This window comes from Carica papaya, chromosome 9 (genome assembly GCF_054855325.1).
Source record: "Carica papaya isolate Zhongbai chromosome 9, ASM5485532v1, whole genome shotgun sequence".
In the NCBI taxonomy this organism is placed as follows: domain Eukaryota; kingdom Viridiplantae; phylum Streptophyta; class Magnoliopsida; order Brassicales; family Caricaceae; genus Carica; species Carica papaya.
In genome coordinates this window covers 24621274-24693362 of record NC_142317.1, presented here as the reverse complement: position 1 = coordinate 24693362, position 72089 = coordinate 24621274, and the positions used below count along the sequence as shown (strand labels likewise).

Genomic DNA, 72089 nt, shown 5'->3' with positions numbered 1-72089 from the left:
AGGTTGACTATTCCCGGTTGATTGAAGGCTACGACAAGATGGTGAGCTTAATTCTGTTATCTCAATCCTTCATTCCTTAAATTTCCATTTGATTTTCTACGTACTTTTTTTTGGTGCTTGTGCCATTAAGCTGCTCGTTGAAAGATCTAATCTAGAGTCAATTATGCTGTTTTAGCCTCTATAGAACTTCATATTCAACTATTTTTCAAATGTTCTTCACTTAGAATTTATGAATTTTCTGAGGACGTTCCATGTGGCAAGTTACTGGAACCTTGAATTATAACACGCACTTTCATTGACAGACCAATTCTCAGTTGTATGAGGTGATGAAATATAATATGAGGATATCTGTGCACGTCATTTCATATTTCCCATATATGATTTTCTAGTAAAATCACCAGATAAAACAGTGTGAATAAGTAACGTGTATGAATGGAAATGGGGTGGAGAGTGGACTCCATATTATTGGGCTATTCAACTACATACGTGTTTGTTCTGAACTTTTGTATGATTCTTATCATATTCATTGATGGGATGCCAGTCACATTATTTGTGCTTTATGAATCATTTGGGTCTTCCTAAATTTCTGTTGATATCAAGTTATCTAAGTCCAGCTTTTGCCTCTTCCTCTCAAGTATTGATCTCCAGATGCATATTTCTTAATCTGGATTTTGAAATAATCTGTTCGTTTTAGAGTATGTCAACAATTGTTTCAAGCATTAGATCATTGCATTTGCCAATAACAAAATAGGACTTAATTGTATCGTCAGTCATTTAGACTGCATTCTTTGTCCTTCTTTGCTGTCTCTTGCTGCTGAACTATGCTTTTGTCTCTTTTCAACAGTCAGCTGCTGAGAGAGTGAAGGCCAAGATGAAGTTGCAGCTCTCTGATACAGGTAACTGTGATTTGATATTGTTTATTGGTTATGTCCTCTGCTCTGGATAGTTGTATCAATCTGGTATTGGCATTTCTTCTTTCCATCAAATTATTTATCTTTTGCAGATGCTTCAGAATTTTGTTTTTGGGGATTGAAATGTATAGGTTTGAGCGCAAGATAAGTCAGGAGGAGACTGTTGACTTTGATAAGCATCTCTTATCAAATTAGCCGAAGATTTTATACCAATTAAACCAAGGGTTGGCTACTGTAGCTTTAATCTCTCTACTATTCACGATATCTGGCTGGGTCCAGGAACTTCTGTGCATATTAACAAATATTAAACAGTTAATTTTAGTTAAATTTTCTGTTGGTGGGAAGTTTATTTAAACAAATTTATGGAGTTTGCATTACACTATGTAGGGGCTGACCACCTCTTGCAGAACTTTTTGGTTTTCCCATTTGTAGTAGCAGGGTATGCAGTGATTGCGTCTTTTGGCTGCATCTACATAGTTTCTGAATCGCAGTTTGCAATTTCTTTTTACTTTGATTTTACTTTTAAAATGCACTGTTTTTTTTTTCTTTTTCATGGTTTTCTTCATGATTTTCATGACCAACCTTTGCTGTTACCAACATAAAATTGATTCAATAAAAGAATTTCTACAGAACCTAGCATGCATTATTTCTATGTCTGGTATGTGAGTGAAAGGGCTGCTATCCCATATGTAGTTACTTGTAACATTGTTTCTGATGGCTGTAATTATTTTCATGTCCAGCTTTTGCGGTGTATTTATTTTGCAGCTAAACAGGACACTATGGGATCTGGTTGGGAACGGTTTGAGTTCGACAAGGATGCTCCACTTGATGATGGGGAAGTTGAAGGTAAAAGTTATCAATATCCTTTTTTGGATTTTATTAGATAAATTTGGTTATTTAAAACTATCGGGCTTGGTTGTTGTTTGAAATGGTTGCATATTATGCAAAACATATATTAATTTGCTAGTCATCTTTCTTATGGGAATCTAACTACCTAAAAACCCCCTTCCAATAGTTGTTTATTTAGTTGCAATATGCTAACATGCTTCTTTTCTGCAGTTGCTGATGATGATGCAGCCCTAGTGAAGCACATTGGCCAGAGCTTCCGTTTTTCTGCCATTGAGGTGTTTTCCTTAATCCTTTGCTGTCTGTTACTTCTCTTAGTTCTCATCTGCATCTGCTGTTGAGCATTGTGGCAACTAACTGTGGGTTTCTGTTGGTGAGACCATATAAATCTCATAATCTTTGCATTATTTATATTGCATAACGATGGAATGTCTAGGCAAGAAGAGAGGAGCAAATAAAAGCGGCTCATGATGAGGCCATGTTTGGAGCACCTGTATTACCTATATCTGGTACTGCAGAGAAGGAACTAGAGGTGGATGACAACCAAAAGAATGGTGATGAAGGCAGCCTTCAAAGTCTCTTAAGTGAGAAGGTATCAACTTTCAAGACTCCTGCATGTTTGTGAATTTGAGTCTGAATAGTGTGGATCTTTGTTGCAGTAAGCTGTTCTTTTGGTAATCCATGACTTTGTTATAGGTGCTTGCAAAGCAACAGGGTTCTTGGCGTGACCGTGCTCGCAAGGGGTAGGAACAGCAATCGCATTTGCTGTCTCATAAACTGACGGAATGCTGACAGTTGCTGTGTGTAACTACTAGACACAGAGATGCAACACCTCATAAATTGTACAAACTGACAGACACTAGATTTCAATAGAATTATGCAGGTCCTCCTCAAGCTCTTTTAGCAGACAAACATTTTCCCATCAATTTCAATGATTTTGAGGCTTATGCCCCACCAGATGAATGAGGGCCGTGGTCCAGTCTGGACAAAAGCTAACTGTCTAAGATTAGACTAAATCTTTGGTCTGTATTTTCAGATTTCAAGAATCTCCACCTGGCCCCAGTCTGGACTGGTTTACCAGTTTCACTTAATAAACCCAGCCCAGAAATAGCCGCTTTCTATTCTTTTGTTTGTCACTGCTCTTTCTCTCTCCCTCTCTCTCGGATTCTCCAGGCTCACTGCCTTTGGCTCTTAGCTTCACCAGTCACCTATTGCACACACACCTGACCTTGATCTGTGGCTTCTCAGCCGTCACAAAGATATACAGCTTCATCCAGCTCTTCATAGTTTGGTAAGCACACAGCAGACATCCGTTCTCCAAAGTGGTGATCTCCTTTCCCCATCGACCTGGTCAGACTTACACAACAGCACCCTGGGTAAAATTATGATTTTAGACTGGGAGTCTATTTGGGTCTTATTACCTTGTGTTTCAATGATATTTAGGATGCTCTGTTTCTTTCAGTGCAAAAACATTTGATTGTGTGGCTTTTTTAAAAAAAAAATGTGCTCCAATTTTTCTTTATCTTTCTTCACTCTTTTATCCTAATTTCAGCATATTGAGATTTTTTGTATAGGTTATATGATAAGATGAGAGCAAAAACCTTGCTAGCAGGATTTACTTACACAGTACTATTGGTGAACTAATTTGGAAAAAATAATTTTTTCTAAACTCAAATTATCAAACGTAGTATTTCTTTATAACCTTATTTCTAGTCCTACTAAATATGAAGGTGAAGCAGAATAATTCCTCCTACCTTTGTTCATATTCTTATTCTGACATGAAATTTGAACTTTGAAGAGAAATAAAAGGATTAATACACAACATCCCACTGGCTCACCTTCAAAAAGAGCTCCAATATCAATTGCAAGTATGAATTATTAAACTATTTGAAAAGGAAAAGATACAAAGAGGAGCTAATTTGTACCTGGTGCATGAGTTGCCATGTGCGAAAAGAAAAATGATTGGACCATAGCATGATGTGTTTGGTCCTGCTAATTTCTATGAATTACAATCAAATGTAGATCATCGTAAGTTGGTCTTAATTTATAATTTCAAGTTATAATGTTTTCTTGTATTGTGACTTGAAATTTGACAAATTTATAGGAATATGAATGTTTCTAATAAATTTTGTTTGTTCTCTCTTTTCTAGATTCCTAAAAAGAGATTGTTTGTTGCGAAGCTGAAAGTGGTCCGACTTGAGGTGAAGTGAACAAGTTAGACAATTTGAACCTTCTTCAATGGCACTTGCAGAGCCTTTCGATCTCAAAATAATTCAAGCCAGTTCCCTGCAGTAAGAAAGAGCACTTATCTCAGTTTAAAAGTCTGACATAATTTTACTATACCTGAACTGCAGATGAGGCTATTAGCGCTTCTTGAATTATTATGGTGGTTAGCATAATTAACGCAAACTTAAGCAAATGATCAAACAACAATAGGTTATGAGGGAAGAGAAGTGCCATAGTCGTGTTGGGAATTTGATTGAAAGGCCATTGTCTAGCATTCTGCATTCGATCAATTGCTTGCTTCATATCTTGAATTGGACTTCACCAGAAAAAGAAAATAATGATTAAGATTGAATAAATTTTAGTGTTAAAGGATTCAGATATTGAGGTTGAAAACATTTATTTCGCAGAATTTATCACTTGAGTTCAAGTTTCATTTCTTGCTGTCTAAAAGAAGGACGAGGATGAGAAAGTTGTTGAGGGAGTCTAGTGGATTGCCTGACTTGCAAATGATTCCTAATCTGCCGTTATTGCTTGCTAATATTTGGAGAGAACTTGGAGAAGGATGGGGTTAGTTGTTCCAATTGAAAACTCAAGGGGGTATGTTTCATAACATTAATGGTATAGGGAGATAATATAACCTTTTGAAAATTAAAACACAAGCTTAAAATTTTATCAAATTTGTGTGACAATAGACTTTTTCATTCCGAAAATAATAACTTTATAACAAAATAGTAAACAATATTGTATTGTAAAGTATTAAGTATAATTAGCAGAACGTAAATAATATTGTGAAGGAGAATGTAATCGTGGTTTGTAATTTATAACGCATAACCTTGATGACATGATATTATGTAATTCTATTTTTTCTTTTTTGAAGTTGTGATCTGGCAAAATAGTAGTAATCTCCTCTCATACTTATTATATAACAATGTTATCGTACAACATGAATTTATATGTCAATAAATAAATTTTATAACATTGTTTGAAAGTAACCTTTTCATATTTTAAAAATTTGTAAATTAATTTTACAAAATCTTTAAATTCATTTAAAAATAAGAGAATCCTAAAATGAAAAAAAATACAGTTGAAAAAAAAAATACAGCCTTAAAAACACTAATTAAATGCTTTGCAATATATTGAAGATTTATTTTTTAAAAAGAAAAAATTCCTGCACTTTTTTATGAATCTTGTAGTTATGCTATAAATGGGCTAAAATAATAATTTAGTCCATGTATTTCTATAATTTGTTCAAATTAGTCTCAGTTTCAGTTTTTGGTCATATAAGTTCTTGTGCTTTTGAAAATTTTTCGATTTAATTCATTTCTATTATCAATCATTACTACCTTTAACTTAGGTATTAGTGTCAAACATATTGACACATGACATTATATGACTGGTATAAATGTCATTAAGATGTTAAGTAATGTTTGACGTTATATTAAAAAAATTAAATGTTGATTAGTTTAGACTAATTTACAAATAAAAAATAAACTATTCTAAATAAAATAAAACTTCAATTTAAATAAAAATAATTTAGGTGTCTTAAAGTCCCCTTCTTCTCAACCCTGACATCCTCCTCTCTATCACTCTTTATGTAAAGGACTGGAAACTTAAAAAAAAAAAAATTCATAAATTAAATACGGAAGTAATTAATAGAGTTAGGGTTTACGTTCCTTACTCAATAATTTTGAATGTCCAATAGGGTTATAAAAATATTTTTTATAAAAAATAAACGAAAATTAAAGAAATAAAATGAAAAGCGAATAACTAAACATCCTGTAACAACCTTTACTAGCATTTGAAGGGAGTCCGGATAGTAAACTACTCACAACTCTCTTACTGACGGGGTCTAAATCTTTGTCTTTTTTATCTAAGATAGTTAATGAAAAGGTGAACTACACTAACTCAGTAAAAATATCACACCAATCACGTATACGTAAAATTGAAGATTGGTAAAAAAAATCAGAAAAACAACTAATGAAGCCCCTTACTTTATTTAAATACATTTAAAACTTAAAGATATTTGTTTAATACTTGTCATAACAAATTTTTCGAAGACAACCTATGAAGACCCACATTTATATCACTTTTCACTTTCATGCATAAGAGAACGAGAAATAATAACTTTTATTTCTTACCTGCTTATTGGTACCCCTAGGGGTGTTCCTCCTTACTCGTGAACCCAATATCCAATTTTACAATTAATCGGTCGTCCCTATACCCCGTCCGGTAATGGGCGCCAAACATTTCATCGCCTCGATACTCCGTCCGATATAAGCATGAACCATATCTCCAAAACTTTTCCAGTAAGGGACTTCTCAACTCCGTTCGACTGAGGTAATGTTCACGGTAGATTTTTCTATGTACCGGGCTCGTCCACCATTTTCTTGGGTATCCAACAAGTCTTTTACATACATATTTTCATCAACAAATAAGCAACAAACTCATACCAATATTTCATATCACATTCACAGATCAATTAAAGTATATTCATGCTGACGGTATATAACAAAAATAACCAGATTAGTTGATAAGATTATTGAACTATAGATTAAGAACATGTACTATACAAAAATCAAGCAAGTATGACAATACAGAAAAATAAACAGGAAATCAAGATAATTGTAAACTAACCAGTTCTGCCTCCATTAGTAACTTGTAATTATTTTTAAAATTTTCTAATTTTTTACAAAAATACAAAATTATATATCGTTAAGCCTTAATTTACCGTAACGGAGAATAGGGTGAGAGATCCTTACTTAGATCGATATTTTAAGACATTGAACTGTCTATTACGCATCCTAACGAGTACTAGGTTTTCTGAATTTTTTTTGTAAAATTCAAAACACTCGTCACATATATAAAAATACCATTAAAAAAATCTAAAATCAGTGTCCAAAACTCATTCTGACCAATTTTAGAATTCCGGCACGGCAGCGCCATTGTGCTCTGGCGCTAGCTTCGCCGCCTATGGTGGCAGTTCACCTCGGTCTGGCAGATTTTAGCATATTTTGGCTGTATCCCTGCAAAAAAAAACACGTTGGAGTCTCGGTTGGTCGAAAAATCACAAAAAATTTAAACCTACAGACAGGGGGACCTCCGGGTGCAACGGCTCTGCTGGTTCTCCTTCATGACTGAGGTTCTTTTTTCAACTATACTACACAGAAAAAGACAGTAAATACAATGATCGAAAAAATATGTGAAACAAGAATCAGAAAAGGGCTCATCAGAGGGATTTTGGGGTTTTAGCCACGGCGGTTCTGCTAGGCTTTGTCCGCAGTTTTTGGCTCACCCACTATCTCTTTTGCTCTGATTTGGTCACAGGGGTACTCGAAATCAAATTTCGAGCGACATGAGAAATTTTTACCTTTTTTAGCGGTTGGCAGTGGCTCCGGTGCACAGCAGTCGACGGTCGGCCTCCTTATATGGCGTCTGGTTCTTCTTCTCCGGCGGAGGCTGGCGGATAGGGTTTAGGTTCTCGTGTGGTACGAAGTATTTATAACCATTTTGGTTGATCTGAACCATCCATCACGATCAATCTCGTCTGTCCAATCGCGTCTTAGGAGGAAACAAATCTAAGCCATTCATCGCGATTAATCTCGACCGTCCGATCACGCCTAAGGAAAAAATGGATCCGGACCTCTACACTTTAACCTTCCTCCTTTTTAATCATTTACCATCGTTCTCTTGGACCTTTTATCCTCCCCTTTCTCTTCTTTTCCCTCTATTTCCCTTCACTTCTCTCCTCTCCACAACATCATCGATCTTGATCTCTCCATCGATGAACCATAGAGGAATGACTTCCTTCATTATCCTCTTAACGATGTCATCATTGTTGGATTCATGTTATTATTCCCAAACTACTCTATGTTCACGAGTAAGCCTAGGTTCTATATTAAAAACTTGTTCCAAAGACAATGTTACAGGATGAAAGGGATCTAGAAGAAGCTTCTCTTAATGATGGTTAAATAAGTGGTGAAGATGGTTTTTAATAGGGGCAAAGTGGTCGTTCTTGATTAGAAGAATGTGAATGCCATCAAATTCTATGAGCTAATGGCACTGCGGTGTTGTATGAATGGAGGACTTGTAAGTTAACTGGTGAGCCTCTTCAAGTTTATGGAGTTATTTTGTAATATAGTATAAATTATTAGATTCTTTATAATTATAAAAAGACTAACCTAATATATAAGTTGACTATTATGGTTTAATTAAAAGACTCTAAAACCTTAAGATCGGAAGAGAAGAAAAAGAAGAGATGAGAAGAAGAATAAGATGTCTGTAAGAAAAAGTTAGTCTCCTAAACCCTAAACTAGAATTTTGTTACATGCCATTTTAACATAGAAGGTAAAAGAAAGATCTATATATATATGCATGGGTGGAAAGAGTTATTATGATGATAGAGTTCTTGTCAAATTGTTATGTTTTGGTCAAAATTCTACTATAAGCCTATTTTATTTATAATCTACATATTCTAAGTTTTTCATAGATATCAAGATTACATGATTGGGATTATAATTAAAAAAGATTTAAATTTTTGTTCAATGCTGTAACAAAAAGTAAATCATGTGCAGTAATGTTTTAGTTGCATTCTTTTATCTTTTGGAGACCTTTTAGCCTCCAATTTATAATACACACTTCATGAAATTTCCATAAACACAAAGATTACATGATTTGGATGAGAATTGAAGAAATTATGAAATTTTATAGAACTAGAATTACAGAAAACCACAAACTACATTATAGTGGGATATGTAGTTGTTTTATGATTTTTCTACATAGCTTTCAACCACTAAGCTGATTTATTCATAATCTGTATATCACAAGTTTTCTATAGAAACCAACATTGCATAATTTAGATGAGAATAAAGGGAGCTATGGATTTTGAATATTTAAGGCTATTGTAAAAAACTCAAATTATAGTAGTAATGTTAGGATTTCAAATATTTATCTTCCAGTAACCGTTTTAATTGATTCCTTCTTGTAAATTATATTTATCATGTCTAGTTTATCAGTACACTAGCTCATTACCAAACTTAATATATGCCGAGAGAATTGAATTTTTGAGTTGATTACGTGTTATGTAGATAGGATTGTCTAAACCTTAATTTCCAATAAATGATTTTTGGGATGTTAAAGTTGACATTATTATGGTTAAAAATTTGTGGAGATATAGATTTTGTCATGTATTACATATTGGAGCTTATTAGGTTGTATGAAAAGAATTGTAAAGTTTGAAAGTTATAACTTTATAAAAACCCTAAGATATTTGATGGATTTTAAATTAAAGTTTGATAAACAGCTTATTAGATGTTACTTACATCACAAAGGTCGTGCATTAAGCTTCTCATCAACATACATATGCATTATTAGAATTTTTAGATATTTATTTGATATTTTGAATAAATAAGATTTTCAAAAAGTTTTGACATTTTATTTGAAAAGCTTAGATTTGGTGGGATTCTTGAGCATATTTTAGTATTTTTATAATATTTAAAAATTATTATATATCTTATTAAATTATCAAAGCACTTATCAACTTTGAAACTAATTATTAATTATATAAATTCTTCAAAAGTACATTTTATAAATAAATTATTATTTTGATTGTAAACTTTAGATCAAACTTATCTTTTGATGAACTCAAAAATTTGAAATATTTAATAAAATTATTTGCTTTTGATAAAGAATATGAACATCTTTCTAAGTTTTTCAAGCTCTCAGGCTATCTATGATTTGACATTACCAACAAGGTTAATAGTTAAAATTTGTCAAAAACATGTTTCTTTTTGGATATACTATATGATTAAATATGGTTTTAGATTTTGATATAGGGATATATGTATCACTTATACGACAAAGATTAAATATAATTTTGAGTCTTATCACATGGATATTATATGGTTGTAACTACTAAGAATTGTGAGACTTTGGTTTGAACTTTGTAAATGTTAAATGAATTTATCTTAAATATTTATTGAAATTTTTTTAAAATTATTTTGCTAGTATATTGTCTTTCCTATATATTAAATCTATTTTGTTATAAATATTCAAATATGTTTGATTTAGTTAGTTGAAGTTTTTTATTATTCATTGAGCTATAAGCCCACTCTCTCTTCCTTTTTTTTGTTTTTTATTTTTTTTTTCAGATTTTGAAGAATAAACTACTCGAGAGGAGACGTGTGACTAGTTAAGGATTTAAATGTAGAGAATTAAAATATATTAGTTAAATTTTATATTTGGATTGAGAAATCATTTTATTTAAGATTTTAATTATTTGACCTTTGAAATAAAGTTTCAACTGATAAGACTTATTAATTATTAAATTTTCAAGACATAGTTTGGTTAAGGTTGATATTTATTCTAGCCCTTGTATGTTTAGGAGAACCTTTCATAAATGTACATCATTATAATATATCTAGTTATGGGTTGTGGGCATTACAATTTAGTGATATCAAAGCTTAAGATTTTATGCCTTATAGGGATTAGAACTATAATAATTCAATGAAATGGGTAATATAAGAACTTGGGACACGATTATGATTTTTGCACATGCACTTCCATTGATTTTGAAAACTTATATATTAACTCCAATTATAGGTTTCGGGCATTACAATTTAGTGGTATCAGAGCTTAGGTCATTATACCTTATAGAGATTAGAACAATAATAATATGGTGAAATGGGTAACTTAGGAAATTGGGACACGATAATAATTTTTGCACATGCACTTCCATTGATTTTGAAAACTTAGATATTATTTTTTTATTTTTTATGTTATTAGTATATATAAGACGAAATGACTTGACAAGTAATTAATGAATGCGGAAGAATTTGTAGGACTCTACTGGTAAAAAATTGAGGAATTGTCGAATGATGAATTATTTAGGTGTAAAATGATTTAATGATAATGAAAAAAATTTTAATGGAGATATAATATTATATGTTAGTTAAATGATAAATTGTGTAGACTTACTTATTTGGTTATGATTGCTTGAAGGCATAGATATTCTTGATGAAGTTTGAATTTTGATTAGAGGACACCAAGGAAAGTGATTTTTTAATTACTTATTTATTTTTAAAGTTAAAAGATATGTTTATGTATATTATATCAAGAATAATTAGGAATCATGTGCTATTGAGATGTTAATTTTTTAGTGATAATGTTGTTGAGATAAGTTGTTCAAATAGGTTGTAAACTTTTGTCTAGAGACAACTTGTTATTATTTATTATTGAATTATTTATCTTTGAAATTAAAAGATTTTAGATTTGTTTAGAATTTTGTTAAGGATGACAAAGTTTGGGTAAGGGACTAGTGGTTTATTATTTATTTACTTTTAAGATTAAAAGTTATAAAGGGAATTACACGCGATATTTAGATGAATAAAGAACTATTCAAATGTAAAAAAATTTTAATGATAATTATGGTGGTAGAGATATTCTTCATTAAATAAAAATCTTGTTTAGGTGATATAAGACTTTATGATCTCTTATTTAATTATCTTTAAAGCTAAAGGAGAATAGTTATAACTTTATTAAGGTCGATGCTAGGGATTTTTTGTTATAATTAGTCTAAAGAAATAATTTTGCTACTTACTATGATACGGTGGACATTTTTAAAAATTTTGCTAATTTTAGAGTAAACTTTTAGTGAAGTTTAAATTTTACCAAGTTAATTTAGTTTTAAATAATAGCTTCACAAGAAATGGATGAAGATGATTATAAACTCTATTAATTTTTTAAGTCCTTTTTTTATTTATGCATTTGTCTTTTAATTCGTGCATATGTTTTTATTGCGTGTAAAGAAAACTATATAATGCATGTAATATGTTGCTTACTGAAATATTTTATCTCACCCCCTTATCATGTTCCAAATACTGAAAATATTGCTGCAAAGTGAGTAATGATACAGAGAAAATTTTTTGAAGTTAGGCATTGAGATTAAGGTTACTGTTTCATACTTCTTTTTTTGAGAGATAACCTTCTGTAATCTCTTCTAACACATGATGCCCACATATAACTAACATTCCATAGAGAACAAAATCTATCAATTATGGAAAAAGACAAATTGACCTTCTAATTAGACCAAGTTAACTTGCCTCCCGTTAATGGTAAATCCATAAGCTCAAGGCGATTCCCTATTTCCCTAAACTCATCAACACAACTACAAGAGAAATGATTCTCATTCCTCTCACCTCTATGCATCACCACATTAAAATCACCACCCACCATACATGGTCAACCCCACATACCTTTACAAGCCTCCAAATCCTCCTATAACATTTGATGTCAGTATGGACATGGACGATAAAGAGAAAGCCCCATCCAATGGAAGAAGAAGTTAAGCCCATTCCATCAAGGGCAATTTCATATCTTCAACTCTATCCAAACATAAGAGAGAAGTGGAAAGAAAGAGGAGGGAATCGGCAAAAATGAGACCTTATGGCAAGCCTTAAATTTCTATATGTCTCCCCATTTATTTGACCACAATCTTTTTTAATTAAAACAGAAGACTAAATCTATCTTATTTAAGAAATTAGCCTTTAATTTTTAATTTACTTCTATATGTCTCTCCTTTAACTTGGGCATAATCTCTTTTAATAAAAGAGGAAAATAAAATCTATCTTAATTAGGAAATCAGTCTTTAATTTTTGATTTATTTCCTATGTAATTATAAATTAAATTAAGAGATTTTATTTCTTTTTTACTTGCATAACTTACCCTATAAATAGGCTACCGAGTCTTCATTATAGGGCATTTAGAAATTATGTCAATAATATTAAGAGTGTTTCTTTTCAAGAGAAATTTTTCTATCATCTTGTTGAGTAAGGAGTGGATCTACTTATCAAGGTACAACCTTGTGGCGTTTTTTCATTCTATTTTTTCATTTCCAATGACCTTAGTTCCTATCATTCTTGGTAGCGGGTTAAGTAGGGAGAATTTCTATAGGATCAATTCTTTTAATGCCTTTAAATGAAATTATATGAGTTTCTGATCACGTTGGTTGATCTTGGGTTCCGTATTATTTGGTATCAGAGCTTTGGCGCTATCTAAATATATTATCTTTTACTTTTGTACTTTTAAACTCTTACACCATTTTTTTGTTCATCTATTTAAAAAAACAGAATTATCACATACATCAATGCGAGCAAGACATAATGTCAATTGACAATTTTTTGGTTTAATAAAATCATCGTTGAGTACTAATTTTTTTTAATCTACTTTTCTTATAATTTTCTTTCTTGTGTAAAAAAAAGAAAAGAAAAAAAAAAGAGAAAAAAATCTCGATCAAGTAACATAGTCATTGGGAAAGTACTTACTTTTTTGGTACTCAACCCTCATTCTTTGAGACGATGCAAGAATCAACTCTTTAAAAGGAAAAAATCCCTTTTTATTCTACAACCACGTGCATTTACACTTACACAACTCATCAAAGGCTACATTTTTTTTATATAGAATGCAACGTACATTGAAATAGATTGGTAGGAATATCTTTCAAATTTCTCTTTAGGGCAATATTGAATCCCTACATCTTCTATAAACCGTTAATTTTTTTTTGTACTCTCAATTTCTTTTATTGTTCTAAGCTTTAGTTTCATGATACATCTAAGCATCTAAATTGCATCTTAGAGCTTAGTGTAATTGATAACACACTACCTCTTCCTTTGTGTATTACACTCTTACTTCTAGTATTGGTGCGATATTTATTCTATAGGACTCCTTGCGGTGTCTTAAAAGAATACTTAAGAATACTTTTATCCAAGAGGATCTATTCGACATTTAACTTGAGAGTGGGAGATATAAAGGTGAAAAGTAAGAGTGTGTGAGATTATTAAAGGATTAAAGCCAAGTGAGTGAAATACGAGAGAACTGATGAAAAAAATTTTTTACTCACCCGCTTGCAAGAAATCTTCTTAAAATGTCAAGTGAACATCAAAGTCGCTCCAACATAATGCTCCTTATGGAAGTAATGCATGCAAAATTAGCATGGCTTAGTCAAAAGATAGATAACTTGAGTAGCGATCGAAGTGAAGCAAGACACGGGACCCCTAATACAAGGGGACCTAGAACTTAATATCCTGAAAATAAGACCAAGTCTTGTAATGATAAGGAGGAAAATCGGGTTAGAATGAGAGAAGATTAGAGGGATAATAATATCAGCTCCATCAAAATGATGATACCACCTTTTAAAGGTAGAAATGATGCAGAAGCCTACCTAGAGTGGGAAAGAAAAATAGAGCTGATCTTCGACTGCCATAGCTATAACGAAAAAAAGATCAAGTTGACACCTGTAGAATTCACTGATTATGCTATAGTGTGGTGGGATCAATTAATCCTCATTAGACGACATAACAAGAAACAACCAATCTCCACTTGGAGAGAGATGAAGGCCATCATGCGAAAAAGGTTTGCACCCTCTTATTATATAGAAATGCATCAAAAATTACAACATTTGATGCAGGGATCTATGTCTATTGAGGACTATTATAAGAAGATGGAAATGGCCATGATCAGAGCCAATATATAAGAAGATCCTTAAACAACCATGGCGAGATTCCTTGGAGGTATCAATAAAGACATCACCAACATGGTGGAATTATAGCACTGTATGGAGGTAGAAGACATGGTGCACGTGGCCATAAAAATTGAGAGACAACTCAAGTACAAAAGGAGGGGCACATCATATGCCACCTCTACCTATAGCTCAAAATGGCCCAAGAAAAAAGAAAATAATAAAGCAGACAAGAAGAAGAAAAAATCTGCACCACTTTATACAAAAAGTACGACACATAACTGATCTAAAAAACATAGTACAATTAAATATTTTAGGTGTATCGGAACCAAACATTTTGCTACTTAATGCCCAAATAAGAAGATCATGTTGTTGAGAGATAATGGTTGAATTGATAGTGCTAGTGAGTGTGAGAGCAAAGATAATGATAACATGCCACAATTAGAGGATGTTGAGAAACATGTTGAATATCCAGCTCAGGGGGAAGCTTTGTTTATTAGGAGAGTTCTCAATGTTCAAGTCAAGTTGAAAAAAAGTAATAAGAGAGAGAATGTTTTCCACACTTGTTGTCTTGTAAATGGGAAGGTATGTAGTCTCATTATAGATGGGTGGTAGTTGTACCAACGTTGCTAGTATTATCCTAATTAATAAACTTGGGTTGACATGCACGTATCATCCTCACCCTTATAAGTTACAGTGATTGACTGATTGTGGAGAGATGAAGGTGACTACGCAGGTATTAATTTCCTTCTCTACGGGGCGATACACTAATAAAGTACGTTGTGATGTTGTGCTCATTCATGCTAGCCACATCCTACTAGGAAGACCTTAGTAGTATTATAAATGTATAACTTATGATGGCTATAGGAATCATTATTCCTTTAACATAAACAGTCACAAGTTTACACTTGTACCACTATCACCCGAGGAGGTACTCAAAGATCAACAGCAACTAAAAAACTCCATAAAGTCTGGAGGAAATGAAGGATTGAACAACATGGAGAGAATATTACTGTATGAAAAAAAATGAGCTAAAGAGGCTCTCTTTCAAGAAAAAATATTAACTCACCTCAAACTTTATTTGTTTAATGGTGTTATTTTGTAGGATATTTTTAACAAAGAAAACAAGATTGGTAAAACCCCTACATAAGAAGTGTCCAATTCGAGAACAAATCTTTTTTTATGTGAGCACGGACATAGACCATAAAGAAAAAGCACCATCCAATGGAAGAAGAAGTTAAGCTCATTCCATCTAGGACAATTTCGTATCTTCAACTCATGAGACTTTAATTTGAACTTTGTAAATGTTATATGAAATTATCTTAAATGTTAATTTAAAAAAATTTGACTACTATATTTTCTTTAATATATATTAAATATATTTTGTTGTAACTATTCAAATTTACTAGATCTAACTAGTTTGGGTTTTTTTATTATTCATTAAGTTGTAAACTCACTTCATCTTCTTTTCTTATAAATTTTGTAATAACTTGCACATAGGAACTTGGGATGTGTGAATAGTTGAGGATTCTTATTTAGAAAATTAAAATATATTAGTTAAGTTTTATATTTTGATTTAAAAATCGTCTTATTTAAGGAGTTTAAATTATGTTAAAGCTTGAAATCATCCAAAAACTGAAAGAAAAATGGCGAAAATTTTCTTTATAAATCCAAAGAAGTTTAACATATAGGGAGTTAAAGAGAGAGGACTAATATAGGGGTTCTTGAGAAATGAACATATTATTTTCATTGATGAGAAATTAAGTATTTATATATAGAGTCTAATCTCAATTAATTACCCTAATGCTGATTAACTGAAAACTAATCTAAACTAACTCAACCAACTAATTTTAACCACTTTAACAGCTACTGACTATACATGTATGGCCCAAGGTTTGACTTCCTAATTCCCTCCCTCAAGCTGAAGTATGTATGTTTATATACCCAGCTTTATGATAGTGTTTTGGAATGTTGAAATGGGAAGAGCCTTTGTAAAACAATCTGTTAATTGAAGACTTGAAGGAATAGATAACAAATGAATAAGCCCATCAGAAAGTTTTTGTCGAATTAAATGGCAATCAATTTCTATGTATTTCATAGGCTCATGGAAGACTAGAATTTCAGCAATTCAAATTCTTGATTGGTTGTCATCATATAATGTTGTTGTTTTGTACGGAATTTGCAAGTCTTAAGGTATATACTGAAGCCATTGAAGTTCATAAGTCACTACTGTCATAATGCGATATTCGGCTTTCGACGAAGACCTGAAAATTATTTTTTTTTCTTCGTCTTCCAAGATATCAATGCAACACCTAAAAACACACAAAATTTGATTATAGACTTCCTTGAATCAATGCAAGAAGCTCAATCAGAATCACTAAAAACTTTTAAATGTAAGGAATTTTAAGAATGATAGACTAATCCCTATCCTGGTGCACTCTTTAAATAGCATAGGACCAAATGCACTGCTTGTAGATGTTGTTGTGTTGGTGAATCCAAAAATTGAGATAGTTGTTAAACTGCAAAATATATATCTGCTCTAGTGTTTGAAAGATATATAAGTTTGCCAATAAGACATCTATAAGAAGTATAATCAACTAAAGGTGAATAATCCTGTTTGTTAATTTGATTAAGGTATTCATTAGTGTAGGTGCAAGTTTACAACCCAGAAATCCAGTATCACGTAGCAAGTCCAATCTATATTTGTGTTGACATATGTTGATCCCTGTAGTAGAACGAGCTACCTCTAAACCTAAAAAAAATTTGAGCTCACTAAGATCTTTAATTTTGATTCTATCATGCAAATACTTTATAACAAGTTGAATATGATGCATATCATTATTGGCAAGAATAACATCATCAATTTATATGATAAGAGCAATGAAATATAAATATGTGTTTTTGAAAAAATACAGGAGAGTTAGAATGAGCTTGCTTGAAACCTTAAGTTTTCAAGGCTTTAGTAAGTTTGAAATGCCATTATCGGCTTACTTGTTTAAGCCAATAAATACTTTTCTTTAATCTACATACTTGGTTGCCTGTAGTAGATTGAAACCCAAGTAGAAGTATCATGTATACTTCATGAAGATCACGATGGAGAAAAACATTATTAATATCTAATTGATGTAAAAAAAATTGTTGGAAGCAGCCACTGCAAGTAATGTTTATTGTTGTCAACTTTGCTACTGGGAAGAACATATCAAGATAATCAACTCCCAATTATTGTGTATAACATTTTGCAACTAATCGAGCTTTATACCTCTCAATGGACCCATCAGCTTTTCTCTTTATTTTATAAACCCATCTACATCCTATTAATTATTTATTATAAGGTAAACTTACTAGTTCTCATGCATTATTTTGTTTTAATACTTGGATTTCAACAAACATAACTATTTCCAACAAGAATGCATGATGGCTTTATTGTATGATTTGGGTTCTTTTACTTGATGTATGGAAAGAATGAATGATTTATGGGAGTCATTTATATGGTTATAGGTAAGGACATTTAAAATTTTATGTGGTGTAGACGACTTAGATTTGACTTGGGACTTTAGACCATACAAATGGTAGTCCTTCAAATATGATGGTTGCTTTAGAGACCTATTAGAATGTCTATATGCTTGAAGATTATGCATGGAGTATTGGTCTACAACTAGTTGTGTATTAGAATGTTGTTCAGTATGGTTATATACAGATATATAATTTTCTGTAGGTTGTATAACAGGATGCTCGGGAATATCATGCTGTGTAGGTTCAGGTATATCTGATGTAGGTTACTATGTAGCAGGAATATTAGGTCTAGTTGCTGGTGAGTGTATAAAATCATGATAAAATGTACGAGAGGGATCATAAACATTACTAAAAGTGATTGGTTGAACATAATTGTCATGAACTCCATCTTATGAAGATATGAACTCGAACTTGCCACTGTTAACATCTGTCAAATAAAAATCAATATGTGGTATATTTATAAGACTAGAATTATTGTTTCAAGGGAGGCAAAAGAAAAAGTATTTTTAATAAATTTTACATCTCGGGATACAAATTTTTTTAAGATTCAAGATCATAGACTTTATATCCCTTTATGTTCAAGGGGTAACAAAAAAAATACATTTGGTGACTTGAGAATCGAATTTAGATTGTTGGACATTATGGTTTATTACATAACATAGATAACCAAAGACTCTCAAATGATTGAATTTTGATGGAACATCATATAATATGTCGAACATGTTCTATTGTTGATGATTGGAGAGGGTATATGGTTAATGAGATAAACTGCATAAAGGACACAATCTGCCCAAAATTTTGTTGGTAGATGAGCTTGAAACCATAGAGTCATTGCTACATTCACGATGTGTTGATGCTTTCTTTTTTGTTGTGGTATATAGGGGCATGAATTTTGATGAATAACCCCTTTTTTAGCATAAAATTCTGTCATGTCAAATTCTTTATCATTGTCTAATCTTATGCACTTGATTCTCTTATTAAATTGCATTTCTACATATGTAAAGAAATTGATGATGATATTTCTTATTTCTCTTTTTATCCTCACGAAAAATAACCAAATATATCTACTCTTATCATCAACAATAGTGAAAAAATAATGTTGTCCATACAAGAAAGCAATGGAAATTGAACCCCATATGTTTAGATGTAACAAATCAAAACAATATGTAGTTTTGGAATTACTAACTGAAAAAGGAAGCTTTTTTTTTAATTTTACATGATGACAAGTATCATATATAACGTTTAGACTAGGTATGATGGAATTATCAAGTTTATGTAGTACATGAAGACTTGGCAAAAAAGGGTGTTCAAGACGAAAGTGTCATCAGGTTTCATTATTGACAACATGTGAAATTTGCTAGACTTATTTTTACAAATATTATTAACAGCAGCAATGCTCTCAGTCCTTGAAAATTTTAGATGATATAGTCCACTATGATGTTCAACTATACCAATCATCTTTTGGGTTAGAGCATCCTGAATCAAATTACTATTGAAAGTTAGGCATAAAGAAGAATTTCTTAATAATTTGTTAGCAGAAATGAGATCAAATGAACAAGTGGGTATAAAAAAACATCATGTAAAGTACGGTTAAGTGTAATATGCACATCTCCAGCATGTGTTGCACTTACAGTTTGTGCATTTGGTAGTTGATATGTGTATTATATATACGTTTAAAGTAAATGAAAAAATTAATGGAACTTACTATGTGGTCTGTACCCCCAGAGTCAATAATCTAATCACCTTTTTAGTTATATTTAATTGTGGTAAAGTGAGAGAATTATTACCTTTTTCGGCACATGGATTAAAATTGGTTGAAAGATTATTTATTTATGGCATAATTGCATTGTTGTAAATGAAATCAGAGGGCTGAATTATGGCCAATATTTTTTCATATTACTATTTTATAAATGAAAGAGGTTGCGTTTTTTATATCTTGCATTGAGTATTGAATTTGGCACAAGAACCGAAATTATTATTACTTTTATTCACATCCAAATCAGATGCATATGTGCTTACTTGATTGGCATTAGAGGTTTTTTGCTTCAGTTTATAACCAGGTAGGTAGCCGTGCTTTTTATAGCATTTGTCAACTACATATCCACTAAGATCACAGTGTGTATACATTGGCCTTTTTGTATTTCCTCCTCTAGCATTATCGAACCTTTTATTGTTCGCTGATTCATTGAAATTTCCATATCCTGCCCTATTAGAATTTCTACATCTTGACCAATCAGAGTCACTATATGTGTTTCTTGACTGTTGATTAGTAATTCCTCCACTATTAGTATACAAAATATTAGACTCAAACTAGTGTGAAGTTGTTCTAGCACTTATACTCCTCTCATGTTGTAAAACTAAAGAGAACACCTTGTTCAATATCAGCCCAGGTTCTATTTACCAAACCTTATATTTTGACTACATTAAATGTTTCATTCAACCCTTTTAAAAACCTTATAATTTTGCTTCCTTCTTGGTACTTCCTAGAAATTGAATTAACATCACAAATGCAGTTAACAGCACATTTAAAGATTTGTGTCGGACGAAGATTATACAGCTTGTCCCACAGTACCTTCATGTGTGTAAAATATTGTGTTATAGAGTAATTTCCTTATTTTAAATTTTTTAACTCTTCTTATAAATCTGAAACCCTTATTAAATCCCCTAAGCAAAGCAATCATGCATGTCCTTCCATAGGTTTTTAGCATGACCAATTGAAATAACACTCTGTGCAATCCAAGATGACATAGTTCTTGTTATCCAAGTCAATACTTTAATGTTTCATCTCTCTCAAGACTCGTATATCGGATCGTCTGTATTCAAAACTTGAATAGTTCCATCGATGAATTTCAATTTATTTTTGATAATAAGGGCCCTCTTCATCACTCGAGATCATGAATAGAAATTATTACCTGTAAGTGTTATAGCCATGAGTTAAAGGGACAGGCTTTCGCTCGGGTAGAGGTAAAATGGACTAGTAAGAAGCTCCTCCATTACTACTGACTCGACTATGGTATTCATTCTAAAATACTTTATGTAAGTGACTCAAACCAGAATCTCCTTTCTTCTCCCTAATGTTTAACGAACCTCATATTTAGGGCTCCTTTTTCTTTATCGATTTAAAAATATACGAGGAAAAGTGGAGTCAAAATGCACAATATTGCTCTAATACCAAATCTTGAAATGATCTAGAATTCGAAAGAAAAATGGTGAAAATTTTCTTTATAAATCTAAAGAAGTTTGACAGACAGAAAGTGCAAGAGAGATGACGAATATTGGAATTCTTGAAAAATGAACAACTTATTTTCATTAATGAGAAATTGAGTATTTACATATAGAATCTAATCTCAATTAACTACTCTAATGCTGATTAATTGAAAACTAATCTAAACTAACTCAACCAACTAATTTCAACCATTTTATTTGTTGCTAACTATGCATGTCTGACTCAAAGTTTGACTTCTTATTAAATTCTTTTAGATTTGATAAAAGAATTTTAACATTTAAAACTTATTGATTATTAAAATTTTAAGGTGTAATTTAATTAAGTTTAAAACTTGTTTTAGATCTTACATGTTTATGAAATTTTTTCATAAATGTATGACGTTATGATGTGTCTAGTTATGGGTTTGGAATGTTACAACAACATTTAAGAATTGATGTGGGAGGATACGGGGAGGATTCCTATAATCCATTAAACGTTATGTAATATCGAAAGTTAACCGCTTAAAAAACCCCTCTATCTAATTGAATCTACAATTCTAAAATGAATGTAAAAACAAAGACTATGAAAAATAAATAAGGAAAGGAAAAATACAACAAACTTATCGATAAGTTGATCCCCGTTCATTAGCTCAATAAGACTTCTGAAGACTCCTACTACTCGAAAAAATTAAAAAAACTAAATTAGTAAAAATGCTAATAAAAGAAAAGTCTAAACTTTCAAGAATTTCTCTCAAATTTATTGTAATTGGTGTGCTTACAACCTATGGGTAAAGACCTTTTTATAGCATTCCCTGGGGTACTTGTAGATGATTACAATCTCTTAAAGAAATTAATAAAATAATGTTTTAAATAAAATTCTATCTAATTTTTAGATAATTACATAATAAAATATTTATTCTATCACATCTAAGTACAACATAATTAATTAAATAATCTTAAGGATATAATTTATATTAAAATAATAATAAAAAAATAAGATAAGATTTATTCCATGTGATTTTCATGTAAAATAAATTGGAAAATTAATTTAGACATGTGGGAATTAATTTAAAAACATGGAGAATTAAAAAAAATAAGTCCCAAAAGCCTTAAAATAATAAAATAAAAAACATTAATTAATTAAAAGTGGGGAGGGCCTGTCGGGTTTGGGCAACTTGGATGGGTCAGGTCGGCCAATCCGCGCAGGTCACGTGAAGTAGGCTTGCGGATGGTTGTGGGCTTGCGCATTTGGGCTAGTTTTTAACTCGCCCGTGTGGCGCGACCAGGTGAGGCCTACCGACTGTGGGTCATGTGCGGCTGCTGTTAGGTGTGGGTTTTAGGCCACACGCATAAGCCCATGTAGGGCCTGGGCTGGATGGTTAGCGCACATGTTCGTGCGTGTATGTGGGTTACCTTCCACATGCGCACACCAAGCGTACAGCCTGTTTGGTTTGCATGGGTGCACAGGTTATGCATGCTATCAAAGGCCTTCCAAGGTCGATTCTTAATTGGGTCATGAGCCTCCTTGGCCTTGAGTCATGATTCTTCTTGGGCCATGACTTATTCTCCAAATCCATTAAGCTTACTTGGGCCTTAAGATTCCTTTGGGCAAACTTGGCTCATTCCTTAAAATAATCCCAATTAGGAAAGTAGTCAGTGATGAAATTATTTTTCTGTTATGAACAATCCTGTTTAGAAAAAAACAGATATTGGCATATTTTGCCCATTTGGGACGGGACTTAGGAGATTCCTCTTTGATGTGGGATTACATCATTAGAACTAAATTTGAGTCATCTAAGATCACATCATCTCCCTATTCTTCAAAAAAATTCATCCTCGAATCTCGACCTTCATCACTAGGGAAAAGATTAGTGATTAAAACAGAAAACACACCATACTTTCCTAGTGTGTTTACTATATTGTTGATGTATGTCATGACTTAATTCACAATTCTTCCAGTGTCTGGATCAAATCTTTGTAGCCCACTTGCCATGGTAATTATTTATAAGAGGAAAATAGTACCACTATGCAAAAAGTAGTTAAGTTAAAATGAATCTCCTTGTAGGTAAGTACAATAAAACTTTCTTTTTCACAAGAGATATTCCTTAATATTATGTCCTTGTCATCAGGACACTCTCTTATTTTCTCTCTTTGTTTTTCTCTTAATAGACCATCTTTAGTTGTATGCTGGGTAACCTTTATACTCAATGGGCCATTGACTTTCTCTACGACCTTTTTTCTCTCTTCCACTGTTCTTGAGTCTTCATCAAAGGACCGTTTAATTTTGACCTAATATTCATGTGCCCCTTTTGGTGATAAAGGCGTAAGAACATGATTTAGACCATTGTTTTGCAATGAATATCAGTTGATGCAACCGTTATATTGTATTTATTTGTCAAACTATCAAGGTCTCCCAAGTATCAAATGATTAGTATGCACAGGTACGATGTCACAACATACTTCATCATGATATTCTCCGATGGAGAACGACACTATGACCCGTTCGGTAACTTGAACTTTGCCACAGTCATTCAACCATTGTAACCGGTAGGGATTTGGATGTTTAGTGCATGTCAACCATGCTCTTTTCACGAATAGAATGTTGGCCATATTAGCACAGCTACCATTGTCAATGATCATTCCACATACCTTACTTTTGATAAGGCATCGCGTGTGGAATATGTTCTCCCTCTACTTGTTGTCCACTCCCTAGGCTTCCAGGCTTGAGATCCTTCATATAAGAAGGATGTTTTCCCGAAAGAGAAGCATATCACGTGGTGAAACCATAATGAAATTCCTACAACATAAAAGTTAGTCAAGAAAAATCTCTCCATCACCTTCATTCATGTTTAACCTCATAATTTCTCAATTAACAGCTTCATTTGTCAAGTTTAGCATCTAGAATTAGAATTACTTGATTTGGGTCTACACACTAGTCCTTACGACACAACAAGGAACCCTAAAAGGATATGATTTCTACGGAAGCTTAGAAATAAGCACACAGAAAAAAGAAAGGTGTGCATTTCATGTGTTAAGCAACTAGTATCGATTAGTCACTTATTTTTATAACAGAACAAATATAAAATAAGAGACATAAATATAGATCACAAAGATTGACAAGATGAAGTGATATGTATAAGGTGTATTTACTTATACAATCCCCAGTTTGTCGGCTACGCTTTACAATCGATCAAGTTTCTTTATACAGTATTGATGCAAGATTGTACAAACGTAATTCAAAAATTAAATGTAAATAATGTGCGAAATAAAACAAAAAATTTTCGCTCGCATCCGTTAAGTGAGGTACTTTGCCTTCAATTTCTCAAAAGTTTTCCAATCACCAAGTAGGTAGCTATTCTACTTTTATTATGCAAAATACAAACAACATGCCAATTGTTTTATATAGTGCAATTAGAATATCTTTTTTTTGTATTTTTGATACACATAACTTTTTTAGATAAAAAATATGAACCACTTGAATTGAACGGATATATATATATTCAAGCGGGATGCAATTCAAATTAATAAATCAAAAATAAATTTGAATTGTTAATTAAAATACAAAAAATAATAAAGATATATTTGGATTTTGGAAGCCTAAGTTCTGATACTAGATGAAGCGGGAGGGTATGGGGAAGATCGAATCAACTCTTATAACTCATTCAGCATTATGTAATACCAAAATTTAACCACATAGAAAATTCCTCCCTCTAATTGAATCTATAATCCTAAAAGAATGCAAAAATAAAGACTAGAAAAAATAAATAAAGAAAAAAAAAACGTTACAAACTTACCGATAAGTTAATCTCTGCTCCTTAGCTCAACAAGACTTTTGAAGACTCCTACTCCTCGAAGAACTTGAAGAAGCTAAATTAGAAAAAATGTTTATAGAAGAAGAGTATAATATTTCAAGAATTTCTCTTAAATTGATAGTAATTAGTGTGCTAACAACTTACGAGTAACAGCCTATTTATAGCCTTCCTCGGTGTATTTCTAAATGATTACAATCTCTTAAAAAAATTAATAAAATAATATTTTAGATAAAATTCTATCTAACTCTAGAATAATTACATAATAAAATATTTATTTTATGTCACGCTCCAATACTTAATATGAAGCGCAATTCCTGTTTATGTTATTTTCATGTAGTATACTCATAAAATATATACATGCGTAGATTAAAAATTATAATACAACCTATCATCTCATGTTATATGTACAGTAACTATATATACAAAACGTGAGGTCAAAATTTAAAATCTGACATAATAAAATAAAATTTTTCGAATATGTACAAAACACACAAAAATAAGAACCCTTTATTGGTCTTACTTGTCTGACAGCTGACTCTTCATTCTCATCTGAAAAATATCAGGGTGAAATTTAATGAGCTTTATCAACTCAATAAGTATTCCCGTTCTCTCAACTCAGATAAAATTTCATAAAAAACACACAGTAAGAAACAAAAGCAATAAAAATATTTCAGTGCAAACTTCGTGTTCTTATTTTCACTTTTTCACATGTTCCTGATCGATCTGATGAATTCTCTCGAATATCACATACAAACTTTAAACATATATTCCCATACTCTTGAAATTTATAAATACACTTGAATATCATTCATCATCTCAAAACATAATCACATATACACAAACGATCACAGATACACGCGAAATGTCATTTCTATAGTTTCATCGCGTGATGTCATTTATGTCATCATCGAGGAAAGGCGAAATGGATCTCCCCATCGCATGGATAGCACACACACAAATCACACAATGGCCACAATAGGTATATTTGCTAGGTGACCCACACTCACACGAATACCTATCCACGTCTGGATTAGGTTTCAAACTTTATCCATGTGTAGGTTCACCATGCCTGCTGAACTTCAACCACACACACACTCTCTCCTCCTCGATTCAGACTAAACAAGAAAGTATTTGGGGTCCCTACCCTATTCATTCCTACCACCTCATTCCAAAATTCTTAATTTGTTTAAATGATCATTTCTTAATCTCAATTAATTTTTTTCCTTTCTATTTTTATATTTTTATTTTATTTTTTTCTTTTTTAATTTATCCTTAATTCGGAATTTTCTTTTTCAATTTCATATTTTATCAGTCCAAATAACTCTCAGTCCATTGGATCTATTTTCTAATTTCGTCTCCTCATAGGGTTCCAATTACTTAGGTTTACTGATCATAATTTGGGTTCGGGTTTTTCATCAAAATTGAGCTAATGTCCGTTCAATTTCAAAATTCATAATTTTTATAAAATGAATGCATATTCTGAAATTTAACCCAGTTGAGATTTAGAATACTTGCTCTCCTACGTGTCTTTCCGGATTCGCTTAAATGTCCAAATTTTCTGTACACACAATATAAATTAATTAAAATATTTTAAAATACTAAAAATTAATTTAATTGGATTATGGGTTCCAACGATCACCCATCGGAATACCCGAAATAATCGAAATCCATATCCAAAAAACTTTTCGGCGAATCAGATTCTCTTCCCGAAAAAGACTTTTCAGCTTCGCGGACGTTAAATCGGATTCTCGTTTTTTGAATAAGACTTTTTAGCTTCCCGAACGACGAATTGGAACCTAAAATGATAAATCAAGTTCCCATGCTCGGGGGCTTCTCGAATGGGTCAACTTTCCCTATTCTCAAAGAAATCTCCTCGGTTCTCGCGCGGATGGGTGGCCTGACTGAGCCTGCACGGCCAGCCCGACACCAGCCCCGCCCCACTGCCACTCAACCACCACCAAAATACGAAAAACAAAACGATTTTACCTTCGGTGCGAGCGATTCGACCTCGACTTGGCTATTGTTGGTCTCCTTTCAGCCACCCCATGGCTCCTTAACTTGGTTGAGACTCGGATGTGATTTTTCAAACCTACAAACTGATTGGTAAGAAAATAAAAGAATCTAACGAAATAGGAAGAGAATACGAATAAAAGGACGAAACTTACCTTTGCTCGTATCGGTCTCTACCTTCGTACGACGTCCCAGTCGTTTTCCTTCCCTTCTTCTTCCTTTCGGCTTCAACCCCATCACTCATCGCTTTCGCCACTCTCTCTCTTATCTTCTTTCCCTTGTGGCGGTCGTTCTTGGCTTCTCTTCTTCCCGCTCAGCCACCCTTTTTTTTTCCTTTTCTCTCTTTTCTTTTTCCTTTCCAGCCTCTCTCTTCTCTCCTTCTCGGCTTTCCCAATGCGATAGTCTTCTTCCTCCTCTCTCCCTGATTGACTCCTCTCTATTTTTCCTCTCTCTTTTTCAGCTACTCTTCAAAATGAAGAAGGAAACCCTAATTGTTTCCTTAAATACCCACCTTCTTGGCCGTTGGATCTTGTAAGGTTCAATCTAGGCCATCCGTTTTCTTTTAAATCTCCTCTAACAGTCCGATCTGGGCTGTCTATTTTTTTGTATCTTTTGCCCCCTTCCACTTCTCCTCATTTATATTTTTTTCCCTTTTTCTTATCCACTTTCATTTAGGTCCCTAAAATTAATTAAAAGCATCAATTTTTGAAAATTTCTTTCATTTACATCCAAACTCCAAATTTTATTTAATTTTTTTTTCTTTTTTTTTTCTCAGGTAGATATTATATTTTATCCCATCTAAATACAACATAATTAATAAAATAATTTTAGGGACAGAATTTACATTAAAATAATAATTAAAATCAGATAAAACTTATCTTATGTGATTTTCATGTAAAATATATAGAAAATTAATTTAGACATGTGGGAATTAATTTAAAAAATATGGAAAATTAAAAAGGTAAGTCCTAAAAGCCTTAAGATAATAAAATAAAAAATATTAATTAATTAAAAATAGGGAGGGCCTACCGGGTTTGGCAAAACTGGATGGGTCGAGTTGGCCAGTCCACATAAGTCGCGCGAAGCAGGCCCGCAGGTGGCCACCGGGCATGCGCTTTTGGGCCAACTAGGCTAGTTTCTGTCCCAGTCATGTGGGGCGGCCAGGTGGGGCCTACCGGCCACAAGTTTTCCTCTCCTAAGTCGTGGGTCACGCACGGCTGCTGTTGGGCGTGGGCTTTGGGCCACACACGTATGCCCATATGAGGCGTGGGTCGGATGGCTAGCACACACGTGTAGGGGTGCACGTTTGTGGGCTGTCTTCCCCTTGCGCACACTAAACGTGTGATCTACTTGGTCCGCACAGGTGCACGAGGTTATGCGTGCAATCAAAGGCCTTCCAAGGTCAATTCCTAATTGGATTGTGGGCCTCCTTGGTCATGAGTCTTGACTCTTCTTTCGCCATGACTTATTCTTCAAATCCATTAAGATTACTTGGGCCTTAAATTTTCTTTGGGCGAACTTGGCTCATTCCTTAGAATAATTCTAATTAGGAAAGTAGTTAATGATGAAATTACTTTTATGTTTAGGGTGATCCCGTTTAGAAAACAAAAGGATGTTATCATCGCTTTCCCATTTGGGATGGGACTTGAGAGATTCCTCTTTGATGCGAGACTGTATCATTAGAACTAAATTTGAGCCGTCTAGGATCACGTCAAGAATCCTTTAATTTTTAATTCTAGATTTGTCAATATTTAAAAGATCAAATAAAGAGATAAAGTAGGATTTTATAAGGATTACAGGGTTTTCTCTTTTTTCTTTAAAAAAAGTGTGAATGTATATTTTTTTAAATTGTATGGTGAATAGTTGCTAGTAAATGACATCTATTTTTCTTAATATAGAACGAGGGTTGAGAAAAGGATGATGGATAAGGAGGACAAAGAAATTGAGACTATGGTATCTAAATTTTTGTATTTAGAATAGTTTTTTCATTTATAATATTTTTTATATCTATAAAATAATTTAAATTATTTAATATTTAAATTATTTATCTCACATCAAATGTTATGTTATATTTAACGTTATATTAAAATAAATTATATAATATAGTATATTAATAATTTGAAATATAAAATTTAAATTAACAATTATAACGATTGATAATGAAGAGAGATTTTGTTAAAAACTTTAAAGTAACTTATTGAACTACAAATTAAACAAATATAATTTAAACAAATTAAAAAAAAAACACCGTCTATTAGCGATATAAATGATATATATATATATATATATATATATATATTTAAAAAAGTAATGGTATCCTCGCTACTCAGAAGTTAGTTTATGTTTTACACGTGTATGAAGCGGCGCGCGTGTGGCACTTTTTTTGGAAAAGAGAGCTACGTCACGATACGTTGGGGAGTTCCATATTTTCTTAAATTTGTACGTGTCACACAACCATTGGCTAAAGAGGAAGGCCTTAATTCTACATCCACCAATCAGCTGGCACCATTCCAATATAACAAAACAATGAAAAACAGAAGAAGGGGAAAAAAGGAAATTCACATTTGGGTAGTGACCTAAGCTCTTTATAATAACAAAGTAATGGGGTAATTTCCGCCTTCCATCTTCTCTTCTTGGCTCTCTGCATTTTTCACCTCGAAAGCCGAAGCTCCGTCTCCCTCGCCTTCGATCAGATCCCTCTACTGCGTGCAATGGCAAATCGATGGCTGAGACCTGAGGTATGTATGTTTCTTAAACATCGGCTGATTCTATCTTCCGACCCTTCCCTCCCTTGATTTTGTTTGACTTCTTTTTCTTTTCTCTTCTTCTTTGATTATTAAGAGAAAAAGTGGGTTTAGATCTCATCTGATTTTGGAATCATGTAGGTATATCCCCTTTTCGCTGCCGTAGGGGTTGCCGTGGGGATCTGCGGGTTCCAGTTGGTACGCAATATCTGCATCAATCCTGAAGTCAGGTACTTATCTCTATCCGCATAGTATATACGTATATGTTGCTTTCTATATGTATCTCACTGGATTATACATCTACCATATGTATTGCTCACGGATTTGTTGAATCTGCCTATTTAGTTGTTCAATACGTTTCCTTTCAATCAGTCAAACATGTAATTAAATTAGGAGTTATTTGGTTCACCTGTAGAATGAAGTTGTAATAAAATAGTTATTCAATATTGGATAATTTGATAGACAGGTAAATTCTTTTGTACATGGCTGGCACCCCTTAGTGCCTATAGTAATATACATCACTGTTTATATTTTAAAAAAACAGCTATTCAATAAAAATGGAATAAAATTATTCATATAGATTTTTAGCCCTTAAGTCATATTATTAATAAAAATTTTCCTAAAAGAAATTTTCTTGATATAACAAGTGTAGTATTATCATTAAGTATTATTTAAAAAAAAGACTACTAGAATTAAATATAGGCATCAAGGAGATGCGGCCTATATTCAAAATTATTTATAATTAAGTAACTACATCAATAAATTCTGCAAAAAATTTCATAGAAAGCATTATACTTAGAAATTTCCTAAGAGATTTAAACTCTTAAATTTATTAAAATACTTTGAAAAAAACCAGTAAAATTAGAAAAAATTAATATTATTCTTTGGAAATTAAATTTGTAAATTTGAATGTATATTAGATATTTTCTAATAGAAATTTATTGTATAATTGATTGAAATGAATAAATGGAATTCATGCTGCAATGATGATTCACTGTCCCCCGAGTGTGAATCCTTGATAACAAAAGATTTTGTAATTTTAATTTTATGGAATTATGATTCAGTTAACCAAGTAACATAATACTCATGTAATTGTAATTTTGTTCCTACCTTATTATAGCATGATTCAATGAACCAGACGGCATGTTAATAGTTTATCTTTTGTTTTACCCTTAATTGTCTACCTTATCATTCTGTTAATAAAACATATCATTTGCAACTTTCTTATGATTAATTCTTTATGTGGAAGAATGAATATTGTATTTATTATTGATTAATTGGATCCTATATATACACAACTTTGAGTATAGAGAAGCAAACCCTAAAATCAATTACGTACGAGTATTTTTACTATTATACTTCTATACATAAATTATATTATACTTTTTAACACTCTCTAAGTTGGTGAACAAACATTGTTCATTCCCAACTTGATGATAATTTTCTGAACAGTTGGATTATTCAAGCCCTAAGTAAGCACATCTGTGAGTTGGAGTCGCTAGGCATATAAAATTTGTAGATCAAATTACTATCTAATTTCTTTTTGATTAAATGTAAGTCAACTTCAATATGCGTCATCTTGTCATGTCATGCCGTATTATGCATGATGCCGATTGCTGATTTGTTACGATAGAGTCTTATCAGTTATTCCATTTGATTCTTAGGTTTTCCAAAATCATTTTCAATCATACTAACTCACAGATTCCTTGCCCTATTGCTTGGAATTTTGATTTTGCATTGGATTTTGTCACCCTATTTGTTTCTTTCTTCTCCACATGACCAAATTTTTTTCAAGAGAAGTACAATAACCTCTACATAATTTTTATCCACTATTGATCTAGTATAATCAACATCAGTATAGGCTTCTAGGAGTAATATGTTATTCTTTCAAAGCACAATATCCTTTTTTGGTGTTCCTTTCTCACACTCGGTATGCTACATATAAATGCACTTCTTTGGATTTGTGCATAAATTGACATATTATACTTACTGCATAAGTAATGTTTGGGGTCTTGTGTGTGACAGATAGATTAGTATTCCAACTAGCCTCTGGTATATTTCCTTGTTGACTACTGCACATTCTTATGTTAGTCCCAGTCTATGGTTGTAATCAATCTTGTGCTATTAGGTTTGCATGCCAACTTGCCCTTATTCTTTAGAAGATTACTAATGTACTTTCTTTTTGAGTTGAAAATTTTAGCTTTTAAATTGGTCACCTTTAATCCAAGAAAATTTGTTAGTCCCCCAGTTCTTTAATTTTGAATTCTTTGGTTAAGTTGTTTGAGTACCAATATCTTTTTTTCATCATTACCTGTTACAATAATGTCATCAACATATACAAGTAGAACTTTAACTCTCTCTGAATTTGAATGCTTGATGAGCAAAGTATGGTTTTTCTAAATTTATTTACATCTTGTTGCCAACACCATTTTTGCAAATCTTCAAAAACCATACCTTTGATGACTGTTTTTTTAATCTACAAACTTTATTTGCTCTTGTATTTTTTTATGAATTCTAATGGAATTTTCATGTAAATTTTCTCCTGGAGGTCTCCATGTAGGAAATATTCTTCACATCAAACTGTTGAATTGTCAACCAAAGTTGGCAACTAAAAGATAATAGAACTCGAGTTGTGTCCATCTTGACAACAGGTGAAAAAGTCTCTTGATAGTTTATTCCATAGGTTTGGGTATATCCCTTGCCTCTCAGTGTTGCTTTGTATATATATTATACCATCAGTTTTGTACTTTATAGCGAAAACTCATTTACATCCTATGTGTCTTTTTCTCTTAGATAGGTCAACCACCTCTCAGGTCTAGTTTTTGTCCAGTGCTGACATTTTTCTATTTTCACAAAATAATGACTCAAAAAATGTATTAAAATTAATTTTAACTCATAAGGAACTTCTTGTAGATGTTGAACATTTGTCAAACGACATAAAATTTGAAATTGGATAGAGTTAATATTTAGTACATCTTCTGGTTCCGTTTAGAATTGCAATAGGTATATCAATGTTAGGATGCAAAAGATTCTCGAAAGTTCTCATTGTTAGAACTTGACTCTAATGTTTGAACATGCTTTAGTTCAAGATCAAGATTCTTCCTTTCTGAGTACACCTAAGAGAATCTTGGATCATGTACGGTCACTGGCGTTGGTTCATTCTCTAGGTTTCGAAGTAATAGAGGTGAATCATTTTCTAGGTTTTGAGGTACTTGAGGAGGATCATTTGTTGGAATATTAAAGGGTAGAGATGCAGGTGGATTATTTTTTGGGTTGTGAGGTAATTGATGAGGGTTATTTGCTGGTAGTGTTGAACGTAAAGGTGCTGATGATGTAGAGAGTAATGTGGAACATTTTCTGGGTTGATTCTCTGGGTTTTGAAGTAATAGAGGTGAATCATTTTCTGGGTTGTGAGGTAATTGAGGAGGGTCATTTGCTGGAATATTAAAGGTAGAGATGCAGGTGGATCAATTTTTGGGTTGTGAGGTAATTGATGAGGGCTATTTGCTGGTCGTGTTGAAGGTAGAGGCGCTGATGATGTAGAGAGTAAGGTGAGATAAAAAAAGAACAGGTCCTCATCTTCTACTACAGTCTCGTCCTGAAGATAAGATTTGCTAAATTATGACTCAATCTCAACAAATGTAGTATTTCCATATGCATAGGATTTTTTAGTGGATGGATTGTAACATTTGTAACCCTTTTGAATTGAACAGTGTCCCATAGAAATACACTTGAGAGCTCTTAATCAAGTTTCTCTCATTGATGTTGATGTATGTGAACAAAAGCGACACACTTGAATATTTCAGAGACAAGATGATTTATGATATTAGCATCTGGGTAGAATGTGGAAAGAACTTCCATGGAACTTTTAAAATCCAATAATCTGGATGGTAATCGGTTTATCAGGTAAGTGACAGTGAGAACGTCTTTCCCTTCTAATATTGTTTAGGTACATGGTTTTGAAATAAAAAGGCTCAAGTAGTAGCAAGTAAGTGACTGTTTTTTATTATGCTACTTCATTTGGTTGTGGAGTGTGGACATAAGAGGACTATGACAATCCTTTCTTGGTATATATATATATATATAGCGTCTGATGAAAAATCATTAACATTATCAAATATAAAATCGTTTAATATGAGCACCAAATTGGGTTTTAATCATATTGTGAATTTGTAGAAGTACATTGCTCAAATTAGATTTAGACTTAAATAGAAGAAGCAAAGTGACTCTTGTACAATCATCAACAAAAGGAAGAAACCATTGGGCTTCAGAAATAGTAAGAATGTGAGATAAACCCCCAAATGTCACTATGAACTGACAAAAAAGGAATAATGTTCCTTTTATCACTCATAGGAAATGTCACATGCCTATTTTTAGCAAGTTCACATACATCAAGATGCAAATTTTCCCTATAAGTTTCCTTAAATAAAGAGTGAAAAATCACCTTAAGAATAGAAAAGGAATGATGTCTAAGTCTTTACTATCGTGCAAAATCTTGTTGGTGGTGATATTATTAAAAATGAGAGGGGTAACCCAGGTGTATTCAAGAAATATATTCTGTTTTTTTACCGTAGCATGTCCAGTCATCAAAAACAGATGGGGACTGGGTGTTTTTTGGTTATGAAGGCTGGCTAGCAGAGCAGAAGTGTCTTCAATGGTGGTTGTGCTTGGCTGCACTTGGCTAGTTTGCCAGTTATGAAGGCTGGCTGCTGCTGTGATGTTGGTCCACTGCATTACAGTTTTTGTATTCTTTCTTATTTCTACGATTAAAGCCGATTAAGGTTTGTAGAAAAAAGGTTCGGCTATGTTTTCATAGAGCTCTAATATCATATGATAAAATATATTCTGTTTTTTACCGTAGCATGTCCAGTCATCAAAAACAGATGGGGACTTGGTGTTTTTTGGTTATGAAGGCTGGCTAGCAGAGCAGAAGTGTCTTCAACGGTGGCTGTGCTTGGCTGCACCTGGCTAGTTTGCCAGTTATGAAGGCTGGCTGCTGCTGTGATGTTGGTCCACTGCATTACGGTTTTTGTATTCTTTCTTATTTCTACGATTAAAGCCGATTAAGATTTGTAGAAAAAAGGTTGGGCTATGTTTTCGTAAAGTTCTAATACCATATGAAAAAATATATTCTGTTTTTTACCGTAGCATGTCCAGTCATCAAAAACAGATGGGGACTGGGTGTTTTTTGGTTATGAAGGCTGGCTAGCAGAGCAGAAGTGTCTTCAACGGTGGCTGTGCTTGGCTGCACCTGGCTAGTTTGCCAGTTATGAAGGCTGGCTGCTGCTGTGATGTTGGTCCCCTGCATTACGGTTTTTGTATTCTTTCTTATTTCTACGATTAAAGCCGATTAAGGTTTGTAGAAAAAAGGTTCGGCTATGTTTTCGTAGAGCTCTAATATCATATGAAAAAATATATTCTGTTTTTTACCGTAGCATGTCCAGTCATCAAAAACAGATGGGGACTGGGTGTTTTTTGGTTATGAAGGCTGGCTAGCAGAGCAGAAGTGTCTTCAACGGTGGCTGTGCTTGGCTGCACCTGGCTAGTTTGCCAGTTATGAAGGCTGGCTGCTGCTGTGATGTTGGTCCACTGCATTACGGTTTTTGTATTCTTTCTTCTTTATACGATTAAAGCCGATTAAGGTTTGTAGAAAAAAGGTTCGGCTATGTTTTCGAGGAGCTCTAATACCATATGAAAAAATATACTGTTTTTTACCGTAGCGTGTCCAGTCATCAAATACAGATGGGGACTGGGTGTTTTTTGGTTATGAAGGCTGGCTAGCAGAGCAGAAGTGTCTTCAACGGTGGCTGTGCTTGGCTGCACCTGGCTAGTTTTCCAGTTATGAAGACTGGCTGCTACTGTGATGTTGGTCCACTGCATTACGGTTTTTGTATTCTTTCTTATTTCTACGATTAAAGCCGATTAAGGTTTGTAGAAAAAAGGTTCGGCTATGTTTTCGTAGAGCTCTAATACCATATGAAAAAATATATTCTGTTTTTTTACCATAGCATGTCCAGTCATCAAAAACAGATGGGGACTGGGTGTTTTTTGGTTATGTAGGCTGGCTAGCAGAGCAGAAGTGTCTTCAACGGTGGCTGTGCTTGGCTGCACCTGGCTAGTTTGCCAGTTATGAAGGCTGGCTGCTGCTGTGATGTTGGTCCACTGCATTACAGTTTTTGTATTCTTTCTTATTTCTACGATTAAAGCCGATTAAGGTTTGTAGAAAAAAGGTTCAGCTATGTTTTCGTAGAGCTCTAATACCATATGAAAAAATATATTCTGTTTTTTTACCGTAGCATGTCCAGTCATCAAAAACAGATGGGGACTGGGTGTTTTTTGGTTGTGAAGGCTGGCTAGCAGAGCAGAAGTGTCTTCAACGGTGGCTGTGCTTGGCTGCACCTGGCTAGTTTGCCAGTTATTAAGGCTGGCTGCTGCTGTGATGTTGGTCCACTGCATTACGGTTTTTGTATTCTTTCTTATTTATACGATTAAAGCAAATTAAGGTTTGTAGAAAAAAGGTTCGGCTATGTTTTCGAGGAGCTCTAATACCATATGAAAAAATATATTCTGTTTTTTACCGTAGCGTGTCCAGTCATCAAATACAGATGGGGACTGGGTGTTTTTTGGTTATGAAGGCTGGCTAGCAGAGCAGAAGTGTCTTCAACGGTGGCTGTGCTTGGCTGCACCTGGCTAGTTTTCCAGTTATGAAGGCTGGCTGCTGCTGTGATGTTGGTCCACTGCATTACGGTTTTTGTATTCTTTCTTATTTCTACGATTAAAGCCGACTAAGGTTTGTAGAAAAAAGGTTCGGCTATGTTTTCGTAGAGCTCTAATACCATATGAAAAAAATATATTCTGTTTTTTTACCGTAGTATGTCCAGTCATCAAAAACAGATGGGGACTGGGTGTTTTTTGGTTATGAAGGCTGGCTAGCAGAGCAGAAGTGTCTTCAACGGTGGCTGTGCTTGGCTGCACCTGGCTAGTTTGCCAGTTATGAAGGCTGGCTGCTGCTGTGATGTTGGTCCACTGCATATGAAAAAATATATTCTGTTTTTTACCGTAGCATGTCCAGTTATAAAAAACAGATGGGGACTGGTCGTTTTTTGGTTATGAAGGCTGGCTAGCAGAGCAGAAGTGTCTTCAACGGTGGCTGTGCTTGGCTGCACCTGGCTAGTTTGCCAGTTATGAAGGCTGGCTGCTGCTGTGATGTTTGTCCACTGCATTACGGTTTTTGTATTCTTTCTTATTTCTACGATTAAAGCCGATTAAGGTTTGTAGAAAAAAGGTTCGGTTATGTTTTCTTAGAGCTCTAATACCATATGAAAAAATATATTCTGTTTTTTACCATAGCATGTCCAGTCATCAAAAACAGATGGGGACCAAGTGTTTTTTGGTTATGAAGGCTGGCTAGCAGAGCAGAAGTGTCTTCAACGGTGGCTGTGCTTGGCTGCACCTGGCTGTTTTGCCAGTTATGAAGGCTGGCTGCTGCTGTGATGTTGGTCCACTACATTACAGTTTTTGTATTCTTTCTTATTTCTACGATTAAAGCCGATTAAGGTTTGTAGAAAAAAGGTTTGGTTATGTTTTCGTAGAGCTCTAATACCATATGAAAAAATGAATATGGTGTTTTACTATTAAATAGTTGCATCCTATAAACACACAACTTTGAGTGTATAAAAGGAAATCCCAAAATTAATTACATAGGTATATTTTACTATTGTACCTTTTATACATCAAATTATATATATAATTTCCAAGACTTTCCTTTACAAACTTAAAGCAAACAAATTATTCAATAATTCTTTCCTTTTCTTCAATTTCTTAATTTTAGTCATCCAAACAAAAGATTCACCTTTCCCTTCTTTTCCTTTAAAAAATGAGTTCTTCCCTTTCATTTATTTCATTTCTTTCCTTTACTCCAAAAATAATATTGTAGTCTAACTTCCCACTACTGACTTGCCTTGGACCTATATATCTTTTGCTTAACTTGCGGTAAATTTGTTAATCTATATACAGCTTGATTTATTTGGGACTCGGTTTTAGGCTGTTTCTGTTCTTTAGTTAGCTCTTTATGTGTTTTGAGCATTTTATTAATTTTAGTTTATTTTTGGTAAACCATAGACTTGTTTTTGTTTACTTGCTCCGTTTGGACTCAAGAGTTAAGAGTTTGCTCTTGTTGAATCAGAGTGACCAAGGAGAACAGGGCTGCTGGTGTCTTGGAGAACTTTTCTGAAGGAGAAAAATATGCCGAGCATTTTCTGAGGAAGTTCGTCCGCAACAGGGCCCCTGAAATTATGCCATCCATCAACAGCTTCTTTGCCGATCCAAAATAAGGTTGGCTGCCTTATGTGAGAATATTAGCATGTCTAATACCAACAGTAATGTGCCCTTTACTAAGCCTTGGACGTTTTCAACAGAGATTTGTGTTGGATTTTATTGTACTCATGGTCAAACTGGAATAAGTTGCTGGTTGGATTGAATTTTATCTTGAATATATTTTGAGTTGGTTGAGAAATTGAGATGAGATGGTCGGTTTTGTTCTGGAACAGCAAGCTTTTCTTGTCAAATTGGTGCTTCAAATCAAAAGATGTGTAAATTTCAATGGGTTTATTTTTTTGTCTACAGGGAACTTAAAATTTTATTTTTGTACTTTGAATGAAAAATTTTGCTGAAATTAATAAATTTTTGGTATAGAGTATTAATTTGGAACAAGTTAAAGAAATCTAAATTGGATACATTTTTCACAATAAGCTGGGTATTAGATAAATTTATTTGTATTCTCCAAATTACGCGAATTTAATCTTTTTGCTTTTTAATCCACAATAAGAAGTATTTCTTGTGTTCTAAAAATATCAATTTTATTTTTATTCGATTATTTTATATATATTTCTCACATGATTTACCCATGAATGTAAAAATAAAAATAAAACACATACATCTGTTGGAATCTAAAATTTTAGCTGTAGCATATAAGGATGCAAAATTGTTGTCCACAATGGCCAGCCATAATAAATTAGTTTTTGACTATTTAAGTTTTAAAAAGTACTCTTAAAAATAAAAACAAAATCTAATATTAAGAAGTAAAATTTATGTTTTTCAAGTTTTTTAAAGATTATAAACAAAACTAGTTTAGTCAAACAAGATCTAATTCTCTTTGGCATAAAAATTCTGTTGGGTACAGGGCGATTTCCACCGAAGTCTAAATAAAGAAGTCTTCTTTTCCAGCATCTATCGGCTGCATGGACTTCTAAATGCTTCAGTTCCAACTTCCAACCACATAAATTAAGAATGAAGTCAAATTAACCAAAAATAGAAAGTACAGTTACCATGGAAGAGTGTCAATGAAAGAGGAAAAGAAAAGCTTTTGTTGCATCTTATCATACAAATGACCTCAACATCTAACCATTTGCTTGAGATCTCGAGAAAGTTCCAACCGAAAACACCATGGATTTACCTTGGGGAAGGTCCTTAGAATTTCATAATCTCCATAACATTTAACCTAAACTATTAAAAGGAAGATGCATGCACATATTCATACATATCTACCCGGCACCGAGCGGGACTCTCCTTACAGCTATCACTTCTAAGTTGAGATGTTACAAGACAACCATTGAAAACCAAATCTCCATTATCCTACCAACTAACATCTAACCCAGAAACTTTTGCACTACAATCACATTGGAATGTGCCCTTGCAAGAACCATGTTATCTCTATCACTGATGATAACAAAAAAAAAAACTATCTTACCAAATACACAAATGGCTTCTGCATTGTTGAGCCCGAGAAAAGCTTTGCAACAATAATGTCACACATGCAATGATTTTCATTGGTTGTCTCCAAATGCCAAAACTAGGAAAGACATGCTCACTGAAGACGAATTATGTGTTCCTCAATGATATCCCATTTAATTTTTCAGGCCAAAACTGGGGAAGATATTTGCTGAAGATGAAAATATATTCACGAGTCATGGACAGATCAGGGAGGAAAAGGCTCCACATCCATTACTGGAAAACCACTGGTTTTTGCCATTCTAATTGCTCGAAGTAAGCTCTTTGCTTTTTCCTTCTCCTGCAATTATGACACAAAATAAGTATTTGCATGTAAATGTGTCATTTATATGTACATCTACTGTGAACAAAGCAGGTGAAAGAAAACTTACTGGACCAGTATAATCAAGAAGACGGGTACAGTACACCTCTGCTTCTTCAAATCTCTTGTGTGTTTTGCAGTGTGTAGCAAGAAAAACCAAAGCCTCAAACATATTTGGTCCTTCTCTCTCTTCAGCTTCCATCCTTTCCAAATCTTTCTCATAGTAAAACGCTGCTTCTTCATGGCGCCCAAGTTTCTGATGCAGCTTTGCTAGCTGGTGCAGAGCAATCGCTTCCCTGTCATTACAATTTGCTGCCCTTCTGTAACACTTGATTGCCTCCTCAAGCATGTGAAGCTGGTCAGTTTCATAACATTGGGCCATAGCAATCCATAACCGAGAATCATTTGGCTGCAAGGATACAGACTTTCGGAAATAATGAAGAGCATAAAAAGGCATGCACATCATCTCATAAGTTTGTCCTAAGCCATACCAGGCTCGATAATCACATGGATTTATGTCTACAGCCCGTCGGTAGGCATCTATTGCAGCTGGTGTATTTTTCATTTCAACATACTCATGGCCCATAAGGGTCCAGGCAGACAAATACTTCTTGTTTAATTTGAGTGCCCTCCGGAAGTACACTACCGATTTTTCATGCATCCCCTTCAAGCTGTAGTAGTTACCAATAATGCAACAAGACTCAGGCCTGTATTTATCAGTCATAAACACTCTGTGAGCAAGGTAACTTAGGGCAGAGAAACACTCTTTTGCATAGAGCACATTAGAGTACATATCCATGTCTTCAACTCGAAATGGATCATTTCTTAGAAGCTCTTCAAATATAACTTCAACTTGGTCAAATTCCCTCAGACTGTACTGGGCTTTTGCAATTTGAGCCTGTATGTAGTTACTAAAACTGAAGGTGCCTTGTAAAGATTCATACTTTGCTAAAGATTCATTGTGCATCCTAAGTTCTTGGTAAGCACCGGCAAGAAAGAAATCCTTCATCCAATGATTATTGAGATTAAGGCTGTTTAGTATGTCAATTGTAGTGCACAAAGACAGTAGCTCTGACCAGGCATTCCAGTTCCAGGGGTAGCTGTTTACTGACTCCACAAGAATGGTGCGAGCAAGATTCTCGTTTCCTTTTTCTTTAAGCACAAGGCCGTACAAGTATAAACCAAAAGGATCAATCATGCCATTCTTTCGAAGTGTTGATAACTCCCTGTCCAGAGAAACCAATTCACTGTTCACAGCATCACTCTTACCCAAAGGCCCCTCAAGTTCTATCATCTCTTCTTCTTTCCGTTTTTCTCCAGCCTTCATAAAGCAACAAAAGAGGCAAATGTAACTGAAAGCTTAGAAGACCAGTAATCTTGATGTTCAACAGATATTCTAAAATCAATCATGACAGATTCAATGCACAAATAAAAACAAACAGCATCATGTATCAAAAGGATACATATACAAACAATAATTAACAGGAATCTATTAAACCTCAAATGACAAGTGCATGGCTAAAGGGTTCCTCACAAAAAAAAATGGCCACAGGAAAAATATTAGTTTTGGAAAAGAATAGTTGACTACTCTTTATGCTTATATAGTATGTCCCAGGACAGGAAGAAATCCCTTGCCAATCGGTCACAATTTGTAGAGTACAAAACAACTTTCCTCCTAGTAGAGAGGATTAGACGGCTCAGCTTGTAGTTATGTGTTGCTCCTCCATTTCGCCTACATTTTCAAGAAGCTAATGATGTAGGATGATCTAATAAAGCCCACAGGCCTAGGAATGTTCTTCTACCTCTTATTGCTAAGAAAAGTTTATTATTTATTGGAAAATTAGAAATCGCACCCTATATTTTTGAGAGTTCTCTTAGTTAGCACTCTTACTTTTAACTGAGACAATTTGCATCATGTAGTTTGTACATGTCCAAGATTATACCTTCTGTCAACAATTAAATGTTACCGCTAAGATAATACATGCTAGTTGCACATGAAAGATGTTAAAAATGTCAAGATTGCTACGCCATGGAAAGTGTACAAAAGGTTCACACATGGATCATGGAAGAAAAAGCTGGATTAGGTGATAGCTAAGTATCTTAATATAAAGTCTATAATAATTAATGAGTAGATTTAGTGCAAATGGCAGTGTGTCACTGGTTATATGGATTTTAATTATGTGGCAGTGTGGCAAAATGCCACTAGGCAATAGCTGTGTTTGTAGATAGGACAAAGTAGTTATATGGCATTCTGTGAGGAACTTAAGGAGATATTGGTTCTCCCTTAATGAGTCGTAACATTCAATCATAACATGGTTGAAATGAAGTTCTTTCTCTGATTTCACTTCACAAAGACCTATAACTATATCCAGGGCTTTGGAACATGCCAAAAGACTAAGGACTAAAGAGTAATTTCGTCTCCATATATGACACAATTGTTGCTAATAATTGCCAAATCTGTAGATTTTTTTTAGATAAATTGCCAAATCTATAGATGAAATAAAATCTATAGATACCTCTTCTTACCTAAAAATCCCTTAAATCTCCAAAATCCTTTCTTCTTCCTACCCTAAAATCACCAAATCTCCATCCCCTTCATATTTCTTCCTCTAAAATCCCACTCAAGCTCTAGTGTGTCAATCCATTCATCAATCCCTATTCTCTTTTTGATCTTGCATATGCTGTTAGAGAAAGAAAAAAATAAATATTTGGAGAACTAAAAGAATTTAGATTTGGAGATTTTCGGAGAGAGATAAATAATGAATCATTTTGAAAATTTATACCATCACAATAAGTGAATTTGTCCATGTAAACAACTTCACTCATGTAATAGTGGGCATTCACCTACCTTAAGGTTAATTCATAATTATTAACAAAAATTTCTATTTGGGACATACATAAAAAAAAGTACTAAGGCAAACTCTAGTCTATGATCTTTATAAATTTCCCTCATTTTTAACAGGTTTTCTATTTCTTTGTTAGTTAGAATTTCTATTTCATTGCTAATTTGGTTACAATTGCTTACTTGATGCTCAAGTTATAGTCATAACAGCATAGCCCCCATCAGTAGGTGAGTAGAGCCCTGAGTGCTGCCAAACCTGTTCAATTGTGGAAATCAAACCATATACTTTTATATAAGTATTCTTCTACCTTTTATTTCTTTTCTATTTTCTGTTCCATTATGCTACATCTTTTAAAGTGCATCAAGTAAATTAATAAAAAAAAAATTTCACAAACAATAGTTTCACTCGAACTTTACTGACAAACTATGAATGCCTGCACTGCCTTCCGTATTGTTCCACTTAGAACTTATCCAAAACCTCATGTTCATGCAACATGATAACATAATGTGCACTAGACTGCTTACAGAATTTGAAATTTTCTTAACCATGTCAAGAACAAGCAATTCCATCAATCCAAGGATTACAACTAACTATAAAACTTATTAATTGTATAAACTTTGGAGTGCCGAATAACCAAAATGATAATGCTAGATGCATGTATATGCTAGTAGAAAATTAATCAACGAGGACACCAAAAGCATAAAGGTAAACCAAAAGAAACACAGAAATTGACTGTATTTGATTTGATGAAGACATCCAAGCTACTTTATGATTTAATACCATAAGATATGAACATATTTTGTTTAATGATTTATTCCAATACAATATTTGTAACAAAGTTGGCTTTGTTTTGATCAAGACATCCATACTACTATATAAGGCATCTGCATAATTTTCTCACAACCAGTGGCTTTCAGAAGTTAGAACTGATTCTCCTTATAAGCTACTAACATAATTTCATATTGCTTTCTTTGGCACCAGAAACAATAATTTCACTAAAAATTAGACATATTAAAACTCTCTCATCAACAAGTTTCCACCATTTAAATAGAGTGCTTCACATTTAAAGAGGTGCTCTTTCATTGTTTGTAGTTTCTAAATTTCCACTTGATTAGAAGGTAAAGGACAAAAGTTATTTATGTAGCTTTCACATGACTACCTTCAGAACAACATTGTATTCCAACCACTGAAATCAAAAATTGTAACTAACATAAAATAAAGCGTGTGAAAATATTGCATACCAGATAAAGGGCATAACAACGAAGGAACATGGATTTCTTTCCGTTCTGATCATGAAGCACATGAGCAGCCCTTCTGTACTCTCGGCAGTCAAAGTAAGACTTTGCTAAAAGGTAGAAGTCACCATCCACCACCTCATCTTCCTCCATCACTGGAGTAGAAACATAAGACATGCCGTAGGCTGGTGTTGAAGTGATTTCATTGGTGCGGAATCTTCTTCGAATGCTCGAGCTTCCACGTTGGAATCTGGTGTTCGAAGGTGTAAATTTCGCTGGATCTAGCTCAATCCCCACGAGCTGTTCTGCTGCCCTGAATATTAGAAAAGCAAAATTCATTAACCATGAAATTGAGTAATGATATCTGTAAAGGAAAAAATAGAGAATTTTACAACAGATGGTAACTTCCCTCTTTCATGGTCTATGTATGGTATTTCCATAAAAACAAAATGGAACTCCCAAAAGCTCAGATACTAGTATAAAAGGATAATAGCAAAGAGCATTCAAAAATATCTTGTTTCTTCATTTTTCGCCAATGAATTTGGCATACATAAGTATATAATAATGAAGCACCGAGGTACCTAACTCCATCTCAACAACCAAATAGTTTACTTGAAAACAAAAATGTATTTAGACCCAAGAAGGACCAGACCACTTTCGGGAAGATCACAAGTCATCCCAGGCCAATGAATTTGGCATTAATCACTTTCTAAGCCCTTAACAGCCGAATTTACAACTTCAAAAAGCAAACAGCATTTCAATTTCTACTTCCAAATGGGAAAAATAGCCATTAACTTCAACAATGCCTCTCAGAGATCAAACAATCGTATCAACATGCAGACAAGAGCGATAGCATTTGCAAAGTGAACATGAGAGATCGAAATTTTAGTTACGAGAAAATCTTAGAGCGAGCAAGGGAGATTAGGAATTAGGGTTTAACTAGCCTACCATTTTGCGGCTGAGTGAAGACCACGATCACTGAGTTGACGGATCGCAGTGCGGAGCTCAGTCCTGCAACTTTCTTTGGAACACATGGATTATTTTCTAGTTACCGTTTGGAAGTACTCAGCAGCAATGGAGATAACGCGGTGGTTCTAAACATCAGAACCCATAAATGGAATAAATCGCCGGTCACTCAACATTCTTTTAATTAAAAATCAAAAACCACAAACTATACGCTCGTTGTCATAATACACATCACACAATAACACATAGCAATCTGCTCATCGTCATTTTATTGTGGGTTCTGCATTATGTAACAAATTTTTCTCTAAAAAAACTTCTGTAAAATTATTCCCGGAGCAGAGATTTTAAAAACAAACTAATAATTGTAATTAATGAATCTAGAAGAATAAAAGTAAACATTACCAGGCAACAGGGGCGGGGACTGCGCGGTTCGTGCGAGCGAGACCGTGAGAGCTGTATGGTAGTGTTCCGAGATCGAGTGAAGAAAAGATACGAGACTGATTTGGTAGCGGAGTGGAGACTGATTTGGGGGCTTGAGGGAAATGGCAGGGAGAGATGATTGAGGGTTTGCTAGTAGAATGGTGAGGGGGGAGAGTAGGTCTGAAATAAAATTTGAAAAGATGTGTATATATAATTTGCTTTTTCTTTGTTTTTCAGCATCAATTTTGAAATTAAAAAAAATAATAATAATTAATTTTAAATTTTTTAATCTGTGATTATATTAGTGAATCTATATATATTAAAAAAATAATAATTGTATTAAAGTTAATTAAAGTGATTAAATAAAAATTAAAATGTAGATTTAATTTATGATTAACTAAACTAAAAATTAGAAAACTTGAAAAGTTAAAAAGGAGGTTATAATCTCCAAAATTATAAACAGAAATATTTGTGTAGAGAAAGTTGGAGAGAAAAATTCCATCTTAAAAATCATCAACTTGGAAGACCCAAAGGCACAAGAGTGAATTAATACACGCTTCTGTTTTCATATTTTTCTTAATAATTTAATACAAAAATTTCTTCTTTGATAATGGTTTTCATCTCTCAAAGTTTAATCACTTAAAAAAGTATTCTTACACAGAGCGGTATCCAAGTCACTTTTTGTGTTTAATCATTAAGTATCAATTTCTTTTATTAAAATAATCATCGTAGATAATATTCATAATTAAGGATTTAAATTACTTTTATGTCCTCCATAATTGAGGATTTAAATTAATTTTATGCTCTTCGATTTTTTTACTTGATTTGTGATGTGATCGTTTTTTTATTTGGTGATCACTTAAGGATTAAAAATTTACATCACTGAGTTTTAAAACGAACTCATAACTAAAATAACATAAAGTTCAAAACTTATTTACAACTTAAAGTGACTAAAAATTTGAAATTTATTATTTAACAATTTTATCACTTAAAGGAAACTTCTAGAACTTGCACCACTCTGCAATTATTGTGCGCGGTATTAGGAGTAAAGATCGAGTGTCACAATACTCATAATGAATATTGCAGTGCATAGACATCGCCAACTTGCGTTGCAGTGTCAATAGTTGGTGGTCAAGTGTCGATTCATGATCGAGATAATGTTGCAATGCTTGTTTTAATAAATGTGCCATTGATAAACCCAATTTTGAATTTTGAATTTTAAATTTAAATTTTGGTACATTTATTAAATATAGATATCTAATGTTCTCAAATGAATTGATTGAAATAACATGTTGTCAAACTAACATCTGTAATAGAAATTGATTTGTTTAAGAATATTAAAATGGTTGTATGCATGTAATTCATACGGATATTAATCAACACAAAGGAATGTCGATATTTCGCCAGATTAGCTATGCACACGTGGTGATAATTATGTGATAATTATCAAGTTTTTTCTTTCATGTGAATAATAAATCGATCCAAGGAAAAGACTTATTTGATATAATTTATTGCCAACATTTAAGTATTGCATTGAAAACCATTTGAAAGTTAATGTTTTTGTTCAAATACTAAATATCAATGTTGTACTCAATATTTTTGTGATGAGAATTACAATTATTTGAATTTAAATAATTAAGGTTACTACATATTTTTATATTAATTGTGAGTTTGTTGTTATCTGTTCAGTTAAATCCTCTACTTTTATGTTATCTGCTAATATGAATTTCATTCATATGGTGAATACACAAACTTTAAGAATTAGAAGGAAAAAGTTAGGATAGTTCGCGATTACATGTATATAATGGAAGATTCCCTCTTCTTACGACTAAAGTACCAATGGTAATAAAAGGGATTTAAGAAATGGGATTTTATAATGTTGAGAGGAGCTATTTATGAAAGATGGAATATGAGAAATTAGGAAGGGAATCATTCGTCGTTGGTGGATTTGAAGCAAGAAGAGACAAGAATGAAGCTTTTTAAGTTACTAATTGTGTTTCTTGGTTCTATTTGCATTAGTCTCTGTACCTTCCATTGACATGTTTGCGATTTTATATTTGAATTCAAAAATACATAACTTTTTTATCATATTCTGTAACAACGTGAACCCCCTATTTAGGATTCTGAGTACTCAACACTATGTAATAATAAAATAACTACTGAAATTATATAGTACAACAACATTTTGGAGTTTAAACAATACATTCCTTGTACATCGGCTTAAAATATCCAAAATACCTACAAGGTCATTTTATGGTCTAAAACAACTATCACTGTAACATAAACAATCAACCTTAATTATTGTTCGACAAAATGGAGTGAAACAATATCCTAACTAATCTTTCATTATCCAAGATTTGAGTCTTGATTGTCTTAATTCGAAATGGTCAATAAGAATAGGGTAAGAAAAATAAACCTTACAACCGTAATAGTAACCCAAATGTTATAAAAAACTGTAAAACAACCGGTGGAGTATCACTTTTGATCAAAAAATAATACCGATGCGGTCGTACTCTTTCTTTTTAAACAACAAGATATATTAATTAAACCTATTTTATTATTTATTTTCTTTTTAAACAACATTCATACACAAACATCAAGATATATTCATGAATATAATAAAAATACGAATAATTGTTTACCATTCTCTTTCCCGCTTCTTAATATTATTTTCTTCTATCGATATCTTTGGCCTCTATAAGGATTTCCCCTATACATGGATACTTACATTTCTTTTACAAATATTGGTCATCCCCACACTCTGTCCAATAATGGACGTCACTTGTACTGGCCACTCAATATCTCATCTGATATGAGTGTCGTTTTTATTGATCATTCTCATACCTCGTTCGATATGGGTGTCATTAACAATCTCCCAACCCCGTCTGGTATGGGACATCCCAGCCCCGTATGACTGAGGATCATATCCATGATAGGGATCACCCTATATGTTCCCCCCCGATATTCGGTAACAGTTTTATTTATCTCATTGCCATATTTTATTTTCATCAGCAAACCTTGATGCAGAACCCAGGATCAACAACAGAATCCAAAACTCTACGTATACATTAGCAATCAAAAACTCAAGACCCTAAGTAAATCCTCCCTACTTGATATGCACTCAATAGGGAATGAAAATCAAGGTAACTGAGAAAGAAATAAAGAACTAGAATTTAAAACATGCCACGAGAATTACCTTGATAAATGATCTCAATTCTTAGCACAACAAGTAGTGAAAGACTCGCTCACTCACTCTTGAAAACTTAAAAGTTACCGTGATGACGGTTGAGTTTACCGTGATGACGGTTGAGTTTACCTTGACCCCTTCATATGTTTTAGGGATTCATGGTTTGTATGCATCATGAACTCATTTGGCAATAAGTAGTGTTGTCATACCTCTAATGCTCTCACCAATGCGTATAATGTCTTATCGTAGGTTGAGTAGTTCAACAGTGCGCCACTAAATTTCTCATTGAAACAAGCCACGGGACGTCCACTCTGCATAAGAACTACTCCTATACTAATACATAAAGCATCACATTTAAGCTTAAAAATTTTGTTAAAGTCATGTAAAGTTAAATAGGTGCATAATATAATTTATCTTTTAATAAAGTAAAAACATGCTCTTATTTTTCAGTCCATACAAATTTTATATTTTTCTTTTCTAATTCATTCAATGGTGATGCTATGGAAGTAAAATCCCTAAGAAACCTGCGGTATAAGCTTGCCAAACCATGAAAATTCCTTATCTCACTGGCTGATGTAGGAGTAGGCCATACTCTGATTGCTTTCATCTCATCTTTATGTACCTCAATGCCATGTGCATTAACTACAAACACTAAAAAATTCAATTTTTCACTGCAAAAGGTACATTTCTTGGCATTTACATATAATTATTCTTTCCTAAGGACCTCAAAGGACAGACTTGATATGTTGAAGGTAATCTAAAAAATTATTATAAATCAAGATGTCATCAAAGTAAACTACCACAAATTTACCTAAAAAAGGTCGTCAAACATGATTCATAAGTCTCATGAAGGTGTTAGGGGCATTTGATAACCCAAAAAGCATTATTAACCACTCATACAACCCATACTTGGTTTTAAAGACAATTTTTACTCATCTCCAAGTTTCATCATAATTTGATGGTATCCACTCTTAAGATATATCTTAATGAAAATAGTAAATCTACTCAATTTATCCAATATATCATCTAACCTAGGGATAAAGTGTTTATATTTTACTGTAATTTTATTGACGACTCAATAATCCACACACATCCTCCATGAACCATATTTCTTAGGCACAACTAACATTGGAACAACACAAGGGCTCAAACTTTCTCTTACATATCTCTTACCTAACAACTCCACTTGCCGCATAAATTCTTTTGTCTCTTCAGAATTACTTTGATAGGCTGGAAGGTTGGGAAATGAAGCTCTAGGGATAAAGCCAATATGATGTTCAATCCTTCATAGTGGTGGTAGACCATCCGAAATCTCTTCTGGGAACACTCTTCATATTCCTACAAAAGAGAGAAAACAGAACTAGGGAAAGAAATGTCAATGTTAAAAAATTTTAGATAGGCTTTTTTATACTAAAGTATAATTAAGCTTTGTTTCTCATAGATCGCTCTCCTCACTTCTATCTCCCTCAAAAATAAACACTCTTTTATTTTCTCTCTCATTTTCTCTCATTGGGCCTTCTTTATTCTTCTTTTAGGCCTCTTTTACACTCAGTGGGCCGTTCGTTTTCTTTTCGGCCTTTTTTCTTTCTTCTTCTTTTTCTGTTTCTGAATATTCTTCAAAAGATTTCTTGATTTTAATTTGATCAGCATAGACCTCTTTTGGAGATAGAGGTGTTAAAATGTGTTTTAGGCCATTTAGACGTAAAGAGTATTGATTATTGAGCCCGACGTGATGAACCTATATCATACTGTCATGATCGTCCAAGTAGGATGTGATTGACGTGCATGGGAGTGACATCACAACATCCTCATCTTTATACTTTCCTGTAAAGAAAAGAATCTCGACTTGTTTGTATACCCTGACTTCTCCACACTCATTGAGCCAATGTAGTATATAAGGATTAGGGTGTTTAGTACAAGATAATCCTAACTTGTCAACTAATAAAGTACTGGTGACATTAGTACAACTGTTTTTGTCTATGATCAGACTGCATACCTTTTTATTCACATGATATCTAGTGTAGAAGATATTCTTTCTTTGATCGTTGTCTATCTCTTTGGATTATATATTTAGGACTCTCCAGACAACCAATATCTCACCCTACATTGGGGTTGCTAAATTGTTTTCACAATCATCTAATGATGTTCTATTATCATTATCACTACTATACACACTAGAAGTCTCTATCTCACTATCGTCTCACAATAACATGAGATTTTTGTTAGGGCATTGTGATACGATATATCCAACTCCAACGCATCTAAAATACTTAACAGAACTTGGTCTTTGAGTAGCAGTAGGTAGTTTAGGGTTGCCTTTAGGTTCCGCAGAGTTGGGCTTGTCCTTCATTTCTTTAAATTTTTTTTTCTTCTTTTTTAGGTCATTTAAAACTAAATTGAAGGGTAGACATAGAATTACTTCTAGAGGAACCTCTATACTTTTTATGTTTTTCAATCTTTATTGCCATGTATACCATCTCATCCAGATATATGTAGTGATGCAGTTCCACAACATTGGCAATCTCTATGTTCAGACTAGTCAGAAATCTAGCCATGGTGACTTCTAGACTTTTATAAACTCTGACATTGATCATTGTCATCTCCATCTCCTTATAGTAATCTTCTACTGAGAGGGATCCCAGGATCAATATTTGGAGCTTCTGGTGCAATTCCTTGTCATAATAAGATGAGATAAATCTCTTTTTCATAATAGACTTCACCTCTCTTTAGGTAGATACATGTTGGTCTCCATCTCTTCTCTTGAGGACGGTCACTTGATCTCACCAAATAAGTTCATAATTTATGAACTTGATTACTGCTAGTTTTACTTTCTTGGTTTCACTGTAGTTGTGGCAATCAAAGATCAACTCTAACTTTCATTCCCACTCGAGATAGATCTCTATATTATTCATTCCTTTGAACGGGGATATATGTATTTTGATGGATGTGATGTCATCATCTTCCCTTCAGATTTCTCTTCTACCGACTTCATTATTATCGTCATATGACTCATCATCATCCTGATGATATCGACATCTGGGATGGCTATAGCTTCGTCCTCCATCTCTTTCATTCATCCTTGTTGTTATACATTTAATGGCTAAGTTTAGTTTGATGTAAATGTTATCCATCCTAGCCTCTATGCGTTCTTCCAAGGTCATAGGTCGGTTGATTTCACTAAGTTGTGACATATCTGCAAAAAAAAATATTAATGAAAAAAGAAAAAAAAAAAAGAAATCACTTCATCACAATAACTCGTGTTTACCTCTTCCATTTTCTTTCGTCAAGTTGAGTGTCGGAATTGGATATCTTGAATCAAGACAAGCAAGGTTGTCTTTTAAGACTCTGCAAAAAATCCTAAAAGAGATCTTATTCTCTAAAAGTTCATAAATAAGCACATATAAAAAGAATATTTGATGTTTGTATGTTTATAGCTAAGTAGTTATGATGTAATTAACCACTTAAATGTATAATGAAACTAAAGCACTTAAGAAAAATGAAACTAGGAGTAGAAAAGAATAATTCTGGACTTATAGTGTCAAGGAGCCGATTAATACCCATGGATATAACCAAAATGTTACACCTAATTATTGTACCCCAATGACGATTGCGCTTTATGACTAACTTGAGTTTTTGTGATACAGATGCTAATGTAGAATATTAAATGTAATGTTGTAAAAAGAAAATAAGGGACTCACACACTTTTTTTTTTCTTGCTCTCCATTTTTTTTCACAAATTCTGTTGTTTTTTTCTCATAGATTCTATTTTTTTTCACATATTATGTTTTTTTCTCACAGATTCTATTTTTTTCCACAGATTCTATTGTTTTTTTTCCCAAAATCTCTCTCTCTCTCTCTCTTTTATTATTATAATAACAACATAAAAAAATTCTTGAAAACAAATTAAATGAATTAGTACTTTATATAACGAGTGATAATTTTATGTAAGAAAATAAATGCAAATAGCAAATCGAAAGATAATAGATTTATTGGAGTCCAAGCTCTGATACCAACTGATGCGAAACCTAGGATCAACAATAGAATTCAAAATCCTACATATACATCAGCAATCAGAAACTCAAAACCCTAAATAAACCCTCCCTACTTGATCCGCACTCAATAAGAGAGTAAAAACTAAGGTAACTGGGAAAGAAATAAAGAACTAGAATTGAAAAAACGCCACAAGACTCGCCTCAATAAGTGATCCCAATCCTTTAGCACAACCAGTCGATTAAAGACCGGACTCACTCTTGCAAGCTTAGAAGCTTAAAATAAGAATAGCTAAATTTCATTAATAAGCTGAAAATTTTGAATTGAATGTCTATTTATAGTGTAGGCTATACGAATAAATATAAACTAGAATGGAAAACTAACAAAAATTAAAAAAAATTACAACTAAAATATGATAGATATGATTTTTCTATGAGAAAAACTTTTTGAATAAAGAATATTTTAATTAATTGTACTTGATTTAAGAGAAAAAAAATCTGTCAAGATATGTTTCTCTTTCTCAAATATTTTCCTTTTTCGCGAGATATGGCATTCAAAGAGTTTTTCTCTTTCTCAAGATAGCTTGTAATTTAAGAGTAATTTCCTCTCTTAATTGATATTTAATTATGAAAATTTCCAACATGATTAAAAAATAAAATTCTATGGGAATTTTTTTTCTCATGTCTTGCAAAATTTTTCCTTTTTTTTTTTTTTTGCTTATTTCCCTCTTGCACTTGGGGTGAATAGTATATATTATTATACCCTTGGGTTAATGGCTTTGTTGTCTTTTTTCTTAAGCTTCTTTAATGGGTCCAAACCCATCTTCCTCATTGATTTATACGTGGATAAAATGTTGGAAGGTTTATTGTAATCTTTTAACTCTCTCCCTTGTAATAGGCCCACTTGGCATTGAGATATCATTTTCACTAACTTGACCCATATCCATGCTCACATCAAACCTACTATGTAATATACATATATCCAATCAAGCTCACACAACTTTTTATTTTAAACCCTTGAGATTTGACGCATGCATAAAAAATAATGTCAAAATACGTTACCCATAATTGGATGCGCATTGAAGGAAAAATAATCACCAAATATGTAAGGCCCCGGAAATTAAATGAAGATATATGTATTAAAAATCTTAAATGCGGAAGCGTAATAAAAAATTCTAATTAACATCCCTTACACAATAACCAAAAACGTACTCAAAATATGAAAGAATAAGTTAATTAAAAAAGATACTCAAAATAAAAACTATAAATAGAACTATAAAGTCTTTAGGCGTCTAACTCGCCGTCTTCCTGCGGAACGGGCTCGGGAATCCCGTCTTCCTAATCTGAAATGGTTAAGTAAGGAATGAGCTACACTAGTCCAGTAAAGACATCACACTATCTTACTGCCACAAAAGTAAAGGTCGGTAGAAAATAAAAACTACCAATGGAGCATAATTTATAACAAACTCATTTATTAACATAAAAACCTTTACTGTCCACTTACCTCGGTGAGATTCATGAAAATAACATATGAAAACAATAACATTATAACCATAATAAAATCATATCGACTTTGTAACAGAACACATGTCATACTTTTACTCTTCAATAATCAGACAACAAATTTTCTCTTTTACCAGCCTACTAGTATCCATGGGGATCCATAGAAGGTCCCCGCTACACGTGAACCATTAACATTAATAATCTGATTCTAGGGTCGTCCTCATACCCCGTCCGGTATGGGCGCCAAAACCATAAACTTCAATACTCCGTCCAGTATGAGGGTGAAACGGGTCGTCCCCATACTCCGTCCGGTATGGGCGCCAAAACACATAAGGTCTTCATACCCCATCCGGTATGAGAGACCACGTTCCCAGTAGGGTTCCCTACGGATCCGGTCCGTCCACCATCTCCCAGGATATCTAGTCAGTCTGTCCACATTATCCATTTATCAATTCACATAAAATTTTTGCCCTTTTCATTGTTCTCAATCATCCAATCATACACAAACATGTAAACCAGTAATTGACACCAAACAAGACAACACAGTATCGGGTTCACCATAATACAAACCATAATAAAAGAAACCATGATTCATGCATACGAGACCATAAAATAAATACATCAAATATTATACTGCATTTAATACTGAAAAATAGATCAAACAACAACTGACCAATAATGTATCAGATTCGGGCTCCATTGGCAACCTCAATCAATTATACATATCTATAAGGTCACAAAATACTGTTTAATTATTTATTAAGCTTTAATGTCGTGATAGGAAATAGGATGAGAGATCCTTACTTGTTTTGGGGTCTGAAATCGGCTATACAGTGCGCCTACGGGCTGTCCCTAAATTCTCTGAATTTTTTTCGGAAAATTGAAACGCACTACTGGTACCTTCATGTGTCCCAAAAAATTTTAAATTAGACCTAGGGCCCCTTTCAGCCAATATCAAAATTCTGGCACGGCGGCGATCCGCCACGAGTTGGCCATTTTCGGCCGAATTCAGCCAAACTTGCATTGGTCCCTGCGATAAAACAACTCTAGGGCCCTCGGTGGGCCAAAAAATCACGAAAAACCGAGACTTACCGGCAGCGGTGCTCTCGAGTGCGACGGCTTCTCCAGCGCGAGTCGCGTTTTGATGTTTTGCTCCAGTCAACCTATAGAGAAAAAGACGGTGATCACAATGGTATAAAAATTGCATCGAACGGAGAGGGAAGCCGCGACAGAACCGCTGGACTTCGACGGTGTTTTCCGGCCGATTCTCGATTGGCCGGTGGTTTGGTTCTGATTTGGCCATAGACAAATTCAGCATCGAAAAACGAGCAAATGGGAGAAAATTTACCTCATTTGGCGGTCGAAAAATTCTCCGTTGTGGCGGCGGGTGGCGGCGACCCGGCTCCTCCGGCATCTGGTTCTTCTTCTCCAGCGAGGCACTGGCGGCTAGGGTTTGTGGTCGGCTGTGGGTGGGGTTATTTATACCATTCCCCTTTTAATCTCAACCGTCCATCAAGTTTTAATCTGGACCGTCCGATCGTGATTTATTTGGGATTAAATCTGGGTCGTCCATCGCGATGCGATCTGGGCCGTCCATGCCTAATTGAATTTGGACCGTCCGTACGCGTCAGATCTGGGTCGTCCGTGCGCATATTTGATCTGGACCGTCCGTGCGCGCGAGAACGAATATGGGTCGTCCGATCGCGCGCACGCGGATTGCCCACGTGGCTCGTCCCGTGTCAGCGTTCCTTGCCACGCGGCGTGTCCTGGTTGGCCGGGGTTGCTGACTGGGCTGCTGACGTGGCACAATTTTTTCAAATTGTATTTTGACCCCCGGTTTCTAATTTTCTTTTTAAAAATACCACCATAATCTAAATTTTCATCCTTTTTTTCCAAAATCAATTTCAATTAAATTCAAAAATAATTTTACTCTATTTTATCATTATTATTATTTTTATTTTCATTAAATTAAATTAAAATCTTATAAATTAAATATATAAAAAATTAAACTAAAATGCAAATATGAAAATAAAAATAATAATTTGGTTGTTACAAAATATGATAAAACAAATACAATAATAATAAATTACCATAAAATACAACATGACGAGATAAATAATTCAAAATAATGTAGAATGAAATAAAATGAGATTGATTCAAACGAAATAAAATATATAAAATATCATAGTAAAATAAAATTATATAAAATAAAATAAAATAATTAAAAACAAGAAATCAACGTTTTGCTCCATTGGTAACCTATAATCAGATTAATAAGCAACAATATACGATTATATTGATTTTATTGGGTTAAGACTTCAATTTAGCCATCACATAGGAAGGATTTAAGTATTCTTACAGGAGTTAGAAGCCAACCACGCTGTCCCAAGTAGCCGCAGGTCGTGGTGTTCGCACCTCTTCCTCTCGAGTTGATGTTTTCCTAGCTAATCTATAGTGAGGTAATTAAAAATGGTCGAAAATGGCGTTAGGAGGTAAGATCGGCATAGTGCTAACCACTAGATCCCTTGTTTTGTGTTTATATATGTATATTTGTATATGTGTATATATATATATATGGATGTGCAGTTATAGATATGCATATATGCAATATATATAAATATATATATATAGGTGTTGGTGCATAAACCTATATATACAGCAAATGTTTACGCATTATATATATATATATATGTGTATTTGTAGATAAGTATATATGCAGTATATATATATATGGGTTGTGTAGTTATATATATGTATACATTGGGTATGTGTGTGCGTCTTATATATATAAAAATAAATGTGCAGTTTTTATGTATTTGTGTCCATATATATGCACATATATATTTGTGCATTTGTAAATATGTGTATATGCACAAAATACATATATATATATATATATATATGCGTGTTGGTATAGATGTAGATAAATACAGCGGGTATGGGCACATATTGTACATATATATACAGTGCTCATGTACGTGTAGTTATGTATATATATATACACATATATAAATATAAGTGTACATGTGTATATATATATAGATATATCTATATATATGAATATATGTAAAAAAAATAGTAAATAAAAATTTGGATTTTGGAACTTTTGGAAAAAGAAATGTTGTAGGCAAGTTCTAAAAAGGTTTAGGAAAGTAATCTTACGGGAGAATTAAATTGAGAACAAATTGATGAGTGAAATTAGACTAATAGTGGTTGGATTAAATAAAATTTAAATTCAAGCGAAATTGAGTCCGGATTAGGATTTTCTACATAGGTTTGAGGAATCAATTTAGGAACTAAAATTCGTGATGATCAATAAATTTACAGAGTCTAGTTTAAGATAGTAAAGCAGTAAGAATTGAGTTAGTTTTCATTCGGAAATTTCATATTTTTATAAAATAGTTTATTGATTTCAAAATGATAAATTTAAATTTTATTCTGTAAAGTGTTTTGTAAAGTTACATATATATGTGAGTGAATGTGTATTGAGCTCCAATGTTGTTTAAGGTATATGTACAATAATATGGATATAGTTATGTTGTGCATGAATAGATAGGTAAAGATGAAGTTATACATAGAATATTGTTTGTTTAACGTATAAGATTCCACGTATAAAAGTATATTTAAAGTATGAATATAGATGTATGCATTTTGTATAGGTATAAGCGGTGATGTTTAAGTATGTCGATATTCAAAGAATTTGTATGTATGGAGTTATATAGATGAATGTGAGATATATGTTTGAATTTTATATATTTATAAGTAGAGATTATGATTAATATATTGGCAGTAGTTTATGTGTGTTAAATCGTAATTATATGAAATTTGTATATTATAAGAATATAAATATATATAATTAGAATAAGTTTGTGGTTAAATATAATGGTACCAAGATAATATATGTAAGCATCGTATGTAGATATAGATTGTAGTTGCTTGTTGCTTACGTAATACGTTGGGTGTGCGCTTAATACAATGTAAACTGTGTACGTAGGATATACATGTATGTACGTGACTGCTTGCACAAATAATTTTGTGCGTGTTTGATATACAAACAAGTTAGTTGTTATGCATACTTGCTATGAATGGAATGAATGTGCGTCTAAGTTGTGTAAATAGGTGTATGAGAGTGATGAGATTGGTTGTTGGGAGTCTGAGTGGGAATAAAAATTAATATTATTGTTGAATATGAATTTTCCTTCTAAAATATAAATCTAATGTTTGAGTAGACAAAAATAAAATCTTAAAAATGTTTGAGTTTCTGAAGTTGAGATATGAAATAAAAATAATTTTTTAAGAAGAAAAAATTTACTGGGTATCATGGGAGAGAGTGTACGGACTTAGTACATAGGGTGAACCTTATTATAGATGTGTCATTAGTCTTACGAGTCTGGAAATTCTCATACCGGACGACGTTGAAAATTAATTTAATTACGCTAATACTGAACAGAATATTGAACCGATCTATAATTGTGACACTCATTAGCAAACGGAATATGTGGACGATTGCTGAATTGTAAAAGAAATATTTGTGCATCCGCGTGTAGTGAGAATCCATATGTCGGCTCGGGTGGTTACAATTTCTCTTGCTCTTTCCAATTAAATTATAATCATTAAATTACTGTTTGATTAATCATTTAATGGTGGATAAAATCCATGATTAATCCACTAATTTATTCATCTTTCCTTAAAAAATTGCAAATTGCAGGTGATTAATTGTTTGGATCTTGTAACGAGTATTTCTTCTTCTTCTTCTGTCTTTTAATCATTTAGTTTCAACAATCCTACTTACATCACGACGGAGCAGATGGCCAGCTCCAGAAAACCCATGTGTAGTACTATATAATCCAAGGGTCGAAATTCTATTTTCCTAATTCGGGATTCAAAGCCAGAATACAGTTAATTAAAATCAATTCATGAACTTGTCAGGAATTAGCCCTGGTATTCCGATTCCTTCCAGGAATAAACCCTGGTTCCCATTTCGATTTCCACGAAGGAGGATTCGTGGGTTGTTAAGATTTTGTAAAAAGGAAAGTAATATATATGTATGTTAAGATTTAGTAAATAACTTCCAGAGAGGAAAGTAAAAAGGAGCGGGTTGGTTTCTCGATTGGAGCAGGAGTTACAGATATGGAGCTCTGTATAAGTAGTAATCCTCTCCCAGAGGTTGGTTTCACTGCAATCTTTCTTCACTCTTGTGGATTTTGCTTAAAATTACAAACATGTCGCTAGAAGTCGATTACCACCTTCGAGTAAACTCTTTACATCCTCCTTCAGAATCCCCATTAATCATCAGCTTTCAAATTTTCCATGTGCATCGCGAATGCATCGAGGTTGAAGATGAAACGTTCCAATTATCTCCTGATGATTGGCAACTCGTGGGTAGCCCTTCTGTTGAAATTAATGTTGACTCCTTCGGAAGCCATGAAGTTACAGAGATCATCAGCCTGCTCTATGATTTCGACGTTCCCCCTCGCGTCGGGAGAAACCTTGTGCAGAAAATTCAAACAGAGTTGACCTCGAAGGTTTCCCTTCTCGTCGAAATAACAAAATTCATGAACTTTGTAGATAAGTATGGCGAAGAACCTGAAATTACCAGAATCGTAGACGAATTTAGAGCGAATCTCAGCTTGTCGGAACCTAAAACCACACCTGCTGCCAATTCCGCCATTGAAGCTTTGCGGAAATTCGTCTATGATGAAGAAGATGATGATTGTAAAAGTAAACAACACTGCACCATATGCATCGAAGATTTCGTTCGAGGATCTGAGCTCAATGAGATGCCTTGCTCTCATCTTTTTCACCCAGACTGCATCGTTGAATGGTTGCAAGTTAATCACACTTGCCCTCTGTGCCGCCATCCCCTTCCCTGCGAATCCTGATCTCGTCTCTTTAGATTTTTCTACACTTTTCAGGAACATTCCAGAACTCTCTCTCTCTCTCTCTCTCTCTCTCTCTGTTAGCCTAGTTGGCTTGTAATGATGAAAATCTTTTGTCTTATAAGATTACAATTTTTTTATTAATTAATTATTACCAATTAATTGTTTAGCTTCAATTTATTGGGTCAATAGGAAATGGTTCAAGTAAAAATAATCTTTCAAAAATACACATTCTTTTTGACAAAAATTATTTGTTGATTAAAAAAAAAATACTATTGGCTTGAATTTTAATGAGGATGTTATAATGATTAAAGATAAGTTAGTCTAACAAATTTTGGTTCATAAGTTATATTCTCGTTTATATTAAAAAATTCAGTTGCTGATAATAATTATTACAAAAAAATAAATAATATTTTATATTTTATAATTTTTTTAATAATAAATTATTATAATATAATATTTTTAATTTATTTAGCATATTTAAATTAAACTTTGCTTTTTTTATTATTTTATTTTTTATTAGTTATAACGAGTTCTAGCATAAAAATCACTAACAATCTGTAAAAGGAACATATGTTGATGACTTAAGAATTTTTTGCAAGGTTTTATTCTCTATTATCTTTGTATTAATTCTTTTGGTTCCTATTCTATATGATTTATCTTAATGAGTCAACTTCTCTATATATTTTTATATTGATTGTAATACCCAGGCTCGAAAAGTGGTTCGAGATAAATTTTTTTTATTAAAATAATTATTTATTTTATTTTATTTTTATTTTATTAAAATTTTGAAAAAAAAAGTGAATTAAGAATGAGATTGAAAATAATTTTATGAAAAAAAATGAAAAAATTTTGAGTTTGTATGGTGTTTTTGAAAGAAAAATTAAAAACAAGAGTTCAAAGTGCAAAAAAGAAAAATTCGACCACATAAGACGACTCAGTCAGCAGTTCCGACAAACCAAAGCACGCTGCATGTCAAAACACGCTGACATCGGCGCCACGCGAGAGGCCACGCGGGCAATCCAACGGCATAGGTTCGATCCTGCGTGTAAGAACGACTCAAATTCATTCCCTTCTTATACACGATCGAAAGAACGAGATCAATCACGATTAACAGTTCATATTCGCCCATGCAATCGGCTTAAATTGGAAAAGATCGGGCGGCCCTCCTCGCTCCACATCGACACAAATGAATAGTCCAGATCGACATGGGGTGGATATAAATACCTTGCGTCGTAGGGGAACCCAAACCCTAGCTGCTAGCCCCCATTGGAGGAGAAGAATCAGATGCTGAAGAAGAAGACCGAGCACCGACTGTCGCCGCACCGAAGCCACCACCGACCACCAAAAAAGGTAAAATTTCTCCCTACTCATTCAGAATTCGATTTTGAACCTCTTTATCGCCATATCGGAGAAAAAGGGACGGCGAATGAGCAAGAAACTATGGGCAAAGCCGAGCAGAGCTGCCGTGACCAAAACTCAAAAATTCCTTTGATGGGCCCATTCATGCTTCCCGTTTCACGCAATTTTCTGATCATTGTATTTACCGTCCTTTTCTGTACATGTAAGCCGAAGAAGGAACTCTAGTTGCAAAGGAGGACTGGCAGAGCCGCCGCACCCGAAGACTCCCTCGCCGGGAGGTTCGATTTTTTGTGATTTTTCGGCCAATTGAGACCCCCTAATATATTTTTTCTCAGGGACACATGTAAAATTAGCTAAAACTGACTAAAAACTTGGCAAAATCGGCTAGGTCGAGGCGAACTTCCGCCGTGGGCAACGGAGCTGGCACTGGAGCATGGTGGCATCGCCGTGCTGGAACCCCAAAATTTGCCGGAAAGAGTTTTGGACACTAATTTTGAATTTTAAAGGTATTTTTAGGTATGTGACGAGTGTTTTAGATTCTGTAGGAAAATTTTAAGAAATTAATACCCATTAGGAGGCATAGTAGACAGCGCAACATTTTGAAATACCGATTCGGGTAAGGATCCCTCACCTTATTTTCTGTTGAAATAAATTGAGACTTAATGATGTATATTTTTATATTTTTGTGAAAATTTAGAAAATGTTAAAAATAATTACCGGTCACTAGTAGAGTTAGAATTGGTTAGTTCACAATTGTCCTGATTTCTTATTTATTTTCCTGTACTGTCCTACTTGTTTGTTATCACATTGTTCATGTTCTTAATTTATAGTTTTTATGGACTTATCGATTTATCTAGTTTATTCAGTTATCTGGTTACTGAATTCCTTATTATGATAAACTATATCATCTGCGTAAATGTCCTCTAATTGATCTGAAAATATAATATAAGATATTAGCATGCGTTTATTAGTTGTTTTATTGATGAGAATCTTTATGTGAAATGCTCACTGGATATCCTGAAAAATGGTGGACGAACCCAGTAGATAGGGAACCCTACCGTGAACGTTATCTCAGTCGGACAGAGTTGGGAAGTCCCATACCAGAAGAGTTTGGAAGATATGATTCACCCTCATACCGGACGTGGTATCGAGGCGATGGAATATTTGGTTTGATGGGGTACGGGAACGGCCGATTAATTGATAAAATTATATATTGGGTTCACGAGTATGAAGATATCCCTATGGATCCTCATGGGTGTTAGTAAGCAAGTAAGAAAGAAAAATTATCATCTCTTATTCTCTTGTGCGTGAAAATAAAAAGTAGTATGAATATGAATTTTCATAGGTTATTTTTTAAAAAACTCGTAACGGTAAATATCAAACAAACGTCTTTAAGTTAAATGTATTTAATTAAACAAATGCTCCATTAATTATTTTTCTGATTTTTACCAAACTTCAGTTTTTCGTATATGTGATATTCTTACTAGGATAGTGTCACCCTTTCATTAATTATTTCAGATAAAAAAGAATAAGATTCAAATTTCGATCAGCAAAAGGGTTGTGAGTAGTTCACTACCTGGACTCCCTTTAAATACTAGTGAAGATTGTTCTAAAATGCTTATTTATTTATTTTTTTCTTAATTACTGTTTGTCTTTTAGAAGAAACATTCTCGTAGCCCTATTGGGCATTCTAAATTATTGTATAAGGAATGTAAACCCTAACTCTGTTATCCGCTTCCGCATTTTAATTATAAATTCATTTCTTCTAAGGTTCCAAGCCTTTACATTAATACTTAATTTTTTCTTAACATATCTAAAATATCCTTAAGATAAGTTAGTTTCGTTACTTTTTTGTATTATGAGACAATAAATCAACTAGAGAGAGAATTATAAAAGTAAGAGCACTAGCAATAATTGATCCAGAAATGCGTTTTTTGCATGAGAAAAATGATTAAGAGAGAAGGTAGCTTTTGGGGAAATAAAAAATGTTAATGACAAGTCCATAATAGATAATTGACAAGAGAATAAATTGTTTATTATATTATATTTGGTAACTTGTGAATAATATAAAATACGGAATATTTGTCGATATGAGGTAAATGTCTTTTCATTATTTTTATAAATAACTGGTACGTTCAATCCAAATTAGAACCAAATTGATAATTATGAGTTTCAAATTTTCATAACGAATATTGAACCAACATGATTTTTCAATAAAATAGAATTATCAAAAATCCCAAAGACACGGGAGGGATTCGAGGAAGAATTATTTTGACTTCCAAAACCTTACACAATGTTACGACCAAAAAGTTTAACCACCTAATTTACTTTCCCTACTTGAATCACATCTAATAAAATGAATGCTATTAAGGTAACTGGGAAAAAAAAGAATAAAGAAAGATGTCACAGCTTACCTGATAAATCGATCCTATTTCCTTAGCTCAACAAGGCATCCTTCACTTGAAGACTCTTGAAGAACATTAATAAAATCAGCAAAAACTAATTTTAAGAAGCAAGTAAAAAGTTGAAACTTTATTAATTTTCTAGATTCTTGAATTGTAATTACAATGCTAATGGTAAAGTCTTTTATAGGCTTTATTCTACGACTTCAAATTGAAATAGGAAGTTTAATTCTATTTTAATTCTTAATAGGATTTAAACTAGGAAACTTAAATTAAATGCTTAAAATAATCTAATCCTATTCAACATATAATACTCCAAGTAATTAAAATTGGAATCTTCTTCTCATAATTGATTTTAGTCTCCTCCTCGAGTTAGGCTTCCATGTTGCTTTTGGCTTCTTCTTCTTCATTCTTTAACACTTTCTTGAGAGGAATTTGAGTAGAACTTGTTGGAAATTATAGGAATTGTAGTAGGAGTTTGAAAGAGGATCTCAACATGGAGAACTTCTTCTTGGCCAATTCGTGAATGGCGTTAAAAGTCTTATTGTGTTTGAATTTTTTCATTTTCTTCTTGAGTAGTTGTTTCTTGATTAAGGTGTACTGTTAGAATAAAAATATTTTTTAAATCAGTATATTTGTAAATCTAAACACACAATATCGTATTGAATAAATAAAAAAAAAAAGATAAATGGAAGCGTACCTGAATCTATCACGAAAGATTTGATTGCGTCCTGCAGTAGGTACTTCCGAATCAACATGATACGTTAAAAGCTTTTTTTTTTTGGGGGAATTTCAGAAAAATAAAATAGCAATCTAGTGATTCGGAGACCATAACCGCCATTTTATCGATAAACTTTTATAATTCTTATTTCGCCCATCATAAAACGAGAATTTTACAAAAATGATAGTTGCACATTATAAACTCATACTTAAACCCAATGCATTAAGACCCAATACTTTTTAATCGTATTTGATCACTTTTAAATGAGCTCATTAAATTGATAGCTTGATATGCATATCAAATCCTACATTAAACCCAATGTACCCCACTTAGGCTTTATGTGACACCTTAACTATGCGTTAAATAATAGTAGGAGTACTCAGAACTGTGCTATTAATACCTGAATGTATCACCAAATAATCTCATCTATCGATCATAACGACGAAGGATCAAAGTGGTATTCGCTACAACTATCATAACTAAATCTATTAATGATCATGTATATCAATATAACCGAACGACATGGATCAAACATGGATGTACATATAAATTACATGCTATGTGATCTAAGTATATCTATTTCTAACTGGTCTTGCCTTAACTTTAGTGAAATCAATTATAAGAAAACTAATAGATAATATATATAAACAAAAACACAAAAACTGGAACGAAACTTTATATGCATAAATCAAAACCAAAGTAAAAATTTTATGACATGTCTAACAAAATAAATACAACTAAGGGACAACCCACTAAAACTACACATCATCTAGGGATATAACACTTATATGAATAGTTTGCTCATTAAAGACCTTAGATGTTAATCCCTTAGTGAGCGGATCTGCAATTATGGAGTTTGTTCTAATGTGATCTATCGATATTTGCTTATTTTAAACTCTTTATTTAACAATGAAGAACTTGATATCTATATGCTTTGACTTTGTTGAGCTCCTGTTATTATTGGAATACATAACTGCAGACTTATTGTCACAAAATAACATTAATGGTCTTTATATGCCATCAGTGATACGCAGCCTAGTGATACAATTTTGCAGCTATATTTCATGATTGAATGCCTTATAACAAGCTATAAACTCTGTTGCTATAGTAGAAGAAGCTACAAGTGTTTCCTTAGCACTCTTCCAAGAAATATCTCCCCCAACAAGCAAGCAAATATAGTCTTATGTAGATTTTCTATTGTATTGACATCCGACGAAATCAAAATTACAATAACCAATAATCTCCAACTAATCTAACCTCCTATATATGAGCATATAACATTTTGTTCTCTATAGATATCACATTACACATTTGGCTGTTTTTCAATGATCCATACTTGGATTGCTTAAATATCTACCTAACATCCCAATAATGTATGCAATATCTAGACACGTACAAACTTGTGCATACATAAGACTCTCTACAGCTGAAGTATAAGGAATTTTTTGCATATCCGTAGTCTCTAAGTCATTCTTAAGGCATTGACTTAGAGTAAACTTTTTTCCTTTAGATACAGAGCAGTCACCTGGTTTACAATCCTGTATACCAAAACTTTTAAGAACTTTTTCGATATAACTCTTTTGTGATAATCAAAGAATACCTCGAGAGTGATCTCGATATATCTGAATCCTTATTACAAAAGAGGCATCCCCAAAATTTTTCATCTTAAATTTCTTTGTTAGAAATCTCTTAGTTTCATGCAATAAGTCCTATATTACTACTGACAGGCAGTATGTCATCGACATATAAAACTAGAAAAATATACTTCCACTAAATTCATCTCAAAACCAAATGAGATGATGACTTGATGAAATTTGTAATACCATTGACATGAAGCCTACTTAACTCCATAGATGGATTTCTTTAGTTTGCAAACTTTTTGTTGTGCATCTCTGGATACAAAATTTTCTTGTTGCACCATATAAATCACTCATCAATGTCACCATTGAAAAACATTATCTTAATATCCATCTGACATAACTCAAGATCAAAATGTACCATTAAAGCCATTATAGTCCTAAAAGAGTTTTTTGACGAAACTAGAAAGAAAGTCTCTTTATAATCGATGTTTTATTTCTGTGTAAATTCCATAGCGACAAGACGGACCTTATACCTTTCTACATTACCTTTTAAATCTCTTTTGGTCTTAAATATCTATGTACAATCAATGAGTTTCGCATTCTTAGGCAATAGGATAAGATCCCAAATGTCATTGTCCTTTATGGACTTTATCTTTTCATTCATGGTATCAATCTACATTTGAGAGTTAAAACTTTTTATGACTTGACAAAAATTGATAGGGTCATCTTCCACTGTACCAATGTCAAATTTATGTTCTTGGAGATATACAATATAATTATCTAGAATTATACTTCTCATTTCTCTAATGGATCTTCTTAATGGCATAAGTTCTTGAGGATGTAAAGTTTGTGTTTTAGGAATAGTTTTCTAAATAGGAACGAGAGATACTATGATATTGCCTTTATCTAGAGTTATTTTTTGAATAATGTTAGGTATAAGAATCTGATCCTGATCATTGTCAAGAGCAACTGAGGGAATATGAATATTGATTCATTCCTCTTTAAAGATAAAGTCTCGAACTCTTTCTCCCCCTCCCCCCCCCCCCTCACAAACTCAACATCCTTAGAGAATTGAACATTTCTCGTCTCAAAAATTATCTTAGCAATGGGATCATAAAACTTGTAACCCCTGGATCACTTACAATAACCAGCAAAATAGCAACTAACAGTTCTAGAGTCTAGTTTCTTTTCATGTAGCCTATAAGGCCTAGCTTCAGCTGAACATCCCCAAATATGTAAATGTCTCAAATTAGGCTTCTTACTCGTCTAAAGCTTATAAGGAGTCTTTATAGTTATTTTAGTTGGAACTCTGTTGAGTAAATATATTGCAGTCTTTAATGCTTCTTCCTATAGTGATTCAAGTAACGCAGAATGACTAATCATACTCCTCATCAGATTCTTAAGTGTTATGTTTCGCCTTTTAGCAACACCATTCAGACTTAGAGAATTTGACATGGTGTACTGTGGGACGATATCGCATTCCTCTAAGAATCAAGCAAACAACCTAGGACAGTGTTCACCTAATTCGTCAGATCTACCACAATATTTACGACCACAGTCAGATCTAACAGCCTTAATCTTTTTGTTAAGTTGGTTCTTAACTTCTGCTTTAAAACTCTTAAACACATCCAGGGACTAAGATTTCTCATAAATGATATATAGGTAGTCATATATGGAATAATCATATATGAATGTTATAAAATATTGTTGACCATTCCAAGAAGTCGTAGGGAACGGTCCATGAATATTTGTATGAATGAGTTGTAATACATCCATAGCCCTGTTGGCACCTAATCTCTTAATATTTATCTATTTTTCCTTGATACAATGGATACATGTCAAAATTTATAAAATCAAGAGGATCCAGAATTCCATCTTACACAAGTCTCTCAATTCTCCTTTAAGAGATGACTTAATCTTTTATACCATAAGGAAGCAGAATTCTTATTGGTTAATTTTCTTTTTACACCTCTTGTACTAACATGTAAAGATTTACTATAAGAAACAATTATATCAAGAAAATAAAGATTATCATGTGCTGATAAAGAACTAGAACTAACAAGATTTTAATTAAGAAAAGACAATTTTTTATTTCTAAATGAACATAAATAACTAAATTTGTCCAATACAAAAATAGAAATCACATTCTATATAAATGACGGTATAATAAAAGTCTCTTATAAATCTAAATAAAATCCTGTACTTATTAACAATCTAAATTTGTTAATTATTTCCGCCTTAAATGGTTTGTCATCGCCTTGTTAATTGTTTCTGCCTTAAATGGTTTGTCATCGCCTACATAAATAAATCTAGTACCATCTTTTGGCTTGCGGCAATGGAGGCAACCCTGCATAGAGACACATATGTGAGTTGTAGCACCAAAATCTATCAACCAAATGTGTATAGGTACAGAAGTTAGATTAATCTTAGAACAAATAAAATTAAGAAGCATACATTTTTTTTTGCATGCCACGCATGATAATTAGCTCATTTCTTATTCTGGTGTCCCGAAGCTTTATAGAAGAAACAAACATTTTCTTTCTTAACCTTTTTTTTTCTTCTATTTAATTGGAACCGCAACATCTTTTACTGTTTTCTTTTTCTTGTTCTTCTTAGCCTTTGAGATCACAACTAACTAAACACTTTTTGTCTAATCAAACTTTAGTATTTCATCTTCCTCAACATAGTGTAAAATTAACTCATTGAGAGTTCATGATTCCCGCTGACCATAATATATCTCCTTAAAATTATTGAACTGTGGAGGAAGAGAGATCAAAATAATGTACACCAACATTTCTTCTGATATATCTTGACTAAGTTCCCCAAGCTCAGCTTGAATATCAGACATCTCCTTTATGTATTCTTTTATGTTTCTTTTTCTGTTATATTTCATGGAAACAAGAGTCGACAAAAGTATACAAGAGTCTGTATTTTTCAACATTAAGATGAAATCAATATTCATAGTAACACTTTTAATAGAAAAAGAAGCTGAACAGAGAACGTACAAAAATAAATTAATTAATGCTCACATAAAACTGTAAATTACAAAATTTAATAATGAACTTTAAATAAAGGTATATTCCTATCTCAAGATACCATGCACTCTATTAATATTCTATATTTGAACAGAATATTAACTTATAAGTGGTACCTTATAACAATAATTAAATACATGCAGTAAAAATACATCAAATAGTAAAATGAAAAACCAACCGTTACATATATATATATTTTTTTTTTCTGCTTCAAATATATACATCCTAAACTCATATATATATATATACATATATTTTCTGCTTTAATTTTTTTTGGAATCCATATATATATATTTTTATTTAAAAATACATATATATTTCTAGATCTTAAATATAAATATATTTCTAATCCTTATATAAATATATACATATATATTTCTTTTACATATATATTTCGCATGAATTCAGCCAAACAAAAATAAAACCTAGATCCAATTTTTTTTTTAATTTTCTGTTAATATATTTATTAAAAAATAAAACAAAAATTATATATTTTCGAATAAAATAAATAAATCTTGAATATGAAAGATCCAATACGAGAGTTGCTCTAATACCAATTGTTATAATAAAAATACTTTTCAAATAAGTAGATCTGTAGAGCTAAACACACAATCTCATACTGAATTAATGAAAAAAGATAAACGAAAGTGTACCTAGATCCATCGCGAAATATTCAATTGCATCATGGGTTAGATTCTTTCGAATTAACATGATGTCTCAAAAATTAGTTCTTTCTAGTGACAGGATTTTAGAAAAATAAAATGACAATCTAGTGATTCAAGGACCATAACCGTCTTTCATATCAACAAACTTTTACAATTCTTATTTTGTCCATCATAAAATGAGAATATTATAAAAATGATATTTGCACATTACAACCTCATACTTAAGCTTGATGCATTAGGATATAATATTTTTTAACCATATTTGATCACTTTTAAATGAGTCCATTAAATTGATAGCTTAATTCGCATACTAAGGCCCACATTAAGCCCACATATCGAAAAAATCTAACATGTACATCTTCCAGAAAGGAATCTTCCATGGAAAGGGGGTTTTCTTGTTATTTTTGGAGTGGCAAAAGGGGAGAAAAAGCTTCTTCCTTCTTGGCATCGGACTCCTCCAAATACTGTTCTTCGAAGTGATTCCTTAGCTCATTATGGACTGTAGTTTTTTTCTTGATCCTCTTTCTTATCGGCCATGGAGGATGCTTTATTTTCCTCACCATCAGATGCATTAAGAATAAGCCGCCTTGTTTGGACAGACCTCCTCTTTAATTCCCCTTCTTAGTCATGAGGGCCATGAGTGAAGATTGGCCTCGGCTGAGTCTTGATCTTCTTCTTTGGATGCTGTTATGATTGCTTTTTGGACCCCCCAAATCAATATTGGGCTCAAACTCCTTGGTTTTTTTCGGTTTGGGCCTTCAAACCTTCTCATGGGTCAATCCATTAGATTAAGGTCAATAAGTCATCGATTTTTTAGCTTTTGATTTTTGGGTCATTTTTTGTGAATCTTTTTAAGTGGTTTTTGAGCCTAAAAGGCATGTTGGGCTTTAGAAGATTCCATAAAATTCTCACACTAGGCCTCCAACTTGTAGGAATCCATTCGTGGTTAGGACTCTTTATTCTTGCGGGAGTAAGAATTCGGGTGGGCACAGGTGTGCGCCTCTGCATAAGTGGTGTGTGCGCACGTACTGGCTATGTGCACGCTTCACTCATGCATGTGTGCATGCTCTTTTATGTACATGCTTGCAGTTACGCATGCTGCACAAGTGTGTCTGCTTTTTCGTGTATCTACAAGTGTGCGAATAGTCTTTTGATAGGCACGCTAAAACTCGCAGGTGTCATGCACTTCTTGGGACACTCCTTCAAGGGCTATTTTTAAACTTCCAAGAATCATATCACCTAATCTTTATGGAGAAGTATGAAAATAAATCTTTGGGATTGAATCATGCAATTTTGTACACATATAAATAGGGTAGCTTTAAAAACTTAAGGGTGACAATTAGATAGATCCAGAGCTTGAAGTATCGTTACCATCTATTCCTAAAAACTCTTTTTTGTCCTCAAGACTGTTCAAGCCCTCATCCCTAACTTGAATTTCTAAGAAATATATATTCCTGAGAAGTATCTTAAGATAACAACACTCATAATGTTATATTAGTGAATGAGACCCCCTCTCAAGCTTTCTCTCCACAAAGCATTATTTTTTTATGCTTTATGCATGAACTGTTTCATAATTACTTTGGAAAACACAAACATATGGGATGATTCGTGGTGTGAAAATTGCAGGAATTACACCATCCATTTATCATATCTTTTTTATAAATGACAATATAATATTTGGGCGAGCTACAATGTGAGAGATACAAGCCACTTCTAGCATTATGAATAACTATGCTAAAGCTAGTGGGAATCTATCAATTTATAGAAATCAACAATTACCGTTTCAAATGGGATGAACAACAACATTTTTAGTAATTGAATGAGATTTTGGGGTTGGGGTAACGGACAAAAATGAAAAATGGTTGGGACTTCCTACAATGGTGAGCCAATCTTTTTATTCCATTTTTGATTATTTGATACAACGCTTATTTAAAAAATTTTAAAACTGGAACACCATTAAATTATCTGAGCTAGGAGAGAGGTATTAGTAAAATTTATAGCCTAACATATCCCAACCTGTGTAATGAGTATGTTCTTACTACCAAAATCTATTTGCACATAATTGTAGAGACATATCTCCTATTTTTGGTGGGGATAGAGCGTCTGTGGAAGGAAAATACATTGCCTCAAGTGGTTTCACATGTGTTCCTCAAAATCACATGGCGATCTTGGGCTTCAGGATCTTTATTACTTTAACAAATTTATATTGGCTAAACAAGCACGTTGCCTATGGGCATATATTGATTCCCTTTTGTTTAAGGTGTTAAGTATTTCCACCATGCGGACTTCATGCAAGAAATTATTGGGAACCGATCAACCTGTACATGGAAAAATTCACTAGTGGGCCAACAACTATTTAATGAAGGTTTACGATGGAGGGTTAGAAATGACACTTCAATTTAGGTATAGGAGGATAAATTTATCCCTGGGTGACAT

General features: G+C 33.1%; 4 protein-coding genes across 7 annotated transcripts in view; 3 read left to right on the top strand and 1 right to left on the bottom strand.

The window, feature by feature from the left end:
• Positions 1 to 4859, top strand: part of LOC110816844 (serine/arginine-rich splicing factor) — a 5488-nt gene extending 629 nt beyond the window's left edge. The window contains exons 1-8 of one of the 4 annotated variants that reach the window (XR_015816405.1): positions 1 to 41; positions 845 to 896; positions 1677 to 1757; positions 1971 to 2035; positions 2194 to 2349; positions 2454 to 2640; positions 2794 to 3133; positions 3908 to 4859. The exon at positions 1 to 41 is cut by the window's left edge and continues 629 nt beyond it. Coding sequence is in view for 1 of the 4 variants with exons in the window: in XM_022045177.2 (XP_021900869.2) it covers positions 1 to 41; positions 845 to 896; positions 1677 to 1757; positions 1971 to 2035; positions 2194 to 2349; positions 2454 to 2504 (446 nt within the window). In the remaining 3 variants the exon portion in view is untranslated. Of the gene's footprint in view, positions 42 to 844; positions 897 to 1676; positions 1758 to 1970; positions 2036 to 2193; positions 2350 to 2453; positions 3280 to 3907 lie in introns of those variants that run through there. The other 3 variants (XR_002540093.2, XR_002540092.2, XM_022045177.2) reach the window with 3 other exon arrangements.
• A 24754-nt stretch (positions 4860 to 29613) lies between these two features.
• Positions 29614 to 38291, top strand: LOC110816829 (B12D protein). Its single transcript, XM_022045156.2, has 3 exons — positions 29614 to 29770; positions 29918 to 30006; positions 37962 to 38291. The coding sequence occupies exons 1-3, from the start codon at positions 29744 to 29746 to the stop codon at positions 38107 to 38109; spliced, it is 264 nt and encodes an 87-aa protein (XP_021900848.1). The 5' UTR covers positions 29614 to 29743; the 3' UTR covers positions 38110 to 38291.
• An 827-nt stretch (positions 38292 to 39118) lies between these two features.
• APC8 (anaphase-promoting complex subunit 8) lies at positions 39119 to 45525 on the bottom strand. Its single transcript, XM_022045203.2, has 5 exons — positions 45313 to 45525; positions 44893 to 45038; positions 43951 to 44257; positions 39937 to 41187; positions 39119 to 39845 (listed from the first exon to the last, which is right to left on the bottom strand). Exons 2-5 carry the CDS (start codon positions 44976 to 44978, stop codon positions 39753 to 39755), a joined length of 1737 nt encoding a protein of 578 aa, XP_021900895.2. The 5' UTR covers positions 44979 to 45038; positions 45313 to 45525; the 3' UTR covers positions 39119 to 39752.
• Positions 45526 to 59096: 13571 nt separating this feature from the next.
• LOC110816843 (uncharacterized) lies at positions 59097 to 60064 on the top strand. The gene has a single exon (XM_022045175.2). It carries the CDS (start codon positions 59232 to 59234, stop codon positions 59889 to 59891), a length of 660 nt encoding a protein of 219 aa, XP_021900867.2. The 5' UTR covers positions 59097 to 59231; the 3' UTR covers positions 59892 to 60064.
• Positions 60065 to 72089: the final 12025 nt, after the last annotated feature.

Coding starts and splice junctions, on each gene's coding strand:
- LOC110816829 (XM_022045156.2), top strand. CDS start 29,744: ATGGCAAATCGATGGCTGAGACCTGAG. Junction 29,771..29,917: donor ATCGATGGCTGAGACCTGAG/GTATGTATGTTT, acceptor GGAATCATGTAG/GTATATCCCCTTTTCGCTGC. Junction 30,007..37,961: donor TGCATCAATCCTGAAGTCAG/GTACTTATCTCT, acceptor TTGTTGAATCAG/AGTGACCAAGGAGAACAGGG.
- APC8 (XM_022045203.2), bottom strand. CDS start 44,978: ATGTGTTCCAAAGAAAGTTGCAGGACTGAGCTCCGCACTGCGATCCGT. Junction 44,258..44,892: donor CTTCACTCAGCCGCAAAATG/GTAGGCTAGTTA, acceptor TCTAATATTCAG/GGCAGCAGAACAGCTCGTGG. Junction 41,188..43,950: donor GTTGTTATGCCCTTTATCTG/GTATGCAATATT, acceptor TGCTTTATGAAG/GCTGGAGAAAAACGGAAAGA.
- LOC110816843 (XM_022045175.2), top strand. CDS start 59,232: ATGTCGCTAGAAGTCGATTACCACCTTCGAGTAAACTCTTTACATCCT.